The 58,754-nt window shown below is 43.0% G+C and overlaps 2 protein-coding genes across 4 annotated transcripts; one reads left to right on the plus strand and one right to left on the minus strand.

Annotated features, from left to right (window-relative positions):
* Nucleotides 1-2,564: 2,564 nt before the first annotated feature.
* LOC139532498 (lysine-specific demethylase 6A-like) lies at nt 2,565-49,154 on the minus strand. 2 transcript variants are annotated; one of them, XM_071330164.1, is made up of 29 exons: nt 48,668-49,154; nt 48,466-48,529; nt 33,408-33,516; nt 32,251-32,300; nt 31,048-31,106; nt 30,098-30,218; nt 29,386-29,440; nt 23,834-23,868; nt 23,148-23,241; nt 22,795-23,020; nt 22,221-22,440; nt 21,249-21,383; nt 19,409-19,540; nt 19,145-19,222; nt 18,942-19,049; nt 18,390-18,755; nt 17,401-18,185; nt 17,062-17,191; nt 16,746-16,851; nt 15,814-16,019; nt 12,901-12,962; nt 12,737-12,811; nt 12,485-12,633; nt 11,854-11,968; nt 11,134-11,321; nt 10,797-10,938; nt 9,155-9,281; nt 4,658-4,834; nt 2,565-4,444 (listed from the first exon to the last, which is right to left on the minus strand). In XM_071330164.1, the coding sequence occupies exons 1-29, from the start codon at nt 48,841-48,843 to the stop codon at nt 4,418-4,420; spliced, it is 4,317 nt and encodes a 1,438-aa protein (XP_071186265.1). In that variant the 5' UTR covers nt 48,844-49,154; the 3' UTR covers nt 2,565-4,417. The 2 variants fall into 2 exon arrangements, with proteins under 2 accessions (XP_071186265.1, XP_071186266.1); XM_071330165.1 differs by lacking the exon at nt 21,249-21,383.
* Nucleotides 49,155-50,201: 1,047 nt separating this feature from the next.
* LOC139532499 (FUN14 domain-containing protein 1-like) lies at nt 50,202-56,125 on the plus strand. 2 transcript variants are annotated; one of them, XM_071330166.1, is made up of 5 exons: nt 50,202-50,296; nt 50,878-51,058; nt 53,302-53,377; nt 53,780-53,914; nt 54,437-56,125. In XM_071330166.1, exons 1-5 carry the CDS (start codon nt 50,278-50,280, stop codon nt 54,512-54,514), a joined length of 489 nt encoding a protein of 162 aa, XP_071186267.1. In that variant the 5' UTR covers nt 50,202-50,277; the 3' UTR covers nt 54,515-56,125. The 2 variants fall into 2 exon arrangements, with proteins under 2 accessions (XP_071186267.1, XP_071186268.1); XM_071330167.1 differs by having other exon boundaries at nt 53,780-53,908.
* The last annotated feature ends 2,629 nt before the right edge of the window (nt 56,126-58,754 follow it).

The raw sequence follows: 58,754 nt of genomic DNA on the forward strand, positions 1-58,754 counted from the left end.
CTTTCCCCCAGTCTCTACGACAAGGGCAAGTCTAGGAGAATTCAATCATCATGGGTAGTAGGAACCTAGCCATAGACTGCGTTTGCAGAACTGGTTGTAAATGGAACTAACATTTAAAGCCTCCATTCTAAGAAGCCTGCGAGTCACATGATCCATCTCATGGTGGACTTGACTATTCATTTAGTGCTCTATTCAATCAGATCCGCTTTGGCCGACATCTGCATAGTCGGTGGTGGAGCTGTCAAATCCACAAGCGGCTCCTGGCATTATACCAGAAGCGGACATTGCCATTGGCTGAACGGAGTCGCATTAACAGAAATCCCATGCAGCCGCCTTTACAAGTTCGAACACTGGAATGTGTATTACGTTGAATGATTTTTAATTTCAGCGTAATTATTTTTATATAGCCTAAATGTTCTCATTCTGAATTTCTAATGCGTGGGTGTGGCTTCGTGACAATTATCGCAAGAGCAGCTGCTCCCCGATTTGAGGGCTTCAACCCAGTTCCATCTCAACACCGCCAGAACATCTGCTATGCGGCTGTCTGCGATCGCTGTTTAACGCTGGATCTGATTGGATCTGGGCCTTGGTGTTGTCTGCTCTGTCCATTATAGCTAGACAGGTCAGAGGGGAAAACAGAGAAGTCAGTGGATAGCAGTTAAGTTGTCTTGACATTTCAAGGTCATTTCAGATTGAGCCAACATCTGCAGCGTTTAACATGAATTGTCGGCAGCTCTACATCTGCAGCGTTTAACATGAATTGTCGGCAGCACTCTACCGGCGCGATCGTATTGAATCTTAGCCTGTCACAAGTGATAGTCCCTCAACACACAAACACACACGCCTGACTGTTTAGTGTCTCTATACCCATATATGGCAGTTGACCACACAATTCCCTTACCTGGGCCTCAAGATTTCAACCAAAGAGATACAGTAATAGAGGGGGCCACCCCATAGAGATATACTCATCATGGATATAACCCGTTTTAGCTTGGACATTGCCATCATCCACCACCATTTTAAAGTAGTCAAGTAGTAAACTGGGTGGGGATTCCAATGGGTGTAACCTCAATGGCGCTACACAAGCTGTCACAGATGCTATAATGGCACAGATATAAAGATGAGTCCTCTATCAATCTCTATGGGCCAGCCAGGTTCAGTGGCGTCATGCAAAATTGCTTTGTCACTCTAGTGACTAGTCTACTTAACTGCACCTGGATCAGTGTCATAATGATTAAATCAGCAGTTCAGAGCAGACATGTCTAGGGCAGGGGTACTCAACTCTTACCCTACGAGGTCCGGAGGCTGCTGGTTTTCTGTTCTACCCTATAATTCATTGCACACACCTGGTGTTCCTGGTCTAAATCAGTCCCTGATTAGAGGGGAACTGGCTTCAAAGTTCAGAGTTGAATTTGAGGGGTCCTGGGGATTGGGGTTAGGTTAAGGTGGGGTAGAATTTTGCTCCCGTTTGACTTTCCATTTTCTTCGATCTTCTGTTTCCACGTCACAACAGGCTGATTAAAGGAGAATCAATCTCCCTCCAACTAGAAGTCCTCAGTATAATAATAAAACAGGAACTATTCACCTGGAAGAGATGTGGTCAACTGAGCTCCATTGACTGCATGTCAATTTCTGCATTGTAATGTCAGTTCTATGCAACTGACCTCTCTTCTCTGTATAGGTATGAAGCTGCCTGGACCGGATGACGGCGCTGCTATACAGACTGGCCATGCAGAAAAACTCCCTCTTTGTAGGTGAATGAGTGGCCCAGTCAGGATTACTTACTGCAAGGGTCTTAACCCGCCAACCAGCAGTACTCCATCTCAGAGGCTAAAAACAGACACGGAGACACACTTAACAAGGCCTTATTAGATTACTAGTGATCCTCTGCTGAATGTGTTTAAATAAGTCACAAGCTCCCAGGTATTCAGTGCTAACCCAGTGACAAGAGACGGCCGTCTTTGCTTGGACTGTGCCAAGCAAGGTTGTCCTTGTGGGTAGCCGTGTCGGTGTCTGTCAGCTGCTCAGTAGTCAGTGTAGATCCTGTGGGGCAGTCAGCAGCTACATCTGGCTACTGGGTCGCTGATGGCTACCATGTTCTTCGTGTCTCAATTACATGTACTGTGATTGATTTAGTATAGCTTGTATTCTAAATTTACGTTCAGTGTGCTGGTAGGTTGTTGACCTGGCATACAGTGTAGAATTCTGTGTGGATGATTCTACAGCTACATTGTCTGCTGGGTTTTAGGCCCTACTCAAATAACTCACTCAATCTCACGGTAAGTATTTTCTCCCAATTCAGAGACCGTGTGACAATGCTTTTGTATCATCAAATAAATACAAGTTATAGAAGTATTGTTGTGATTTCTAATGCGTTAATGAGGTCCGCTGTATTTGGATTGGGCCCGGTTGTCTAGAAAGTACAATATTTTACTGGGATCCTTTGTTCACCGTGGCCTTGAAATGTACATTATGTCTTAGAAGTTGCAGCGCAAAACAATTCATTATTTCTGCAGACATACTGTACACACACACACACTGGTGAAAGTAATTACATCCATGGATTATTTGACAATTGTGTTTAATGACTCGTCATAAAACATTCTTCAAAACAATAAAACAATTTTAAATGTCAGTTTCTGTACAACGCTTGCTAAGCAGTTTTATTTATATATAGAAAATGTACGAGGAGTTGTGTTAAAATGACAAAACTCCTTCAAATTTAATGGCAGGTACTCTGGAAAAAAATAACAGCATTCCATCAACAAATATTTTCAAGCAATAAATATGTATTTATAAATAGTGTAAATTTACATCAAGATTAGAAACATAACAAAAATCACAAATCAAACTTTAATCCTTAAAAAGGAGAAGTTGGCTCTTTTTTTTTTAAACAACCAAATCTGTATTTTGATGTAAATGGCATGTTATAGAAGTCCACATTTTTATGCGATTTCACTTGTTTGAAAAACTTAACAACCAGCGAATCATTTCCTCATCCTGGTTGTGCAGTATGGGGGCCCTGAAAAAACGTGAAGCAGGTCTTTGAAATTGTGTCATGCCGCAATACTATATCCCATTTTGTGCGTCTCAAGACGTTTCCTATATCCAGCTGCTTCATTCTCCGTGTAGACTGCTGTTACAGGTAACTGCCAAAATAAAGGAAACACCAACATAAAGCGTCTTACTAGGGTGTTGGGACAACAAGAGCTGCCAGAACAGCTTCAATGCACCTTGGCATAGATTCAACAAGCGTCTGGAACTTCCTGTGTGGAAGCATCTCCTTTCAATACTTTGTATCCCTCATTTACGCAAGTGTTTTGGCTGTGACCTGTAGAATGGACGGAGGTATCGCTTGAGTCGCAACAAAATGGAATATAACGTTGCGGATAAAGTTCAGAATGACAACGTCATCTGTCCACTATCTAAAGACCTGCATCACTACTGAGCGTTACCGTCTCAAAAAGGACATATTGGGCTGTTTTTGGAGCCTTTGTTCATTTTCCAGAGCCCACATACTGCACAACGAAGATGAAGGAATTCAATCGCTGGTTGCGGTAAGTTTCTCAAATCCAAGTGAAATTGCAAAAAACTGTCTGGACCCTTCAATAACATGCTATTTACATCAAAAATATATTTGGTTATTTAAAAAAAAAGCTAAATTCTCCTTTAGGTCAATGTGCAACCCATTTTTCTTTGTGACTTGGCTATTGATTTTCCCCAACATTTTTGCTCTTTTTTTTTTAACCTAATAAACAACCAAAAACTGAACGTCATAGCTCCAAAATAACAAAGATAAAACATAAAAGCTGTAAAAAAAAAAAAAAAGGATAATCACCTAAACTCTTCACATTACAATTTTTTTGTAGATTTTGCCATCCAAAGAGTCTTAAAATTACTATCTACCATAGAAAAAGACCAGTTAGGCTAGTGCTCCTTAGAGGGAAGGAAAACACCTGGAGAATTCAGGAAAACAAAGGGATCACATCTCAGCCTGTTAACAGAATAAAAAAAAAGAGAACAGGTTGTCCAGTCAGTAGTCTTTTAGGGTGGTTGTGACAGATACAATATCTACAAAACATCTTCACTCAATAATAATTCCCACCCCTTTCCCAAATGTTTTTGGATTAAGTCCTCCATTAAAAAGAGCTGAACCATTGTTACAAGGAGGGGAGTCCTGTGTTGGGAAGTGCGCTCTCTGGCGCCCCCCAGGGGGAAGAGGGGGGTTGACACGGCGCACTTGACAGGTTGCATAGACACACGCAGCCGCTGCTGCCTCCAGCCGTCGCTGTGGAGAACAGCCATACGGGGAGACTGTCTCGACTTTCCTGAATATCAGAAATGGTCCATTTTTCCTTTGAAATGAAAGTTCCTGTAATGCTTGGTCGCCCCACAGAAGCCGAAGGGATGTCTAATGTCAAGATGAAGATGAATGCAGAGGGGCCTGGTGAGAAAAAGGGGGAGAGTTCAATACCGATTCAACGCATGAAACAGGAAACAAAATAAAGTATTTTTTAGAATTCCATTTAATGAAATGCACATGGAACTCACGATACAAACACTGGCCAGTATACCAATCAAATGAGGAAGTAGTCCTTTAACAGGATCTATGTACATCCCAACAATGTTAATAGAGCCAAATCAAAGTGTGACTTACTAGTGTGAACTGGTCGTAGACCTGCATGAGATCATCCATCCGGTGTTTTTCTACAACCACAAAGTTGTCCAGCTCGGCGCTGCCTTTCCGGGCACAGTCCTGGCAGTGAACCACATACTGCTTCTGCTTCCTGGAGAGGAGCTCGCTCCGCACAAACAGCAGGTTAAACACCTCCACCTTGAACACAGTCAACCAACACACACCAGTCAGTAACGCAGTCAACCAACACACACCAGTCAGTAACGCAGTCAACCAACACACACCAGTCAGTAACGCAGTCAACCAACACACATCAGTAACTAGGGATGAGCATGCGTAATAGAGTAGTGGACCTGAGGTGAAAACTCCATCCTGAAGCTGTTCAGTCATATCCCTGTAAGTCGGGGGAGCGTTCTACTGAGCTGTAGGGAATTGGTGTAAGGTCATACCAAGGACCATCTAGCTATTTCATTTAGAATTTTAACACCCCTCGAAGTAGAATTAACATACATACTACCGTTCAACAGTTTGGGGTCACTTAAATTCCCTTGTTTTCCATTAAAATATACATGAAATGAGTTGCAAAATGAATAGGAAATAGTCAAGATGTTGACAAGGTTATAAATTATGATTTTTAATTGAAATAACTGTGTCCTTCAAACTTTGCTTTCGTCAAAGAATCCTCCATTTGCAGACCTTTGGCATTCTATTTGTCAATTTGTTGAGGTAATCTGAGATTTCAGCCCATGCTTCCTGAAGCACCTCCCACAAATTAGATTGGCTTGATGGGCACTTCTTACGTACCATACGGTCAAGCTGCTCCCACAACAGCTCAATAGGGTTGAGATCCGGTGACTTTGCTGGCTACACCATTATAGACAGAATACCAGCTGACTGCTTCTTCCCTAAATTGTTCTTGCATAGTTTATAGCTGTGCTTTAGGTCATTGTCCTGTTGTAGGAGGAAATTGGCTCCAATTAAGCGCAGTCAACAGGGTATGGCATGGCGTTGCAAAATGGAGTCTTCCTTCTTCAAGATCCCTTCAACCCTGTACAAATCTTTACCACCACCAAAACACCCCCAGACCATCAGTTTGCCTCCACCATGCTTGAGATGGCATCAAGCACTCCTACAGCATCTTCATGTTTTCTGTGTCTCACAAATTTTCTTCTTTGTGATCCAAACACCTCAAATTTAGATTTGTCTGTCCATAATACTTTGTCCAATCTTCCTGTGTCCAGTGTGTGTTCTTTTGCCCATCTTAATATTTTTGTTTTATTGGCTAGTCTGAGATCTGGCTTTTTCTTTGCTACTCTGCCTAGAAGGCCAGCATCCCGGAGTCACCTCTTCACTGTTGACATTGAGACTGGTGTTTTGCGGGTACTATTTAATGAAGCTACCAGTTGAGGACTTGTGAGGCGTCTTTCTCAAACTAGACACTAATGTACTTGTCCTCTTGTTCAGTTGTGCACCGGGGCCTCCCACTCCTCTTTCTATTCTGGTTAGAGCCAGTTCTGTGAAGGGAGTAGTACACAGCGTTGTACGAGATCTTCAGTTTCTTGGCAATTTCTGGCATGGAAAAAACATTTCTCAGAACAAGAAGACTGACGAGTTTCAGAAGAAGTTCTTTGTTTCTTGCCATTTTGAGCCTGTAATTGAAACCACAAATGCTGATGCTCCAGACACTCAACTAGTCTAAAGAAGGCCAGTTTTATTGCTTCTTTATATCAGCACAACAGTTTTCAGCTGTGCTAACACAAATGGGAAAAGGATGATCAATTAGCCTTTAAAAATTATAAACTTGGATTAGCTAACAACGTGCCATTGGAACACAGGAGTGATGGTTGCTGATAATGGGCCTCTACGTAGATATTCCATAAAATAAAGTAGTTTCCAGCTACAAAAGTCATTTACAACATTAACAATGTCTACACTGTATTTCTGATCAATTTGATGTTATTTAAAAAAAGGGCAAAAATGTGTTGCTTTTCTTTCAAAAACATGGACCTTTCTAAGTGACCCCGGTAGAGTGAGAGCGCGATAGATATATAGCCCATACAAACACAATGAATAACAGATTCACTACATGGAGCAGTTCCCAAAAATAAACCCAATGAAGTTTGTTCTGTAGTGTCTGTCCTATATCTGAGATATAAGATCAGTCAACAATTAAAAAATTAAAATAAATTTAAACCTTTATTTTTGGCACTAAACTGTCTCCATATATACTTCCATTCATTTTTTCAACTGGTACCGGGGCACCTTCAGTCAAGTCTTGTGAGGCCTGTGGGCATCCTAGAGCAAAACCTTTCCACAGAGGGGTCATATTAGTGTGTAGCCCAAACAGATGGGCTACAGACAGACGTTGGCATAATCGGCTGTACAGACTTCAGACGAGTCAAGCTGCTTTTGGGGTCCGAAAAGCAAAACGGAGAACACCATGTTTGTGAGTTATCTTTCCATATAGGGGCTGTGTCCCGCAAACAAAAATGTGCTTAGGCATAAGGTTAACAGTGTGGTTAGGGATAAAGGTTTAAAATAAGAGATTTTATGAAACTAAATGATGACTTTGTGGCTGTGATAACTAACTAATGACAACCCTACCTTGCAAACTGCTAGAATTGGTTATTCAACACTATCACCCCCTAAACATAGACAGGTTCCACACTAAAAACATGACTTTGATAAAGACATTTATCAGAATCATTAAGCCTAGGCCTATTCACCAAACAGATGTCCTGGCCATAATTCATCCCCATGCACTGTTCAATGGAGAACTGTTAACCCATTAAAAACATTCCAAACAGGCATAATAACTAAATAGAACTTCTGTATATCCAAAAGGTTTGGGTCTGTAACCCTGACCGTTTAAAATTATCCCTGAGAATAACTGTACCAGACGCAAGACGCAATTCACACTATTCTGTTCTATTTTATTCTGTTAAATACATTTTTTTAAACTATAAGATACACATGGCCAAACAAGTCAGTTCATCAAATTTCTGCCCTGCTTGGGCTGCCCCGGTCAACTGTAAGTGCTGTTATTGTGAAGTGGAAACATTTTGGAGCAACAACGGCTCTGCTGCGAAGTGGTAGGCCACACAAGCTCAGAACGGGACCGCCGTGTGCTGTAGCTCGTAAAAATCGTCTGTTGCCGGTTGCAACACTCACTACCAACTTCCAAATGGCCTCTGGAAGCTACGTTAGCATCTGTTCATCTGGAGCTTCATGAAATGGGTTTCCATGGCTGAGGAGATGCACACAAGCCTAAGATGACCATGCGCAATGCCAAGCGTCGGCTAGAGTGGTGTAAAGCTAGCCGCCACTGGACTCTGGAGCAGTGGAAACACGTTCTCTGGAGTGATAAATCACGCTTCACCATCTGGCAGTCTGACGGACAAATCTGGTTTTGGCGGATGCCAGGAGAACGCTACCTGCCCGAATGAATAGTGCCAACTGTAAAGTTTGGTGGCGGAGGAATAATGGTCTGGGGTTGTTTTTCCATGGTTCGGGATAGGCTCCTTAGTTCAAGTGAAGGGAAATCTTAATGCTACAGTATACAGTGACATTCTAGACGATTCTATGCTTCCAACTTTGTGGCAACAGTTTGGGGAAGGCCCTTTCCTATTTCAACATGACAATGCCCCCGTGCACAAAGCGAGGTCCATACAGAAATGGTTTGTCGAGATCGGTGTGGAAGAACTTGATAGGCCTGCACAGAGCCCTGACCTCAACCCAATCGAACACCTTTGGGATTAATTGGAACACCGACTGCGAGCCAGGCCCAATCGCCTGATCTCACTGAGACTCGTGGCTGAATGGAAGCAACTCCATATTAATGCCCATGATTTTGGAATGAGATAGGCGTCCACATACTTTTGGCCATGTAGTGTAGGTATCTTGACTTTGATAAGCGCGCGGGAAAGAAGAGTCTTGTCTGCTAAATTAACAAAACAAGGCTATGCCATTCTACAAGCAAGCGCCACATTGCTGAGGTTACTACTTTTCCACGATATAATATAACCTGTTGATATTACAGTTAACAAACTTCTTAAATGGCACTTGTTTTTTTATTCACTGAATAAATATAAGGCAATTTAGCAATTAGGATTCGTTATCTGTAATGGTGATGATATTAGGAATTGTTGTTCACTGTTTGCAAATAGATAAGTGTTTTTTTCCCATTTGAGTACTCAAAAAAAATATGAACAGTCAAAACATGTAAAATGCCCATTCCTATCTGTAATACAATCAACCAACACACGCACACACGTCAGTAACAGTCAACCAACACACACACTGAAGTCAAAAACTGTCATTTACTCAGTCGTCAACACATAATCCTGTCAGTTACTCATATGATAGTCATGGTCTGTAGTCAATTTCTCAGTCGTCAACCAGAACATTACTGTCAGTTACTCAAAACAAACGTATCAATAGTGACAATGTAACGACTGTGTGGGGTAGCAGCTTGGGTAAGGGACTAGGGGTTGAAATGGGCCGGAGCCCCTGACGTACCTCACAGATGGTGCAGTAGTGCGCAGGCTCATCCCTGTTCCTGCCCTGCAGTACCGTCTCCTTCCCTGCCGCGGCTAGAGCTTCCTTCACCGACTGACACTGCTTCAGCGTCCTCAGCAGGCAGTACCTACATCAAACACACCATGACATTAAAAGAAACTCAGACACCTACATGTTTTAAGGTTACGTTTTCCAGCAGCCACGTCATCAAAATGCACGTCATCATCCAATCTGAAGCCCCGTCTCTCCAGGGATGCAAACTGCTGAAGGCACAAAAAGGTAACAAATCCCTGCTAAGGGGAAATGCAGGTTAACTAATTAAACAACAAAAGAACATGATCAGTCTCTGTGTGTAAAATAAGTGGTTAATGTGAACCTAACTCACAGCAAAAAGATCTAAGGAAAGCAATCCAATATTATTTGTTGCCTAGACTTCCCTGCAAATGACACTCGAAGTCTTGAAAAAACAATACACTAATATTGCAGTTAGCCATGACAGCCTTTATAATAGAACGCTTGTGAGCACACACATCTAAATATTGCACGTGGGAAAAAAACAATGTAGAAATAGAATGAAACGGGCATACTATTTTTGCTCTAATATAGTGGCCAGTCTAGTAGACGTCGATCAAGGTCACAAGGCTACATTTGTACAAAAATAACGTTCACTGAGTAAAAAATGTAATATTACCCCCTCACTCACAAAAGTTTTACTGTCAAATTCAACACAACAAAAGCAATATCTTTGGGTTACACTGCACGTTATTACATTGTACACTTTCTGCCTGTGGACATCTGTTCTACAATGTACCAGCAGAGCATGATACTCTTTGTTGACATAATTGATCTCTTTCAGGCAGAGAGTACACCTGGCATACCTCTTTTTATCCACTGCAAGGAGTCATGTACCAGTTAATACTACAGCGAATTGGTTAGGTTACTAACGTTAGCTCATCTGATGTAACGTTATCTAGCTAGCTATCGGACTTCATTAGGCAGAACGTTTTGAAAAGAAACTCAATTATTTGATCAGTTCAGTTGGCTAATGTTGCTCAACATTTTTCTGGCTAGCTAACGGAGAAGTCGATCCAGCTACCACAGCAAGATATTTAATAATGCTTACAATTCTTGATCCACCACACTTCTCCCTCACCTCAAAAACTTTCCAAACGCCAGCTGTTTTTCAGTTTTGCTCACCCCGTCTCCGTGGTCAAACTTCTCACCTACCTCTTCGTTATCGTTCAGGGATGCGCTACTGTAACTGGCAAACTGCCGTTGCACCCTACTGCTGTCTTTCCAGAGCGCGCGCTGATTCTGTAACTAGCAAATTGATCATCTCTTCTCTCTTCAGTCGCGTGCTGCGCTGCATTCTGTTGTTATGTAAATGATTGGCTGAGCCTTGGATACAGCCAGTATTGCGCCTAACGCACATCACTCGTTCGCTTACAGCCAGTAGTGATCCAAAGCGCCCCCCTCTACACGAATCACATAGGTCACCTATTTTGGCGTATTTCGCAGAGAGGAAACTAGTTTGCATCCCTGTCACTCTCCACCCCTCATGACAGAGTGGACACACAGTTCTAACATGTGGCAGGAGAGATGCTCACAGTGTGAAAATAAACTGTAAAATACGGTGACTTACTTGATCATCTGGAAGAGCTTGTGGTCGGACACCTTGATGTTGCGGGCCATGTTCCAGGAGAGGTGCACCATGGGTACATGGGACTTGACGCTCTGGAGCTTGTTCCACTCGTAACGCTCCACGGCCAGCTTGTACTGGTGGGCTGTGGATGTTGTGAAATTAATTACAACACTTTACAGGTCTAGAAACAGCTGACAAACTGATTCTGGAGTCAACTATCACTTTAAGAGATAATATCCATGTATTAAATTGTATTCATAAATACATGTCTTTTTTAAATGACTAAGTGTTTTTACAGTAACTGAAGGAGCAAGCAAAAGCTGCATCAGAGGCTTACCACTGAGGGGTCCTACGTTCCAGGCGATGTTGTTGCACCAGCCAATGGCCTGGACCCAGTGGACGGTGCCCGTGTTGAGCCACACCAGGTCCCCCGGCCGCTGGATGAACCGGTAGACAGGCACATCTGCCTCATACAGGTCCTCCAGGTTAGGCCACCACGAACCCATCAGGAAGTTGATGTTGTTTCTGATGGAGAACGAGGGGGAGGAAAAGAGCGAGGGGGAGGAAAAGAGCAAGGGGGAGGAAAAGAGCAAGGGGGAGTATTTATTTCAGTCTTTTCTCATTTCTGTAAGAGATGTGGAATTAGGACTCGCATTAAAGACCATCTAATTTCAGTATTTTCTGTCTTCTGGGCCATTCCTTTGTCTGTATTTAAAATCAGAATAGTTTTGTTGTGGAAGGCCAGAGAGAAGAGATGGGTTAGTTAGATCTCCCTTGTTTCATTAATGCCCTCATTCCTGGATTCAATTCAGCTCCTTTCCTTCCTTTCACTCAATATCTCCCTGAATCACTCCTTTTTCATTCAGACAGTTTGCTCTTCGTGTTCAAAGCGAGGCACAAAAGAAGCCAACCCTCACCTTGACACCCCATCTGATGTCGTTCCTTCTTTTGTATATATTATTTTCTCGCAGACCCCCCCCCCCCATTTCTCATTCACTGACAACATCACTATTGTGTAATGTATTATCACTAGCCTCTATGGTTGTTAGGTCCTTACTTTTCACAGAAGTTGCTCATCACTCCCCAGTAGGGTTCTGGCACAGCAAACCACTCACAGTCCCCAGGGCCGATGTTGATGTTGACAGAGCAGAAGTTATTGTGTTCCTGATGACCTGGACCACAGAGATAAAGCAATACCGAGTTAGAACTGTATTATTTAACTTTTTGGGCGACCCCAAAAAAATAAATCACAGAGAAATGTTATTTATAGATCTGTCATTCTCATTGAAAGCAAGTCTAGAACGCGCTAGATCTGTTATGTGAGAAATTTCCATGCTTCCCATTCTTAACTTTAGTTTTTGCCTCTTACTTTCAGTTTTGTACACCAGCTTTAAAATAGCTGAAAATACAATATTCTTGGTTATGGAAAATATCATTTCACAGCGGTTTAATGATTCTCTACACTGTACTTGCTTGTCTTGGCACAAAGTGAATTAGGCAAACTATTAGAATTTCAACCAGGAAATGGTAGAGGGATTTCTGTATAGTGCATCTTTAACAATCTGGTCTTTGTAACTCATAAGTATCAATATAAAAAAAATCACTAGAAACTGCAACAGCTTGTCCTATAAAATTGTATCTCTGTACCGTGCTCTTGCCTAATATGTACAGTGTGTGTGTGCATCTACCTGGTATCCTGCTGCCGGGGACCTTCATGTAGAGCTGGACAGTGTTCATGCCCAGGATGGTGTGTCCTACGTGGCTGAGCAGATTGCCAGCAGACACCACCCTGGCGAACGCAGGCAGCTTACTCAGCTCCTGCAGCTGTAGCTTCCACCTGGGGGACGAGGAGAAAGGAGGTGTGTTCAGAGGAGGCAATGGGGTTTAGCAAAATCTTGCAACGTGTGACCAATGCCATGTCTGACCACACAAACACGTACTTTCTTTCGTCCGACACGTCGATGTTGGTCCCAAATTTGATGTGCTTTAGGGGACCCCTCCTTTTGCGTGCCGCACTGAACACAGCAGGAAGAAATTATGATTAGAAAAAGGTTAAGGTTGTGAATTTATCAGTGAGAAATCCTGACAGGTGTGTGTTGCTCACCTCTCTGCTGATGCTGGCTCAGTGTCTGAGGGCTCCTTCAACGCCTTCTTCTCATTCTCCTCCTGAGAGTAAAGAGGATCCCATTCAAAAAGACACCGAGCATTGGGAAACAGGTCTGTGTGTGTGTCAGGGTTTCCGTTATACTACAATTGACGGATATTGCTACCCCAAAAAAAGAAAAGCCGATAAATAAAACAGTTGCCGGCCAAAATAAATCCCATGACAAAATATTGCCATTTATTTTGATGGAAATACATTTTTACCGTCATGCTTATTGGTCTGTAGATTTGAATAATTTTGTGGAATTTTGTTAGCCATCGTGTATTTATCCAACAACTATCACATGCACACAGAGCCTATTTTGAGTGAGATTTCCTCAGCTGGTTGCTGCTGGAGTAAAACATGTGATTTTATCAGCCCATTCAATGCACAACAATTTCTAAATGCAATCGCATGTTAACAGTTTTAGTAAATGATTAAAAAGAGCTACTATTTTTATTTTTCAACTGGTAGTTGAAGCGCGCCTCCCATTCACCATTCAAGTGCAGCTCAACAGGCTGTCAAGCACGTCACCCACCACTTTACAATGTGAGCTGGAGGCAATATGCATTTTGAAAACATACTTAAATGTTTGAAACCTGAATGTTTATTTCAATAATAAAGTTGTTTCTCAAAACCATTGTCACGTGGTTAATCAAAAATCGGAATAAAAATTATACAAATCTAAAAGTGAAGTCAACTAAGGCGAGATCACCAGCCTGCCATATGGACACTGATACCCCGTGATCCATTGGCAGCTAAAGAAATTACTATAACGTCCATTGCTCTTTCACACCGAGGATTGGTGATTATCGAGGGGGAGATTGTCAGAAAGATTGATCAAAATCGCTTACTGCAAGGAACTACAGTATAGTTTTAATGTATTATCATTCACAGTGGATGTTAAAAACAACGGCAGCAGGACAGGTACGTCTATGCATCCTCAGGCGAGTGCTCCCTCAACATTATCAGGACAGAGAAACCAGACATGCTCACATGGAGGACTCCAAACAAAACAGAATTAAAAACATTTACAAATCTCGTAATTGGTTACGAAATAAACCAACACTCGTTTCTCACAAGTGTAGCAGGTTGTGAACTCTGCAAACAACGTTCCCACTCTTGAGAATGGTAAATGACTCATTAATACAAGCTAGGGCTGGGCTATATGACAATATATATCGTGTGACAATAGAAAACCGTCTATCGTTTCATATTGTGCTCTATCGTTTATTTCGTTTAGTCACAAATCACTCTTTACGGCAATATTTTTTGTCAATTGGACGACGCTTTGCGTCGTGTGGAAGGAAATTTGCAACACAAACAAACATGGAAGAGAGTGAATGTGATCGAGCACGGAGACACGGAGCTCGTACCTAAAAGAGGGTCAACGTTGGTCGCATGGACGTGGTTTGGGTATGAAAAGTCTGACACGGTCCAGAAAACCGTCCAACGCAAAATATGCCGCAGGACGGTCCCGACAAGAGGCTCAAACACCACTAACCTCTTACCACCTACGCAAGAACCATGTGAAACAGTACGGAGAGTCTACGGATGAGACCCCAAAAACTTTCTCTAAATTGAATTTACAGAAAATGTGCTATATCGTGATATGTATTGTTATTGGGATATGTATTGTTATCGGGATATGACATTTTGGCAATATCGCCCAGCCCTAATACACGCAATACCATAAAACAATGTTACCAAATGACAGGGATTAACAGTACATTGACTACTGGTGATGGCATATCACTGCAGAGAATGCCAAGAGTGTGCACAGCTGTCATTAAGGCAAAGGGTGGTTACTTAGAAGAATCTCAAATATATTTTGATTTGTTAAACACTTTTTTGGTTACTACATGATTCCATATGTGTTATTTCATAGTTTTGATGTCTTCACTATTATTCTACAATGTTGAAAACTGTAACATTAAAAACCCTTGAATGAGTAGATGTTGCCAAACGTTTGACTGGTACTGTATGTAATGGGGAATTGCTAAAAAAAGAAGAAAAATATTCACACAATGAATGCGTAAGATTTGGCGGGAAACAGCCGAGTCATTCTGGAGAGCGACTTGCCTCTATCTTCGCCACACACCCCTCCTTCTTCTTGTCTAAACATTTAAAATTATACTCAATACACATTATCTTCATATTTGAGATGTTTTTCTACTGACAGCCACAACTGAGGCTCATTGCCACGCGCGTTGCCCACATTACAGGCTCCCGAATAGGCATAGGCCTAGAAGCTTATGATTTGAAACAATCAGATATTTTTGTCAAAATAAGCTAATGATCCTCGGTCCCTCTGTGGCTAAGTCATGCTTTCTGGTGAAGCATTTTGAATGATTACAGACAGGTGTCATTATTACATGTATTTCCATTTACTTCCCTATTGGACCCACCACTATGCCATCTATCTATTGGTTTTCAGATTAACTTTCTTTAGTTGTCCAGAAGCCAAGGCACCATCCTAGTCATATTAACAACCCATCCTAGTTGTTGCCTCTAGATTCCCCCTCTTTCTAAGTTTCTAACAGAGATTTTCATCGGTCACATATGGAACTGCTACCAGGTGACCTGTTTAGAATGGTGTTTCCCAACAAATTCCATTTTGGCAAATGTTTGAAAATTATGTTTTATTGTCTGCTTCATTACAGGAGTTGCATGTTCTGTTAAACTGCATTACCATAATCTACATGTGATTTCTGTCATTCTGAGCACCGTGGGTGGATGCCTTAATGGACTACGCACCCAATGCATACTGATCCGGTAAATTTAAATCTTTCCATTCACGTTCTCCAGCGCCACATTTTCCTAACGGAAACCCTGTGTGTGTGTGTGTGTGTGTGTGCATCTCCCTCTACTAACCCGTAGTGACTCCTGGAAGGAGGCAGCCTGGTACTGGGCGTATTTGGCGATGGTGGTGTGAGCTCGGCCGCTCTCGCAGCGCCACATCTTCTTGGTGCCACTCAGGTCCCAGTTCTCGTCAGCGGGCTGAGACAGCTGGGTACGACACTCAACCAGATGGTCTGGGTTAGCCTCCACTAGGGTCTTAGTAGAGAACAGACCCAGGTCTGAGAGAGGGGAAGAGGTAGGAGATGGTTATTAAAAAGAGAGCGAGAGAAAGAGTGAAGGGGTGGAAGCGGGCACTCACTCAAATAAAGGACATGGAAACCAGTTAATGCTCCAGCTGCATTGGGGCTTGCATAAGTGCAACATCAAAGTTAATGGTCGGCACCAAGGACTCCTTCATGGGGCATTTCTCAATTGAATTGGTTCAACTCCTGCGTCCTCTCTCGCCTCCTTTCAAAAAAGGTCAAAGGTAATTGAGGAGAGGCGGCAAAGAGAGGGAGGATTTTAAAGCTCTTTGAAGGAATCAGGTAGGATACTCATAACCATTTATTTTATTTAACTAGGCAAGTCAGTTAAGAATAAATTCTTATTTACAATGACAGCCTACCCCAGCCAAACCCTAACCCGCTGGGCCCTACGGGACTCCCAATCACGGCCGGTCATGGTCAGCCTGGAATCGAACCAGGGTCTGTAGTGACGCCTCTAGCACTGAGATGCAGTGCCTTAGACCGCTGCGCCACTCGGGAGCAGCAGTTGATGAAAGATGGCTATTGAGGAGGTGAGGACTCATCTGTTCACCTACTAACATCTCCTCCACCACTTATTGGTTTCAAGGTCACTGAGGAGAGAGGGTGGTGGAAGGACTTTTGCCCAAATGAGAAAAGGCAAAACCGGGTATTGTAATGACAGTCCTAACCAGCAGGTGGCAGTAGAAATGGTAGACTCACCCAGTTTGAGCGCCCCGGCCAGCCCTCTGATGACGGTGACAGGGTTGGAGGGGTTTGTGCAGAACTGGTGCAGCGGAGGGAAGAAGGCATCCCTCTTATTCTCCAGCTGTGGATCAAACACACAATAACATTTATTTTTAAAAAGGACATTCAATATTATTTCAATTGAAAATATATATCTCACGTCTTCAAAACACCACCTTTTGAATGTTGAGTGTATATACATTTGTAAGATTCTCATCAAAATCACAACATTGACTAAAACATTCCCCTTTCATTATTATACTATGACGAGAAGTCTTTCTTCCATACTCACATAGATGCTTGGTGTGGGGGGGTTGAGTTTGTCCTTGGGCAGGACTGGGGAGGGAGGAGGAGGCAGGCGAGGAGGGGGACACTTATCCAGCAGTATACTGCTGCTAGACAAACCGTTCTTCCCCAGGTTTCTGAAAGAGAGAAAAACAGGGAAAGGAGAGACGGACAAAGAGAGAAAAAGGTACAAACAAAATTAGCCTCTTGGTTTTACAGTATAAATCTCTGCTCTGACAGTTCCCTCCACCAACAAATGCAATACTACATCTTCCCAATAGAGGGAGACAATCAAAAAGTTCCTACAGCCCAAGAAGAAATGGTACTGGGTCCCCCCCAGTCTAACCTGCAGGCCTTGAGCACGTCAGTGGAGGAGGGGTAGATGGACACGGAGGAAGAGGATGATGGGGGTGTGCGGGCATGGGGTGGCGTGGGTCTGCGACACGTGGCAGGGGGGTCCGCCTTCAACGGGCTCTGGGAGTCCTCGGAGATGCCCCCCTTGCCGTTGCCATTGACGACGGTGGCGGGGCCGGCTGATGATAATGCTGCGGTGGTGGTGGAGGGGCTGTTGAGGCCGTGCGGGCCCGTCGACTGGCCGGGCTCGGTGGATTTGGGCGAGGGAGTTGCGGTGGACATTGCAGAGATGGGGGAGGAAGCGGCCGAGGAGACGGCCGGGTGGATGTTGTTGATCTTCTTGTGGGGGGCGGAGGTGGTGGGGTCGCCCCCCTTAGGATTGTCTGAGCTGTGGTGAGGGGACCGGTTGCTCGTCCCGCCGTCTCCCGCCGCCGACTGTACGTGATTGGATAAGCTTTCCGCCGCGGCAGTGCTATTGGCCGTCGTCGTCTCCCCAGGCCCCTTTGTTGCCGTGGCTGCGGGGCCGTTGCCGAGGGGCGTGCTCTCTTTGGTAGCAGGGGTGCCAGATGCTCCACCTGAGGTAGCAGAGTGAGGGGGAGAAGGGGGGGACGGGAGGTGGTTGAGAGCCTGTTGCCGCGGCGACGGGGCGGCGGAATGTCCAACCTGATTGTGGGGCGTCTGTGGGTGCGAGAGGGGGTGGGTTGACCCCCCAGAGGAGGAGAGAGACCCATCCCCATTAGGACCCGCCCAATGTGGAGCGGAACCCTTCTGAAGCCCCTGTAGGGAGAGGGGAGCAGGGAGGGAACCCCACTGTTAGATCAGAATAAGGACTATAGCTAAAGAACACATAGTAGGTCTAGTTCTCTCCTCACTAAGGAACATCTGAGATAACTAAGCAAGAACTAGCACAGAAAATAACAGCAGTTCACTCAGAGCCTATATGAGCTTCACATAGACCTGAATAGAGTGAACAGGTCCTACCTGAGTGGAGTTTAGGTGCAGGGCCCGGCGCGCTGTGTCCTGTGATTGGGTGCTTGTGCAGGTGTGAGGTAGTAGTGCGCCGGGCTGCAGGTAAGGCACGTCTCCGTTGGGTCCTGTGGCCGCCACCGGGTCATCATCATTATTATTATTGCCCACAGAAAGAGTGTCAGAGTGTCCGTGTGGTGTCCCGCCTGCCAGAGGCCCGTTGGCCAATGGTCGAGGGGAGCAGGGGGGCCGCAACGAGCCCTGAGGGGCCAGGTGGGGCCGGGAGGGGGGCAGGCTAGAGTGAGGAGGGGGAAGAGAGTTGGTAGCTGAGGGGCCGTTGGAGAGGGAGGGACGCAGCTGCCCAGATGCATTCTGTCTCATCTGTAGAACACAACATAATCACAACATCAGGGTTTAGTCTAATTAACAACAGCACTTTCAGTGGATTAACATGAATTAGTCAATATATTACTCTACATTAGAATAATTAGAAGAGACATACAGTATACTGCTTGCAGGCCATCAGGTAAACATCTGGGGGTAATAAGCGTGTGTGTATGTGTGTACCTGCTGCTGGTGCTGCTGCATTAGGTTGAGTTGTGCCTCCAGCTGCTCCAGCATCTGCAGCTGCAGGGGCTTCAGACTGGCCCGGTTACTCCTCAACTGGTCCAGGAGCTGGGAGCACCGAGGATGTACAGATTAGTGTGTGTAGAGACGGAATCAGCAGGGGGACCCAGGTGTGAGTGGCAGGGCGTGTGAAGTGTGTTTACCTGCAGTTTCTGTGGTGACAGGTACCAGTTGGGGACTGCCTGCTGTGCCGAGTTACTAGCCCAGGAATCTGGCTGGCTCTGCAAAAGGAGTGTTTCAGAGTTAGGAGTGAGAGATTCCTCATCTTCAGCCAACCTAAAATATTTAAATGGATGCGAGTGGTATTGTAACATACTGCTCACACGATTTCCTATGCTACCTGATAGACAATCATGTCTGTTCTACAAAAACACATCAGACCTCCATCTGAATATAGTGTAATGTACCTTGGCTGGGCTGGAGGCCCTCCTCCTCTTGGCAGGGCTGGACTGGTCCTCCCCCTGGCCCATAGGGCCCACGTGTGGGGGCAGAGCCTGGCTCGATCCCCCTCCCTCCGAGCTGTGCTGGGGCTTACACGCCTACAGAGAGGGAGGGAAGGGGAGGAGAAGGAGGAGGGAGAGTGAAGGGGTTGCAAGAGGGCAGTGAAGGGTGTTGAAAACATGATAGAAGGTAAAGTAGTGAGGGAAAGTGCACAGAAAGACAGGGAAATACAGGAGGGATGCAGGAGAAGAGAGAAAGGGACAGGAAGGGGTAGATCTCAGGCAGAGATAGAGGGATAAAAGGAGAGAGCAATAGAGGAAGAGAAGAGCGTCGCAGGGAAAATTAAAGGGCAGGTAGCAAGGAGCAGAACGCAACGTGAAGGATGGAGAGGAAGTGACAGAAAAGGGATAGGCAGTTAGAGAGGGAGAACAAAAGCAGGAGGGTGATGTCGGGACTTCAAAACACATACATATTTCTTCCCTGCATTTTAATTTTTTTACAAACAATCTGCAATGATACCCTGAAGACGACCGGTAGACTGGAATTTCTCATCACAAACTGTCAACCCTTCCACGTTGACGGAGTGTCATCCAAAGACGCTTGGCCATACAAAGGCTTTGCCTGCTCATACCACAACGCCAAGCCCTTGGCAGATGCAGCTTTTAAAACAAAATAATCAAAATGTTCAAAAAGGCAACTCCAGGTGTGAATTGTCATCCTCCATTCTACATGAAAATGGATTTGTGGAAAACATGGGTTGTGGTCATAATCAGAACACCTGAAACCATGTCAACCTGTTTTCTTATGAATACAAGTGATAACAACCCTCTCCCATCTCCTCCCAAAAACAAACATCTGAAGACGGCTTCAGTTTGTATAGTCTGATGCTGAGAATTACATTGTACTCAACGAACACACACACACACACACACACACACACACTAGAACTAATGTTGTCTATAATGAAAGTGAATGAATGGTACTGCAACACTAGGGGGCGCCGCTAGGTTTCAGAGGCAGCAAGGCACCTGATGACCTCAGGATGAATGAGAGGAAGAATGTCAACCTGGAACTATTCTACTGAGGCACAACCTCACCAATCACAACGACAATCAACTGACGTCTTGCTAATCGTCTCAGTGTAGAATAACAAATTTTATTTTTAATCTGGTAAAAATACATTAGTATTTTTTTTTTTATATGTATTTTTATATTGTGTAAATACTCTGGATGTCACAATTAAAATATATTATTTTTGAATGGAGAAATTAAATGAAACCAATTTAATTTAACCAAATTGGTTCTTTGAGCTGTGAAGCCATGATAACAGATACTGGTAGACAGTGGGTAGTGAGGTTGGCCTGTGGCTGTGTCAGGGAGATTGAGGAAGGGAGGAGGGGATTGGGATGGGCAACACTTCCCTTGATCCTGTCAGTCATAACAAAAGCCCTAAGCAGTCATAACAAGAAATTGTGGCAAATCACGTCATAACATTTGCATGTCATGTCTCAAGCCACTGTATGACTAGTTTGCCAACCATGACTAGATTGCTGCCTTAACAAGCTACACCTAAAAATCCCACCAGGTACAGCTATATGAATGACTTTTACCAGGGGTTTTCCCAGTCACTAACTTTTCCAGATTGTGAGCATAACTTGGTTAAATTGGTTCTTATGACTGCTCTAGGGCATTGGTTACTCCACAGGAAGACTCATGGAGAAGCTCCAGGTGATGTGTTGCCCGTTGGCGGTGGGGGTGGTGTGTGTAGAGGGTTGTGTGTGGGGGGAGTGGTCTATCTGGTCTCACCTGCGGTGCAGTGTTCAGGCCACCCTGCCTGGAGGTTAGCTCTGCTGGGATTGGTAGACTCCAGGCCTCATCAATAAGAGGAAGCATTTTACTTTTACTCTGTAGACTAGTGACCTGGGGGTTACTCAACTGAGCCTATGGAAATGAAAACGTGTGAAAACAACATTTTAATGACTTAAAATGATCTTGCGATCAAAATATTATTGTCTTGTTACGGTCGCTCTCATGTAGCCAGTTCGCTACTAGCTTGGCATATCAGCGGCCCCATCTGTTAGTGAGGATGTTTGCCCGTTATGGTCTTTAGTAGAGTGGTCAACCAAACAGGGAAGTCATGTTGGGGGTCATATGTGCACTTTGAATGAATTTACACAACACATAATCATTAAAACAAACCATCACGTTGTCTTAATGCCAGGGAATTATGCTCAAATTACTGGTGACTGGAGAATGTTCCCTCATTCATACATACAGATGAATGTGGGGTAATGTTTTTACATCAAAATGGACAAGACACATGGGGTATGGAACTGGAGGAGCCAGGTTCCACTGTGAACACACACAGATTTGCCTTCTGGTATTCAGAAAATGGTTTCCACAATCTGTAGTTCAGAATAGTCAAGTTTGAGTAGCCCAGCAGCTCGGATCATAGGTCTCTCCAGCAGTGAGATTCAAAGTGGTTCTTCAGACCTCTCCCACCCAGTCCAAAATCAACTCTTAGCCCCTGAACACCCATTTTAGTTCTGAAAGGATGGGAGCAAACATGGTGATAACCTAGTCAACAAAGAGGGCTAGATTAAACCATTTCCACTTTGCTGACACCTTTCCAAATTCTTTCAGATCTCCAACAGGCGGAAAAAAAAAGCACCCAACCAGTGGTCAGTGAACTCAGGAGTATCCCCTCCCCTAACCATCTAAGCGGTAGGGAGCTAGAGGTTGATTTGGGACTGAACACCTCTCTCCCCCTCTCCTCACCTGCAGGCATTTGATGCGTTGTGTGAGCGCGGTGGCGTTGGAGCAGGCCTTGCTGCGCATGGCGTTGATGTAGCACTTGATGGCGTCATGCGGCTGGCTGCAGGACTCGTAGAGCGTGCCCAGGTCCATCCAGGCGGCCGCGTGGCCGTGGTCCAGCTGCACTGCACAGATGTACGCCTGCAGAGCATCCATGGGCTGGTTCTGTTGCTGGTACAGAACACTAATGGAGAGAGGAAATGATTGAGGAGAGGGGAACAGGGAGAAAAAGGGATGGGGAGAGGGTTGAATATAGAAAGAGGTGGAGAAAGAGGGGTGGAGAAGGTTAAATATAGAAAAAGAGGGGTAGAGAGGACAGAGCAGTGAGAGGTGGAGGGTTAAATATAGAAAAAGAGTAGAGGACACAGTAGTGTGGGGTGGAAAGGGTTAAAGAGAGAGTGGAGTGGAAAGGGTGACAGACAGAATGACAAAGGAGGAAGAGATATGGGATGGTGAGAGGGAGAGGAGTGGAAGAGTGATAGCAGAGCAAAACAAAGATGGATCGAGAGAGAGAGAAGACGTACGGTCTAATGCGTACCCTATTGAACACCAAGTGTCTGCACTGGCTTCTGATTTGTCTATGGACTGCCTGTAGGAGACGAACGCATCCTGGACCTTGCCAATACTGGAGTAGCACCTGCCCAGGAAGTACCAGGACTGTCCCGAGTTGGGGTCTGCCTCCAGTGATTTCTGCAGACACTGGATGGCATAGCTGTCCTTGTTGGCTCGGTCTCCTAGCTGCTCCACCGTGTGGTGCATCCAGCCTAGTAGAGGGGGAGGGGAGGACACAGAACAATAGGTCAACCTTCCCTGCACTAGCCATCATCTCATCCATCCATTTATTCAGTGCCAGACCCAGTCATTCTTTTCATCAGCTGTGTGTGATCTTACCTAGCTGCTGCAGGGTAGTGGCCTTCACCTGTGCTGGAAGATTCTCCGTCTGCAGAAGGCTCTCGTACGCCTCCTTGGCAGCCCGGTATCTCTTCTGCAGAAAACGGGAGAACGAGAGCGAGGGAACGAGAAAGAGGGAAAAAAGGAGGGTGAGAATAACAAATGACGTGCCATATTTGACAGATTAAGCAGTGTCCCTAGCCTGCACCAAGACATTTTACTCCCAACAGACTGCTGGATGAAATGACTCTGCTGCAGCAACGTCCTACTGACACAGCAGAACACTGACTGACCCACAGCTCTGCACTCCTGTGGTGCTACTGCAGTCAGTCAGCCAACATGGTCCGATTATTAAGAGCTGCTGCTTAAGCCAAAGCAGTGTGAAAGACAAATCACACAGGCATACGAGAGATAGGGACTCCTGTTACCATGGCAACCACACGGAACTGGCCGATAGGGAAACCCATCCATTTTCTATGATGGTGGTCATTTGATCACAACACAAGGCTCTCTCGGATCAATTAGCCTAGCTGCTAAAACGCTAGCTAGCAAAGAATAGTTGTATAGTTAATATTTTAGGGTAAGTTATTCTTGAACAGCGTTGTTGAATACTTACTGAAAAGGAAAGCACGTAGATACAGTACAAACACAATTCAATGAGATGAAAGGAAAAGGACAAAGCTTACCTGAATCTCATACAAATGGGCGATGTGGAACTGAACTGAGGAAGAGAAGGACAAAAAAAATACAAATGGTTGGCTACTTCAAAATGTAACGACTCCAATAAACAGAGAAACGATTGCAGTTAATCCACTGTGTTGAACAGATGAGCTGCTAGGCTGTCTCCTCCGGTGGCAGCAGGTTGACTTGTCTGTAGAGCAGTGCTGTGTGTCTCTGAGCAGAGTGAATGAGCCCAACCAGACTGATACACAGAGGTGAGACTGCCCTTGATGTACCCGTGTGTGTGAGAAAGACCGAGAGAGGATGTGTGTGTAACAGAGATAGAAAGGACGGGTGTGTGAGAGAGAAAGAGAGGGAGGATGTGTGTGTTTGTCCGTGTGCCTGATTGGAAACACTCCAGCAGGACGGGTATTGGGGTCTCCTAGGTAACAGGTTCCAGGCGATAGGAGCCAGTAGAGGGGGAGAAAGCTGAATGAAATAACAATAATATCATGCAGTGTAATGTATTCGGTATGCTAGATAAACCCTACCACGCCACCTCCTTTCACTCTGATCAAATACATTGTTACACGGAAACCAAACCGGCTGCGCGCGTGCGTAAATGTATTTTGTCACCCTACACCAAACGCAATCACAACACGCAGGTTAAAATATCAAAACAAACTCTGAACCAATGACATTAATTTGGGGACAGGTCGAAAAGCATTAAACATGTATGGCAATTTAGCTAGTTAGCTTGCACTTGCTAGCTAATTTGTCCTATTTAGCTAGCTTGATGTTGCTAGCTAATTTGTCCTGGGATATAAACATTTAGTTATTTTACCTGAAATGCACAAGGTCGACTACTCTGACAATGAATCCACACATAAAACGTCCAACCGAATAGTTTCTAGTTCTCTCCTCCTTCCAGACTTTTTCATCTTTGAACGTATATGGTCATTGGCATCTACACTTTCATAGTATTACCACGACAACCGGCAAAACATTGTCTTTCAATCACCCATGTAGGTATAACCAATGAGGAGATGGCACGTGGGTACCTGCTTGTATAATGAGGAGATGAGAGGCAGGACTTGCAGCGCGATCTGTGTCAGAAATAGAAATTACTTATATTTTAGCCCTTGGCAATGCAGATGCTCGTTGGCGCACAGGAGCAGTGTGGCTGCAATAATTTGAATAACATAGATTTCTACATTTATTTTGCGACGCTCGCGCATGCGACGTGTCCGATCTGGTCAGCATGTTACAGTTGTTGGGTTAGCTACAGTGCCTTCTGAAAGTATTCACACCCCTTGACCTTTTCCACATTTTGTTGCATTACAGCTCAAATTTAAAATAGATTAAATTGAGATGTGTTGTCACTGGCCTGCACATACATGTCACGTGGCGGCAGGTAGTCTAGTGGTTAGAGCGTTGGACTAGTAACCGAAAGGATGCAAGATCGAATCCCCGAGCTGACAATGTAAAAATCTGTCGTTCCGCCCCTGAACAAGGCAGTTCTTTTGGCCATGTTTTGAAAATAAGATTTTGTTCTTAACTGACTTGCCTAGTTAAAAAGGTTAAAAAAAAATATGGATATCAGTTTAAACAAATTCATTTAAAAAATGGCACTTGTTTTTTTATTGCCTGAATATGAGGCAACTTAGCAATTTGGATTCTTTATCAGTAGGGATGCACAATATATCAGTGAACATATCGGAATCGGACGATATTAGCTAAAAATGCCAACGTTGGTATCAGCCCGATGTCTAGTTTAAAACAGATGTCAAAGCTGACGTGCATACCTATATAATGTATAAAGACGTAATGATGCCAAGTAAAATTGTGCACGACACACGCAACACAGCATTCCTAACCTAGCCCACAATGTCTGCTGTGTGGATCGAGCAGTCTTTTGAAAGAGTAAGAACATTTCAGCGAGACAACTCAAAGGCGAAATCCATTAACGCCAAGATTACGGAATTCATTGCCCTTGACAATTAACCATTCTCTGTCGTGTGTGATGTTGGCTTTCGCGACTGGTCGAGCACCGGTACACACTACCAAGTGTGCTATTTTTCAGATGTTTCCCTACCGGAGGTACACAGTAATAGCATCACTGCTATTAGCTTGACGACATACTATGGATCACTGTTTGGGTCTTGGCGTGTCAAAAAAGATGCACGTTAAATAACAGTTCTATTATAGAATGTTGTGTTGTGAATTTGCACGTGCAATCCAAGTGCCACCACTACCATCAGTAGCACTTGTACAGCTTTGACAAAAAGCAAACACCGGCCACTAACTATGTGTTTACAATACCCCTTTGATAAGAAAGCATTATTTGTTCGACCGCAACTTCTGGGGTAGCTAGCTAGCACCAATACAACCAGCCTGAAAACAATGACCAGTAAAAACTGCAGTCATTTTTACTATTCTTAGCAATGATTTAGGAATCCTTGTAAGTAGTAGCTAGGTAGCCACTTGTTGTTCACCTATTGAAATTGAACTTCAGTTCATGAAAATAAATAGCTAGCCAGCTACTTAACCCTGTTGCCCAAAAGCTAACTTTATAAGCAGCCAGCTAGCATCATCTGCCTTTTGCCGCTCGACCAGATCGGTTTGTGTTGTGAAGCTAGCCACAATAAGGATTAGGCACAATAGTGTAATTTGCAATTTGCCTTAAAAATAAACGTACCTCTTTGAAAGTGATGTAGAAGGTTACAATTGGTGGAATCATGACATATTTATACTAGATAATGTTAAACAAGGTTGGAATGTGAAGCAATGAAATGCAGTATCAGTCTACTCAGTGCCACCCACAGAACACAACTGAAGAGTTTAGGCAAACATTGGCGTTGTAGCTCTTATCGTGGGACTGTGACTGAAATCACCTCCCCAGTCAGCCTATTGTATGTATTGGCATTCATATTGCACTGTACAGCTTTACCTTAGGATTGGGGATCAATGAAATGGTGTATCAGTCTACTCAATACCAAAGATATTTTTTCCCAACGTCCTCCTCAGAGTTATCAGACTCCAAAACATTCACGCAGTTTTGTTTTCCCTCGGGAATAGTGTTCAATACACGTAGGTTGACAAACCTGTGGCTCAATTCATAGTTGTTTCAGAGTCCCGCAATAAGAGCTAAGACGCTAATGCTCTCTGGGTGTCACTGAGTAGAATGATACCACGTCATTTATCCACAATCCATAGGTAAAACCGTACAGTGAAATAAGTATGCCCACAATGCAATTCTAAAGTATAATACATCCAGTGATTTCAAATCAACAAGTTGATTTTATATAACATTCCAACCTCGTTTAGCATGATATTAAATTATGGCTTAATTCCAGTGATGCAAATGAATACAATGACATACTTTACGTCAAACATACCGCACGTCATACAATAATTTAACGCGTTCATAATTTTTTTTACGTAGTCATTACACCATCACTAATATTTCATTTGTTTACAACGATTCATCAATACGCATGCTATGATGCCGGTAAAGAAAAATATTGCTAGCTTGCTAACAAAGTCCTTCCCCAAAAACATAGCAAAACGACATCCGTTTCAGTAGCTATAGTTACCTAGCTATATAGTTAGCTAGCTGTCAACATATAAAATAACCCTAACTTATAAGACAGTTCTTATTTGATTAAATGGTGGTCGGACCCATCTATGTGAAGCTAGCCACAATAAGGATTAGCCACAAGTGGCTTTTGCGGTTAGCCTTCAAAATAAAAAAGTAGGGCATAATTATACTCTGTATTCATTTGCATCACTGTCAAACTTTTATTTTGAAGGCAAACATCAAATTCCACTATTGTGCCTAATCCTTATTGTGGCTAGCTTCACAACACATAACCCGGTCCGGTGGAGCCTCAAAAGCCAGCACTCCTGCGTTGTCTTGGCTGTGTGCACTTAGGGTCATTTTCCTGTTGGAAGGTGAACCTTCGCCCATCTGAGAACCTGCTCCAGAGTGCTCAGGACTTCATCAAGGATCTATCTGTACCTTGCTCCGTTCAGCTTTCCTTCAATCTTCAATCCACCTCCCGGGTGGCGCAGTGGTCTAGGGCACTGCATCGCAGTGCTAGCTGCGCCACCAGAGTCTCTGGGTTCACGCCCAGGCTCTGTCGCAGCCGGCCGCAACCGGGAGGTCCGTGGGGCGACGCACAATTGGCATAGCGTCGTCCGGGTTAGGGAGGGTTTGGCCGGTAGGGATATCCTTGTCTCAGTATGTAAAATGTAATAAAATGTATGCACTCTACTGTAAGTCGCTCTGGATAAGAGCGTCTGCTAAATGACTAAAATGTAAAAAAATGTTGACTAGTCTCCCTGTCCCTGCCACTGAAAAACATCCCCACAGGATGATGCTGCCACCACCATGCTTCACCGTATGGATGGTGCCAGGATTCCTCCAGACGTGGCATTCAGGGTTCGGGGTGGCAGGGTAGCCTAGTGGTTAGAGCGTTGGACTAGTAACCGAAAGGTTGCAAGTTCAAATCCCCGAGCTGACAAGGTACAATCTGTTGTTCTGCCCTTGAACAGGCAGTTAACCCACTGTTCCTAGGCCGTTACTGAAAATAAGAATTTGTTCTTAACTGACTTGCCTAGTTAAATAAAGGTTAAATAAAAATAAATAAATTCAGGCCAAATAGTTTCATCAGACCAGATAATCTTGTTTCCTCATGGTCAGAGTCCTTTTGGCAAACTCCAAGCGGGCTGTCATGTGCCTTTTACTCGGGAGTGGCTTCCATCTGGCCACTCTACCATAAAGGCCTGATTGGTGGAGTGCTGCAGAGATGGTTGTCCTTTTGGAAGGTTCTCCCATCTCCACAGAGGAACTCTGGAGCTCTGTCAGAGTGACCATCGGGTTCTTGGTCACCTCCCTGACCAAGGCCCTTCTCCCCCGATTGCTCAGTTTGGCCGGGCGGCTAGATCTAGGAAGAGTCTTGGTGGTTCAAAACTTCTTCCATTTAAGAATGGAGGCCACTGTGTTCTTGAAAAATGTTAACAAACCTGTTTTCGCTTTGTCATTATTGGGCATTGTGTGTAGATGAGGAATTTGTTTTATATAATCCATTTTAGAATACGGCTGTAACGTAACAAAATGTGGAAGTCAAGGGGTTTGAATACTTTCTGAATGGATTTAATAGGCATTTATTTCTGTAGGCGCACACAGCATGCGTCGGTACGCAATTGAGTGAGAGAGACACAGGGGAAAGGGAATTTAGCGAGCAGAACTGTGTGATGCTTGGTTTTGTTTATTTTTTGTTGTGTCCTGCAAATGCACAAATGGAACACTAGAGTCAAAGCAAATTAACGTTGTCCTCAAGACAAATATTTCACAAAATAGTATTACAGTATATATATATATATATATTTTTTTTTACATCAGTTTGAGTAGTCCCTTACCCATGGCCATCCCTACTCTCAATCAACATAGTTGGCCAATTTGTCCAGTACATTTCTGTAGTTAAATCTCAAATGAACATCAACATGTGTTTAAACATGCATATTTAAAAAATGAAACTTGCATTACCGAATTAGCTTTATTCACACTACTTACTTTCCGCTTTGGACAAAGTGCAGGGGTTGGAGTCAATCAAAGCCAGCTGGAAATGCTGTCGACAGAACAGAATATCAAGGTATTAACATCCACTGAAAGACAAGAAATACACAGAAACAAAAGAACAATGCAAAAGGTAATTCCTTTACATGAATCCCCATGCACTGAGACACTCCTTTTCCCTGACTGTCAGACTCGGACAAGGAAATCAATTCTTCAGCAAGCTGCCTCTCTCCTTGCTCACTTTCTGCACTGCAATTAAAGAGCAGGAGAGAACGATCAAGGGAGAGGGCAACTGATGAAGAGATTGCACACTGCAAGTCCTCTTTACAGTCCCCCATTGATTTTGTTTGTCAGTCTCACTCAGATATCAAAAACTGCAAACATTCCTCTCCGCCCCATGGCAAAATGAGTAGAATTGCATGAAATTAACTACTTTGTGCGTAGGATCCCCAAAAGGCCAGGGCTGTCTCTGACTGCATGTGTGGGTATGGATGTGGGTACACAGAACCGCGAGCCACAGACCCCCATAATGAGTTCAGATTTTATGGCCCCCACCCCCATCAGTGGCCCATCCCTGATCAATAGAATAAGGTGCCAACCTAAAAAAAATATATATAATAATTCTACACTAATGTTCCTCTCTGGATGTCCTAACTGTTGGAAATGTTGTGATGGCTCCACTGGTGGAGGAAAGAGGCAGGTAGAGTACCTTTAGGCTTGACTCGTAGTCGGTGTTGACCTTAAACATGAGGCCGAGTCGCAGGTGGATCTCCTTGGCTCGTGAGAAACTGGGGTCGATGTAGAGCACCTCCTGGAAAGCTTTAATTGCCCTGGGGGAGGGGAGAAGAGATAAGTATATTCCAAGTTAGAAATGGGAGACGCCACTCAGAGAAGATGCAGAATCAGCGCTGCAGTGTTGAACAGAGACCACAGTCCTCCAGAGGAGAGAATACCACATGATTAAAACAGGAGATCTTCATCATGGTTTCTTCACAACGTGATTAAAAACAGGAGGTCTTCATCATGGTTTCTTCACAACATGACTAAAAACAGGAGATCTTCCTGGTTTCTTCACAACATGACTAAAAAGGAGATCTTCCTGGTTTCTTCACAACATGACTAAAAAGGAGATCTTCCTGGTTTCTTCACAACATGACTAAAAAGGAGATCTTCATCATGGTTTCTTCACAACATGATTAAAACAGGAGGTTTCATCATGGTTTCTTCACAACATGATTAAAACAGGAGGTCTTCATCATGGTTTCTTCACAACATGATTAAAACAGGAGATCTTCCTGGTTTCTTCACAACATGACTAAAAAGGAGATCTTCATCATGGTTTCTTCACAACATGATTAAAACAGGAGGTCTTCATCATGGTTTCTTCACAACATGATTAAAACAGGAGATCTTCATGGTTTCTTCACAACTGGCTCCCTATTCACTACATTATGCGCTACTGTCCACCAGGGCCGTTGCGGTCATGGTCAAATCTAGTGCACTATAAAATGAAATAGGGTGCCATGTGGGCTGCAACTGGTGACGGTGTCACCATGGAAACCATACACATCTTTCCCCATGCTCACACACACACACAACAGTTATAATACCATCATAATCTAGTCCTCCATACTTAGGTTGTATAAGACAGCTACTCACCACTGAAAGGCGTTGTAATGGAAGTAGACCATGCCCAGGCCATATAGGAAGGCAGCATTCTGGAAGAGGCAGATGCACACGGAGCACCATTAAGACTAATTAGTTACAGGCCACACACACACGCCTACACATAAAACAATGCTTTCAAAATGGCTGCAGCCCAGACATGTCGTCTGCACCGGAGCCCTTCCAGAAACCCACTCTGCAAGGCATCCGTCTTAATCTGTCGTCATTAGTTATGGACCATTCATTTTAACCACAAACAATAGAAGTCTTTCTTTGTGCAATGATTGGTTACTGCACTACAGATGCCTTTAGGGGATCGTCTCTGCTGGCCGACGCTCAAATGGAATCACCATGTAGGCCTACCAAATGCTCACATCTTACCACAGATTTCTCGACTCAAACAGAAAACGGCAGAGAATGAGTCTAATCTGAAAGCCACAACCCACAGCATTCCTCCAGACAAACCCCTGAATCATAACCACACACACTTCCTGTGTCTGGTTGGTCGGCGCCATGTGAATGGGTTAATCTATCCCATGGCAGGTTGAGGATGAACATGAGCAGAATATAATCTGCAGTAGAAGTGGAATGGAGACATTACTACTATAAGAGCTCCACAGATAAGAGCGTGAGTGTGTGAGTAAAGGTGTCAGCATGCTTCCCCATCAGAAACTGTTGGGAACAGTTCGTTCATATATTACGACGACATTTTGTGACGTGTTTGTTCATTGTGATCTTTGGCAACGGTGGTTCAGCTATTCGTGCACGCTACATTTTTTCTCGAGGCAAGCTGAAGTTGAGCCAAAGTCTACGCCTCTTCGTCCGTCTTTGGTCAATTGTAGGAATTCTTCAATTAAGTGTTTGTCATCAAGGATAGACGACTTGTTTTCATGCACATTTCACTTGAGAAACACGGCACCAAACATCTTAGATGTAAATTACACGACTAAGATCTGACAAAAACATCAAAGTAAATGAAAGACCTTGAGTTAGCTTAATTCTGACAATTTTGAGGAAGTGTATACTGGGTACTGCATCTAAAGAGGGACAAACAGAGCTATTGTCACCTTCTCTATTTTTTCCAAGCGAAGGTCTTTTGAGTTTGTGAGCACATTTGTTCAGTTTGAATAGGCGCTAGCCAAAACCAAAGCATGCAGAAGCTTTCAGAGTGTGTGTCCGTCAGTAATATTTTCTCACCTTCCAGTAGTCGGACTGTAAGCTGTAGTACCTCTGGTATGCTGATAATGCTGTGAAAGAAGAGGGATATTAAATACCAGACATACCAAAAGGTTAACACCGACCAGCTTTGTTATCAGCAATGCCAAGTTGGGGTCAACTGCATCTAACTGAAATTAAAGTTTAAGTTTAATAAAGTTTAACCCAGGTGGGGGGGACTAGGTAAAAATAACAAATAAAGGAAGGAAATCGAGTGTGAAAAGAAACCATGTTACCATACTGTTTTTATGCACAATTCAATACCATTTTATAAATATGGATAGATAACTTGTTCTTTCGACACGGTGGGATCTTCTTGTGTCTCTAAAATGAATTATGCGAGAAATGCTGGTGGAAATGCCTTTCTGCACAAATACTGATTTTATTAACATTCATATGGAAGTAAACTTGGGAGTCATACGATGATATGGTCCTCCCACTATGACTCGAGAAACTATGCAGTTTATTAGGCTACAGATGAAATAATCCACTGGGCACACACTGGTTGACTCAACGTTGTTTCCACATAATTTCAATGAAACGACATTGAACCAATGTGGAATAGACATCTGTGCCTAGTGGGAACTCCAGATGAACTTCACAGGGTGCTGACAGTGCACGGTGATCTTCATGCTCTGTTACAATACATTTCAAGGGGCTTGATCGATGCGTGACTGCCGTTTGACAAATATTCTCATCGGGTAGACTAGCCTACCTGCACTCTATCTGCCAGCTGTTGGCTGGAGCCCATGTGCCAAGACCAGAGTAGACACTGGTGTTGCACGCTATACTGAAACTTCTGGACTTTTTCCAATACTACAACATGAAAAATGGTTCGGAACTATCATTTTTGTTACCGTTGGTACTTCTGTCAAATGTGTCTCACGGTTCAACAGTCTATCAGTGCAGCCGATGTCCACCTTATTAAAGTGTGAAAGCACCCTGCCTGCTCCACTTGACTTTAGGCTGCACTGGGAGTCTGGAAGGCATCATGTTAGCTCCCCGCTGATGCGGCACAGAAGTTAACACACTTGAATAATGCCACACGGCATGTAGAAATGTTGACTTAATGTTCGCAAAAGGGGTGGAGGGGGGGGGGCCGAGCGGGGGGGGAAAGAGCACGAGGGGCTTCATCTCACCTTTAGCGTACTCCTCCAGGAGGAGGTTGAAGTGGCCTAGCTGGCAGAATAACTCTGGCTCCACTTTCCCTTCAGCCTTCAAGATGAGAGAATCGTAGGAACGAACGGCCTGGGGACAAATACAGCAAGAAGAAACTCAGCATGAACACAGACAGCAGTGTCTCTTACCAGGAAGTCTCACATGGGATGCGTCACAAACGGCCCTCTATTCCCTACATGTGCACTAATTTTGACCGGAGCCTCATATGCCCTGGTCAAAAGTAGTGCACTATATAGGGGATAGGGTGCCACTTTCTTTTCAATCAGTTATCAATGTCCATATAAATGGGAGCGATGGTATGGATTTCCGTTCATTGTGTGTGTTGGGCCAAGGTTTTCATTTGGACTTCTTCCACTGGAAAATAAAAAAACACAGCGAGATGCGCATCACTCACAGGGATGGCTCTGCCTGAGGCCTAATCACACACATGAAACACACCCACTCCTGGAGGACTACTGCTGAACTCTAGAAACCCATGAACAGCGTTTCCCTGCACTCTGAGTAACAGCTCTCTGAGGACATGGCTTCTGAAACAGAGCACAATCACTAAATATACACAAACAGCAACTAAGAAATGCACCAGAACATTCCTTCAGATAGTCTGTCACACACACACACCTGCAGAACACACACACTTACAGTTGAAGTCGGAAGTTTACATAAACGAGTTTTAATGACTCCAACCTAAGTGTTTCAACCACTCCACAAATGTCTTGTTAACCTCTCTAGGGTATGTGGGACGTTAGCGTCTCACCTCGTCAACAGCCAATGAAACTGCAGGGAGCCAAATTCAAAACAACAGAAATCCCATAATTAAAATTCCTCAAACATACATGTATTTTACACAATTTTAAAGATACACTTGTTGTAAATCCAGCGACAGTGTCCGATTTCAAATAGGCTTTACGACGAAAGCACACCAAACGATTATATTAGGTCAGAGCCAAGTCACAGAAAAACACAGCAATTTTTCCAGCCAAAATGAGGAGTAACAAAAAGCAGAAATAGTTAAAATTAATCACTAACCTTTGATGATCTTCATCAGATGACACTCATAGGACTTCATGTTACACAATACATGTATGTTTTGTTCGGTAAAGTTCATATTTATATCCAAAAATGAGTTTAGGCGGGACGCTACTGTCTCTTGGCCAAAAGCCAGAGGAAATGCAGAGCGCCAAATTCAAATAAATTACTATTAAATCACACATGAAAGATAAAAAATTTAAGCTACACTTGTGAATCCTGCCAACATGTCAGAATTCAAATAGGCTTTTCGGCGAAAGAAAACGATGCTATTATCTGAGGATAGCAACAGAGTAAACAAAGAGAGAGAAGCATATTTCAACCCTGCAGGCGCGACACAAAACGCAGAAATAAAAATATAATTCATGCCTTTGACGAGCTTCTGTTGTTGGCACTCCAATATGTCCCATAATCACAAATGGTCCCTTTGTTCGATTAATTCCGTCGATATATATCCAAAATGTCAATTTATTTGGCGCGTCGTTTGAGTCAATTGGAAGTGTACCTGTGGATCTATTTCAAGGCTTACCTTCAAACTCAGTGCTTCTTTGCTTGACATCGTGGGAAAATCAAAAGAAATCAGCCAAGACCTCAGAAAAAAAATTGTAGACCTCCACAAGTCTGGTTCATCCTTGGGAGCAATTTCCAAATGGCTGAAGGTACCACGTTCATCTATACAAACAACAGTACGCAAGTATAAACACCATGGGACCATGCAGCCGTCATACACTCAGGAAGGAGACGCGTTCTGTCTCCTAGAGATGAACGTGCTTTGGTGCGAAAAGTGCAAATCAATCCCAGAACAACAGCAAAGGACCTTGTGAAGATGCTGGAGGAAACCGGTACAAAAGTATCTATATCCACAGTAATAACGAGTCCTATAATCGATATAACCTGAAAGGCCGCTCTGCAAAGCCACTGCTCCAAAACCGCCATAAAAAAGCTAGACTACAGTTTGCAACTGCACTTTTTGGAGAAATGTCCTCTGGTCTGATGAAACAAAAATAGAACTGTTTGGCCATAATGACCATCATTATGTTTGGAGGAAAAAGGGGAGATATGCAAGCCTAAGAACGCCATCCCAACCTTGAAGCACGGGGGTGGCGGCATCATGTTGTGGGGGTGCTTTACTGCATGAGGGACTGGTGCACTTCACAAAATAGATGGCATCATGAGGACGGAAAAGTGTGTGGATATATTGAAGCAACATCTCAAGACATCAGTCAGGAAGTTAAAGCTTGGTTGCAAATGGTTCTTCCAAATGGACAATGACCCCAAGCATACTTCCAAAGTTATGGCAAAATGGCTTAAGGACAACAAAGTCAATGTATTGGAGTGGCCATTACAAAGCCCTGACCTCAATCTTATAGAACATTTGTGGGCAGACCTGAAAAAGTGTGTGCGAGCAAAGAGGCCTACAAACCTGACTGGGTTACACCAGCTCTGTCAGGAGGAATGGGCCAAAATTCACCCAACTTATTGTGGGAAGCTTGTGGAAGGCTACCCGAAATGTTTGAACCAAGTGAAACAATTCAAAGGCAATACTACCATTTACTAATTGAGTGTATGTAAACTTCTGATCCACTGGGAATCTGATGAAAGAAATAAAAGCTGAAATCAATCATTCTCTCTACTATTATTCTGACATTTCACATTCTTAAAATAAAGTGGTGATCCTAACTGACCTAAGACAGGGAATTTTTACTACGATTAAATGTCATGAATTGTGAAAAACTGAGTTTACATACACCTTAGCCAAATACATTTAAACTTCCGACTTCAACTGTAAGTGCATATTAGCCATAAACACTCACAAGTGGAATGACTCTTGCCTAAGAGATCCGCTTAACTTTTCATGTTTAATTCACTGTTGCCAATTCTGGTGTCATTTACAGTTAGGCCCTATATCTGGGTGGCTCTTAAATCAGTCACTCACCAGGCGAGAGAGAGAAAAAAGTATGTTTGAACAAGACCGATTCAAAACTGTTTGCAGATCGAGCACTTAAAGAATGTTGATAATGACCAGCTAATGATTAACTCGATGACAGCATTAGGTATTTGTCTCTGAAACGTGCGTGTCCGTGTGTGTTTGAGGAGGGTGAGGTGGATAGAACGTCCACTTGTCACTCAACTCGACTACCAAGTTCAGGGGAGTTTGTGATATGACAGTGAACCAATAACACTAGTGAGTGACAAGATTCACGTATGCCCTTGGCCTACTCAATATTCATCAACGTTGAGGGATAGTGGGCAATACTGAGGTGTGTTAGATCACTCAGAAGGCAAGGAATGGGCTGGGGAAGAACAGAACCTAACGTGGGAATACTATCTGCGTACGGCAACTAACTCCATTACAAAAGGAGTTCCCTCTGTGGGACCAGTCATTTGGTTACATCCTGTGTGCTATGCAGACCAGACGAGATACGTGCGTAAATGTCTGTTCCAGAACCTAAAATTAACCCCCGCCAAATGCAGGTAGATTTTGGCATTGGCAGGTAAGATGTCTATTTCACCAGCCACATTGGCGGATGGTCAGGGCTCTACAGTACAAGCATTTCCTCGCATTTGCGAATAAAAATGTAGTTCAAAGTCAAGTATGAGCACATTTATAGATACAATAAATGCTGCAGTTGCTGTGGTCAGTGTCGTTTTGTGCCATAGCTGGTAGCTAATCACACAAAGCACAACGAATCACACACACCTGTGAAAAGGTATTTACTCCTTTCTAAAGGTCTCTACTTTTGCGTCAAAATAAATTACTGTATGTGATCAGATCAAAACCTAATATTAGATTAACTCCACACGTATTTCATATTATGCAACACCCAATGCCCGTGTGAAAAAGTAATTGCCCCCTTAAACACAATAACTGGTTGTGCCACCTTTAGCTGCAATGACTCCAACCAAGAGCTTCCTGTAGTTGTTGATCCGTCTCTCACATCGCCTTGAAGAAATTTCAGCCCACTCTTCGATGTAGAACTGCTTTAACTCTGACTTGTGGGTTTTCAAGCATGAACTGCTCGTTTCAATTTCACATGACTGGGAATACAGATATGCATCCGCAGGTCACAGATACCTTAAAGAAATAGATGGGCATGGATCAGAAAACCAGTCCGTATCTGGTGTGACCACCATTTGCCTCATGCAGCATGATATCTCCACTGCATAGAGTTGATCAGGCTGTTGATTGTGGCCTGTTGTTCCACTCCTCTTCAATAGCTGTGCAAAGTAGCAAAATATTGGCAGGAACTGGAAGACAATGTCGTACAGGTCGATCCAGAGCATCTCAAACACACTCAATAGGTGACATTGTCTGGTGAGTATGCAGGCCATGGAAGAACTGGGACATTTTCAGATTCCAGGAATTGTGGAAAGATCCTTGCGACATGGGGACATGCATCATCATGCTGAAACATGCTGATGGAGACGGATGAATGGCACGACAAAGGCCTCAGGATCTCATTACGGTATCTGTGCATTCAAAATGCCATCGTTAACTTCTTATGGCTGCAGGGGCAGTATTGAGTAGCTTGGATGAAAAGGTGCACAGAGGTGCCCATAGTAAACTGCCTGCTCCTCAGTTCCAGTTGCTAATATATGCATATTATTATTCATATTAGATAGAAAACACTCTGAAGTTTCTAAAACTGTTTGAATGATGTCTGTGAGTATAACAGAACTCATATGGCAGGCAAAAACCTGAGAGAAAATCCAAACAGGAAGTGGGAATTCTGAGGTTGGTCGATTTTCAACACAGCCGCTATTGAACACAGTGGGATATGGATGAGTTTGCACTTCCTACGGCTTCCACTAGATGTCAACAATCTGTAGAACCTTGTCTGATGCCTCTACTGTGAAGTGGGGCCGAAGGAGACAGGAAATAGTCAGGTCTACCATAACCTGGCCATGCTCTGACCATGCACGTTCACATGAGAGGGAGCTCTGTGTCAATGTAACTCTGTGTCAATGTAATAAGTCAATGTAATTCTCCGGTTGGAACTTTATTGAAGATTTATGTTAAAAACATTCTAAAGATTAATTCAATACATCGTTTGACATGTTTCTACTGACTGTTATGGAACTTTGACATTTCGTCTGCTTTTAGTGAACGCGCTTCCTGACTTTGGATTTGTTGACCAAACACGCTAACAAAAATAGCTATTTGGACATAAATGATGGACATTACCGAACAAAACAAACATTTCTTGTGGAAGTGGGAGTTCTGGGAGTGCATTCCGACAAAGATCAGCAAAGGTAAGTGAAGCTTTATAATGCTTTTTATGAGTTTTGTTGACTGCACAATTTGGCGGGTAACTGTATGGCTTCCTTTTGTGGCTGAACGCTGTTCTCAGATTATTGAATATTGTGCTTTTGCCGTAAAGCTTTTTGAAATCTGACACAGCGGTTGCATTAAGAACAAGTGCATCTTTAATTCTATGTAAAACATGTATCTTTCATCAAAGTTTATGATGAGTATTTATGTTATTTGACATAGCTCTCTGCAATTTCTCCGGATATTTTGGAGGCATTTCTGAACATGGCGCCAATGTAAACCAAGATTTGTGGATATAAATATGCACATTATCGAACAAAACATACATGTATTGTGTAACATGAAGTCCTGTGAGTGTCATCTGATGAAGATCAAAGGTTAGTGATTAATTTTAACTATTTCTGCTTTTTGTTACTCCTTTCTTAGGCTGGAAAAATGGCTGTGTTTTTCTGTGGCGATGTACTGAGCTAACATAATCGCACGGTGTGCTTCTGCTGTAAATCCTTTTTGAAATCAGACACTTTGGCTGGATTAACGAGAAGTTTCTTTAAAATGGTGTATAATACTTGTATGTTTGAGGAATTTTAGCGTCCCACATATCCCAGAGAAGCTAATTTAAAATATATTTTATATTTGAGATTCTTCAAAGTAGCCACCCTTTGCCTTGATGACAGCTTTGCACACTCTTGGTATTCTCTCAACCAGCTTCATGAGGGAGTCACCTTGAATGCATTTCAATTAAAAAGGTGTAACATGTTAAAACTTCATTTGTGGAATTTCTTACCTTCTTAATGCGTAAAGAGCCAATCAGTTGTGTTGTGACAACGTAGGAGTGGTATACAGAAGATAGCCCTTTTTGGTAAAAGACCAAATCCATATTATGGCAAGAACAGCTCAAATAAGCAAAGAGAAACGACAGTCCATAAAAACAATAAGGTCAGTCAGCATGGAAAAATAAGAACTTAAAGTTTCTTCAAATGCAGCAGTCGCAAAAACCATCAAGCTCTATGATGAAACTGGCTCTCGTGAGGACCGCCACAGGAAAGGAAGATCCAGAGTTACCTCTGCTGCAGAGGATAAGTTCATTAGTTACCAGCCTCAGAAATTGCAGCCCAAATAAATGCTTCAGAGTTAAAGTAACAGACATATCTTAACATAACTGTTCAGAGGAGAATCAGGCCTTCATAGTCAAATTGCTGCAAAGATACCACTAAAGGACAACAATAAGAAGAAGAGACTTGCTTGTACCAAGAAACACGAGCAATGGACATTAGACCAGTGGAAATCTGTACGTTGATCTAATGAGTCCAAATTGGAGATTTTTGGTCCCAACCGCCGTGTCTTTGTGAGATGCAGAGTAGGTGAATGGATTATCTCTGCATGTGTGGTTTCTACCGTGAAGCATGGAGGTGGTGTGGTGGTGCGTTGCTGTTGACACTGTTAGTGATTTATTTAGAATTTAAGGTACACTAAACCAGCATTGCTACCACAGCATTCTGCAGCAAAACGCCATCCCATCTGGTTTGGGCTTAGTGGGACTATCATTTGTCTTTCAACAGGACAATGACCCAACACACCTCCAGGCTCTGTAAGGGCTATTAGACCAAGAAGGAGAGTGATGGTGCTGCATCAGATGACCTGGCCTCCACAATCCCCCGACCTCAACCCAATTGAGATGATTTGGGTTTGAGAGAATGCCAAGAGCGGGTAAAGCTGTCATCAAGGTAAAGGGTGGCTACTTTGAAGAATCTAAAATATATTTCGATTTGTTTAACACTTTTTTGGTTACTACATAGGTGTTATTTAATATGTTTGATGTCTTCACTATTATTCTACAATGTAGAAAATAGTAAAAATAAAGAAAACCCTTGAATGAGTAGGTGTCCAAACCTTAGACTAGTACTGTATATGTTTTTGTATTTTACCACCCTTTTCTCCACAATTTCATGATATCCAATTGCAATCGCATAGCTACATTTTCCTAAACAGGCTCTGGAGAGGTGAAGGTCGAGTCATGCATCCTCCGAAACTTGACCCGCCAAACCACGCTTCTTAACCCGGAAGCCAGCTGCACCAGTGTCTGAGGAAACACTGTTCAACTGACAACCGAAGTGAGCCTGCAGGCACACGGTCCGCCACAAGGAGTCGCTAGAAAGCGATGACCCAAGTAAAGCCCCTCCGGCCCAAAAAAATGACAAGTTCTTATTTACAATGACGGGCTACTTGTAAAGCCCCCCTCGGCCAAACCCTCCACTAACCCGGACGACACTGGGCCAATTGTGCGCCACCCCACGGGACTCCTGGTCACGGCCGGTTGTGACAGCCTGGGATCGAACCTGGGTCTGTAGGTGATGCGTCCCTCACTGAGATGCAATGCCTTAAACTGCTGCGCCACTCTGGAGTTTTTATAATGTTTGAATTTGATTCTCTGTTAAAAAAATGTATTTACCTATGCAAGTCAGTTTAAGAACAAATTCTTATTTACAATGACGGATTACCCCAGCCAAACCAGGACGACGCTGGGCCAATTGTACACCGCCCTATGGGACTCCCAATCACGGCTGGATGTGATGCAGCCTGGATTCGAACCAGGTAGTGCAGTGACGCCTCTTGCGTCGAGATGCAGTGTCTAAGACCACTCAGTCACTGGCAACTCAAGTGCCCTTGTTGCAACGGTAACCTCCCGACCTTAAAACGGACAGCTGAACATGTTTGCCTCATGTGATATTTTAGTTAAGACAGGTTACAAAAAAATATATAAAATTGAGCAATGTACCACATCACTTCTTACTAGTAATACATTTGTTTTAAAAACATTAAAGCATGCTCATCTGTTTTTTGTTGTTGTAAAAAGACATGAGTGGCTGGTAGAGATATATACACTGCTCAAAAAAATAAAGGGAACACTTAAACAACACAATGTAACTCCAAGTCAATCACACTTCTGTGAAATCAAACTGTCCACTTAGGAAGCAACACTGATTGACAATAAATTTCACATGCTGTTGTGCAAATGGAATAGACAAAAGGTGGAAATTATAGGCAATTAGCAAGACACCTCCAATAAAGGAGTGGTTCTGCAGGTGGTGACCACAGACCACTTCTCAGTTCCTATGCTTCCTGGCTGATGTTTTGGTCACTTTTGAATGCTGGCGGTGTTTTCACTCTAGTGGTAGCATGAGACGGAGTCTACAACCCACACAAGTGGCTCAGGTAGTGCAGCTCATCCAGGATGGCACATCAATGCGAGCTGTGGCAAGAAGGTTTGCTGTGTCTGTCAGCGTAGTCCCCAGAGCATGGAGGCGCTACCAGGAGACAGGCCAGTACATCAGGAGACGTGGAGGAGGCCAACAACCCAGCAGCAGGACCGCTACCTCCGCCTTTGTGCAAGGAGGAGCAGGCGGAGCACTGCCAGAGCCCTGCAAAATGACCTCCAGCAGGCCACAAATGTGCATGTGTCTGCTCAAACGGTCAGAAACAGACTCCATGAGGGTGGTATGAGGGCCCGACGTCAACAGGTGGGGGTTGTGCTTACAGCCCAGCACCGTGCAGGACGTTTGGCATTTGCCAGAGAACACCAAGATTGGCAAATTCGCCACTGGCGCCCTGTGCTATTCACAGATGAAAGCAGGTTCACACTGAGCACATGAGCACATGTGACAGACGTGACAGAGTCTGGAGACGCCGTGGAGAATGTTCTGCTGCCTGCAACATCCTCCAGCATGACCGGTTTGGCGGTGGGTCAGTCATGGTGTGGGGTGGCATTTCTTTGTGGGGCCGCACAGCCCTCCATGTGCTCGCCAGAGGTAGCCTGACTGCCATTAGGTACCGAGATGAGATCCTCAGACCCCTTGTGAGACCATATGCTGACACATGCATATTTGTGGCCTGCTGGAGGTCATTTTGCAGGGCTCTGGCAGTGCACCTCCTTGCACAAAGGCGGAGGTAGCGGTCCTGCTGCTGGGTTGTTGCCCTCCTACGGCCTCCTCCACGTCTCCTGATGTACTGGCCTGTCTCCTGGTAGCGCCTCCATGCTCTGGACACTACGCTGACAGACACAGCAAACCTTTTTGCCACAGCTCGCATTGATGTGCCATCCTGGATGAACTGCACTACCTGAGCCACTTGTGTGGGTTGTAGACTCCGTCTCATGCTACCACTAGAGTGAGAGCACCGCCAGCATTCAAAAGTGACCAAAACATCAGCCAGGAAGCATAGGAACTGAGAAGTGGTCTGTGGTCACCACCTGCAGAATCACTCCTTTTTTGGGGGTGTCTTGCTAATTGCCTATAATTTCCACCTTTTGTCTATTCCATTTGCACAACAGCATGTGAAATTTATTGTCAATCAGTGTTGCTTCCTAAGTGGACAGTTTGATTTCATAGAAGTGTGATTGACTTGGAGTTACATTGTGTTGTTTAAGTGTTCCCTTTATTTTTTTGAGCAGTGTATATATATATTTTTTATCTATCTGCCACAGTGGCTGATGGACCAAAAAGTTAGTGTCGGGCCCTGGTACTTTCTCTTTGAACAGCTGAATAGTCTCGGCGTGATTGAGTGCTTGGGGATGTTTGTCAATGCCTTCTTATGTTGCCATTCAGACTGACTGGAGGTTTGTTTATGGTGGAAGGGGGGAGGGGCCAGGAGAAATGACAGACAGCACAGCTGAGGGAAGCCAAGCCCAGAATTCAACTATCATCACAGATGACGAAATCAATCTAATTAAATTTAGCAGCGGCTCAGGCTTTATGAGAATGCGCGCACACACCACACAGTAGGCCTAACAAGCATTCAAGTTCATATGACAACAAACTAGATGAAAGTTTGCCGTTTACTCCACTAAAGTGACGATGCCTAATGTGGCACTGATACACAATGCTGCAGGAACGAACATTGGTGCTTGGTAATGAGCTCCCACAATGCATCAGTTATTTCCTAACGAGCAAAACGTCTCATTAAAGTAAAACACAAATACAATGATATTGGACTAAGCAAACAAGTTGTAAATGTGATTTTATACCAATAAACAAACTGCAATTGATTCCATAACATGTTAGCGCTCCACTTCATATCAAACAGTCACAGCTGCTGCAAATAAAAAAAACTATAAATTGATTGTATACCCATTTGTAAGTGTGTGTGAATGTGGAGGGGGATGTTCATTCATTGATCTAAAATCAGTTTATTCTCAAAAAAGGGTCAGGATGAGGGTAGCATGAAACATTGATTTTGTGTACTTGGATGGGGACACTAAAAAACTCCAAAAGGAAGTACCCGCTCTTATGCTTCTTCCTTTTAATGTCATCCTCGTGCATTGAAGTTAATATGCAACACTCATTCAATGGTAGTTTTGCACATCCCAAACATGTGGTCTCATGTTTCATGAGGTGAAATAAAAGAACACAGAAATGTTCCATTCGCACAAAAAGCTTATTTCTCTCAAATGTTGCACAGAAATTTGTTTACATCCCTGTTAGTGAGAATTTATCCTTTGCCAAGAAAATCCATCCACCTGACAGGTGTGGCATATCAAGAAGCTGATTAAATAAACAGCATGATTATTACACAGGTGCACCTTGTGCTGGCGACAATAAAAGGCTACTAAAATGTGCAGTTTTGTCACAACACAATGCCACAGATGTGTGCTGAATGCAGGAATGTCCACCAGAGCTGTTGCCAGATAGAGAAATTAACATTCAACTATCATAAACTGATTCCAACATAATTTTAGAGAATTTGGCAGTACATCCAACCGGCCTCACAACCGCAGACCACGAGTAAGCATGCCACCGCAGGACCTTCACATCTGGCTTCTTCACCTGAGGGATCCTCTGGGACCAGCGACACAGACAGCTGATGAAATTGAGCATTTCTGTCTGTAATAAAATCATTTTGTGGGGAAAACCCCATTCTGATTGGCTGGGCCTGGCTCCCCAGTGGGTGGGCCAGGCTCCCAAGTGGTTGGGCCTATGCCCTCCCAAGCCCACCCATGGCTGCACCCCTGCCCTGTCATGTGAAATCCATAGATTAGGGACTAATTAACTGCACCATAGAGCGCATCCTGACTGGTTGCATCACAGCCTGGTATGGCAACTGCTCGGCCTCCGACCACAAGTATGGCAACTGCTCGGCCTCCGACCGCAAGACACTACAGAGGGTAGTGCGTACGGCCAAGTACGTCACTGGGGCCAAGCTTTCTGCCATCCAGGACCTCTATACCAGGCAGTGTCAGGGGAAGGCCCTAAAAATTGTCAAAGACTCCAGCCACCCTAGTCGTAGACTTCTCTCTGCTACCGCACGACAAGCGGTACCAGAGCACCAAGTCTAGGTCCAAAAGGCTTCTTAACAGCTTCTACCGCCAAGCCATAAAACTCCTGAACAGCTAATGAAATAAATGGCTACCCAGACTATTTGCATTGTCCACCCCTCTTTTACACGGCTGCTACTCTCTGATTATCATCTATGCATAGTCACTTTACCCCTACCTACATATTACCTTGACTAACCTGTGCCCCAGTACATCGACTCTGTACCGGTAGCTCCTGTATATAGCCTTGCTACTGTTATTTTACTGCTGCTCTTAAATTATTTTTAACTTAACTTATTTTTCTTAAAACTGCATTGTTGGTTCATTAAGGGCTTATAAGTAAGCATTTCACTGTAAGACCTGTTGTAGTTCTACTCATTCTATTTCTATGTAGTTGCCACTTAATCCAGTGGCGGCGATACAGTGACCCAGTTCTGTCAGTGGAGTTGAACTCTGCGTTATCTGGGCGTAGATAGGTGTGCAACAGAGCGACTGTGCACCGTTCCAGACAGGGCAGACACTCAAAACTAATAAAGCTATAGAAGAAGATAATGAGGTGGTAGAACACCTCACAGCAAAACATAAAAATAAAAAAAATCAGGAGACAAGTGATATAAAAATGGAACTCAAACCAATTGAGGAAAAAGGTCACCGTTTAAAAAACATAAAGTGACACTGTCTTACAAATGTTAAGTCAGTAGCTTCACATAGGCTACTGGTTTTATCATCATAATGTCCAAACTTATCCCTGGAGGTCAATGCGCCATATAAAACAGCTGATGGAGGTGGGCTACATCAAAATAGACATTTTAGAGAGTAGCAAGACAATTGCAAAACCAGGTGCAATGCAGCAGAAATGCATACGGGTCATTCATTTAGTGCATGAAAAATATGTTCCATTAAGGTCAAGATTTAAATTGACCACATCCCTAGGAGTGTGTCATGTGATGGCTGGGGTGAATACCAGGGTGTAGGGTAGCTAGTAATGTTACATGGGGCAGTTTGGCCAAGGGCTGCATTCCCCAAAGTGCAAGGGGCTGGTTTTAGTATGTGACATCCCGCTAGCATCTGCCCACCCACTTCTCAGAGTAGGGATATAAGGAGTACCTTTAACCTATACAATATGAATCTAAGCAACCTTTAAAGTGAGACCTAAAGAGCAACAAAAAACGACATGACATTTTAAAATGAACTGTATCTCGGATATGAAGAGACAACGGGGTCATTCCTTCATTGGACCCCTGCATCACTTTGGAGATAATAAATGTGGACAGAATGCATGGGTATAAAGTCCCAGCTAAATGCTGAGACAGTACAGTCATTCCCCTGTATTCCTTATTATTAAATATTTATATATAATTATTTATCGGGATGTTAAACATTCTCAGTGTAAAATTAAGATGACTAAACCCAGATATAAAGTACGTAAAAAAGATATATTTATATATATATATTTTTAAATAAGATCACCTTAGATAACTAACGATCACCAAAATACAAACTAGACAGTCAGGAGAATCAAATTCTAAAAATGTCATGGCATGGGGTCCCCATTGATTTTGTTACATTTGAGTCACTCAAATAGCGTAAAAACACAGGATAAGCTATGGCAAAATGTGTAGAATTGCAGGAAATTAGCTTTACAACTGCATTTCTCTCAGCCACATGGCAAAACATGTAGAATTGCAGGAAATTAACTTTAAAATATCAACATAGTCTCTGCGGCCAAGTGGGACGCTAAAATTTCAGTCAGTGACAGCTCCATTAGCCACGCTCCCACTACAAAGCCAACTTTGCCACTGCTGCTGATAAAAAATACCAGGGGAAATAATGCAGGGAGAATGGCTGAATTGGCGAGGGTTTGAACTGGCTGGCATAGTGGTGTGGCCAGTTTGCCACCATCCCTCCAGTGATTTGAATTTGCAATAGATTATGCTTTTTTGTTTACGTTGCCAGCAAGCCTACTTTCTAAGCACCCTAGGAGGCCAATCGCTTCTTTTTGGTGGCAACATAGTATGGGGATAGAAGCTTCCTCCAATTGTAAACACCAACTCTGAAAATAAAAAATTCAATATAAAGAGCAAAAATGTATAAATGTGTGTGCAACTTTGCCCTTTGTTCACTGTCCAATGTGCTAGCTACAGGTTGATGCTGGGATGCAAAACCTAGCTACGAAGGGACCCATCCAGAGGGTCAATGAAAACTGTCAACAAACCAACATAAGCCCCACGGCTAAAGGGGTCAATCAAAACCTGCTAACGAATTGCATATAATTTCGTTCGATAGATGTGTTAATTGAGCTCACCACATAGCTAGATTTCGGTGTCACTACTCCCTGTCCCGCCATCTTGGACCGGCCCAAGCAGCCATTACTAGCTAGCTATCCAAACAGCTAACGCGTTAAGCTAACGTTAGTTAGCAGCCATTGGAACATAGCGAAAGCCCGTCTCGAGCTCTACACAATCAACACCAACTCCGGGGCACGAGAACGGCTCAAATTCATGCATACATTTTGCACGAGCCAGATACACAGTGCAGCAAGCAAACATATTTCCCTGGCACCACGGGAAGTCTACTCCATGACAGAACGTTAAATAGCCATTAAAACAAGTAAGGTCACTTTATCATACTCGGTAGATTTGGCTAGCTGGCTACAAAACGTTACCTAACGCTTATATCACAGTAATGATGTTATCTGTAAAAAGCCAAATTCTATATGTCCCTGACCACTGAATCTCTAGCTAGCAAACATTCAGAATGAGCTGGCCAACTCCAGAGTCCAACAACGCACGTTCCACAAGCTAGTTAACGTTATCAAACTAACAGGGGACTAGCTAGACATTTGCTAGCAGGCTAAATTAAAAGGTTAGCATGTGGTGGTTCGTCTTATCAATATAAATGACTAGCCCGCAAGTATGTACTTGAGATGTTATATTACACAGCCAGCTGGCTAACGTTAATTTGCTAGCTTCTTCAGCTACCAGGCTTGTTAGCCATTTCTACTGCACCCAATACAAACCAGCTTGGTAGAAACATTTGATATGATAAGCCTGTGACTAACAAATAGCTAAGTTGACGAGTTAGATAAATGCAAGGCCACCCTAATAACGAAAATAGCCAGTTGGGTTACTAAAATGTGTTTATGCAATGGAAAAGCCGTTCATTTTCACTATTGGATTAGCTAGCCAGGGAAAGAACTCGGGTAGGAACGCTGCGTAGCCGCAGGGTCGCTCTGCGCACATCGTGTGATGGGTGTATGGTTAACCAGAGTCCGTGCTCTCACCTGAGAGTGGACTGGCTATGTTAGTTACACATAGTTACACGTATTACTATGTGGGTAAGGATGTACAAGGTGCAAGTGTTGTGGTTCAAGGACCGGCTGGTCCTGTGTGTTTGCAACTTAGCGAGCTACCTTCAACAGTAAGGCCTTCGTTCTGGCGCCATCTTCATGAAGCCTCTGAAATCCAAACAGTGAGCTGCAAGCAAGAAGACAACACAGGCGGTTCAGTATCACTTGCACTGCCGTGCAAATGGATTTAACGTATAAAAACGGCAAACGCGTGAACAGAATATTAAGAATACACCAGAGGTGTGTGCAGGGCTTTGACTCCGACCTGTCAATTCCGACCAAGCTGTCCCTCTCTTGGGCTGTCAGCGTCGGAAAGTCCTCCTCGGTTTCACTGGCTTTTCCCGCCGCCATTTTCTTTTCCTCATCACCACCAGAAGCCGAGCCGAGACTCCGAGCAGCAGCGCAGGCAGCAACAGCGAGCGAGACTCCGCACGATTGCATGGAATCGCGACGAGAGGGCGAACGAAATACTCCACCAAATCAAAGAAGGAAAACTAAAAATGTATTAAGATAGAATAAACTTTTCTCCACGATCAAAACGCAATTCAAAATGGTAAATCCTTTCAGGAAAACAAGTACCCCTCCAAAAAGTATTCGCGTCACATTTTTAGGCACCGTTTATGCAACTAATCAAATGTAATGCATGAAGTTCAATTCTTGCAGTTTGAAAAGAGTATTATTTGACCATAAAATTCCCCACAGCCACCAGCTTAAAGTTGTTATAATTGTGTCACACAAGCAAGCGAACCCACGCGCCGCCGTAGTCACGCCTCCCCTACCTCTTCAGCCAATAGATATGTCTGAATATCAGCATATGACATGAAGTTTTTTTTACCCATCTTCATTTATCTTTTTACAAACCACAGAAATCAATTATACATGTTCATTATTTTCTCAAAAGCAATAATGGTTATATTGTATAGGTATTCAAATTGATTGATTTGTTTTGAAAAGTGCATAAATAACAATGTTAAATAGCTACATGCAAACTGTCATATTACTAAATACATTTAAGAGTGTCAACTGAGAAATTTGTGCAAATACTTGATACCAGTATTATTTGCTGTTGATGGGTAAGCATGTCTAAATAAAACGTTGCAATGTTGTGTGGAGGTAAAAATTCTGATTAGGACTGTGTAACTACTTCTCAAATATTTCTCACCCTGCAATGTTCACATCATAATAATCATCATCCTTGCCCTAGGCCCCACAGTCCTATACAATTTTGTGGTTGATACCAATTAGATCTGTTTGCATTTTTTTTTAAATGTACTAGCTAGTTCTACTGTATTTATGTGCAGTATATCTACTGTGTTATGAATTACATTCTCACTTTTGTACATGTCTTGAAAATGAAATGAATAGCAATCATTATTGTTGGTGTTCCCCCCCCAGCTGTAGACATTTTAAAAATACCCAGACTCAATACCCAGACAAGACATATCCATCCAATGTAAAATCCTCAAATCTAATTATCCAAATAGCTTTTTTGATGTATCATAAAACCCTCTGAACATATTACTTTATAAAATCTTACTATTTATTTTGATATCAATTGATTATATATAAGTTACAGTATTTGATGTAGATTTGAATTACATTCAAATCAATTTAAATGTTCAAGGGATAAAGTGATAGCTATTTTGGGCAGAAATTGAATCTAATATGAGGGAAATCGAATCTTATTTTTTATGGAACATTTTTATGCTTCCAAATGAAATGATCAACATCCTGCAACATTTCAAAGAAAGAGCAAAGTGTTAAAATACTGATGTGGCAAAGCATCATTCTGTAGGCGGGGCCAGCAGAGGTTTATAAAGCTCAGGGGCGGGGCTTGCATACAGCAGTCAACATCCTGATGTAATTTTCTCCAAAATGGCGGATCGCAAAGAAGGTTAGTGATAGCCCATGTTTATGGATAAAATAATCTCGAATTATAACAACGAATCAGCTATACTATATATAGATAGCTCCAATATCAAGAAATCTAAACACTCAAATATTGCTATTCGTTCAGCTGCGGCTTTTGACAGGTGGACTTTACTGACTAGATGGCTAGCTTTGTTGCTAGCAATTTAGCCTAATTTCTAAACAATGGCATGCAATCGCCCATCGACCCAAATACCAGCCATTGGCATTGTGAACCTATTTGTTTTTGTCACCCATGGCTCCTATCCCGACTACTGTACCGTTATCGCAGATATACACTTTATAGTAATGACGTGAACGGGATTACCAACTAAACAAGTATTCCAGTCATGTTTTAAATCAATATTCAATGAATTAATGTGTTTTGTGAATCCTATCAATACTACTATGAAGTTACAGCAAAGATTTAGATGGATGCATTGGAACTGTTTCTTGACTGAGGAAATTGGACAGAATTTGGACCTGAAACCTGCACTAGGTTGCCTAGATGATAGAAAGTGAAAGCAAAACAGTTTAAATTCTTTGTATGTCTTTCCTTCATCCCAGATGACATCTTATCAGAAAAGGATGAGCCGGAGAGTGAGGATGAGACCTATGAGGTGGTGGACCTGACAGAGTACGCCCGGAGGCACCAATGGTGGAGCATGGTGTTTGGGAATAACTCTGGTCCCCTCGCAGAGAAATACTCTGTGACCACGCAGATCGTGATGGGAGGGGTCACTGGCTGGTATGCAACCCAAATGTCTGGATCTTTGGCCCCTAGGAAACACATCAACACATTTCACTGATGAAATGCATGGTATGAGTTGGTGATGTAGTCAAGTCACTCAACCTTGAGTCCCAAGTCCCTAGTAGAGGTCGGCCGATTAATCGGAATGGCCGATTAATTAGGGCCGATTTCAAGTTTTCATAACAATCGGTAATCTGCATTTTTGGACACCGATCATGGCCGATTACATTGCACTCCACGAGGAGACTGCGTGGCAGGCTGACAACCTGTTATGTGAGTGCAGCAAGTAGTCAAGGTAAGGTGCTAGCTAGCATTAAACGTATCTTATAAAAAAACAATCAATCTTAACATAATCACAAGTTAACTACACATGGTTGATGATATTACTAGTTTATCTAGCTTGTTCTGCGTTGCATATAATCGATGCGGTGCCTGTTAATTTATCATTGAATCATAGCCTACTTCGCCAAATGGGTGATTTAACAAGCGCATTCGTGAAAAAAGCACTGTCGTTGCACCAATGTGTACCTAAACATCAATGCCTTTCTTCAGGGTCGGGGTATATGCAGCAGTTTGGGCCACCTAGCTCATTGTGAACTGCGAAGACTATTTCTTCCAAACAAAGACAGCCAACCTCGCCAAATGGGGGGTGATTTAACAAAAGCACTTTTGCGAAAAAAGCATAATCGTTGCACGAATGTACCTAACATTAAACATCAATGCCTTTCTTAAAAACAATACACAGAAGTATATATTTTTAAACCTGCAGATTTAGGAAAATTCTGTCACTTCTCTTGCTTTCATTGCACGCAGAGTCAGGGTATATGCAACAGTTTGGGCCGCCTGGCTCGTTGCGAACTAATTTGCCAGAATTTTACGTAATTATGACAAAACATTTTTAGGTTGTGCAATGTAACAGGAATATTTAGACTTGTGGATGCCACCCGTTAGATAAAATACGGAACGGTTCTGTATTTCACAGAAATATTTTTTTCTTCGAAATTATAGTTTCCGGATTTGACCATATTAATGACCTAAGGCTCGTATTTCTGTGTGTTATTATGTTATCATTAAGTCTATGATTTGATATTTGATATAGCAGTCTGACTGAGCGGTGGTAGGCAGCAGGAGGCTCATAAGCATTCATTCAAACAGCACTTTCGTGCGTTTTCCAGCAGCTCTTCGCAATTGCGCTGTTTATGACTTCAAGCCTATCAACTCCTGAGATTAGTTTGATGTAACCGATGTGAAATGGCTAGCTAGTTAGTGGTGTGCGCCCTAATAGCGTTTCAAACGTCACTCGCTCTGAGACTTGGAGTAGTTGTTCCCCTTGCTCTGCAAGGGCCGCGGCTTTTGTGGAGCAATGGGTAACGATGCTTCGAGGGTGGCTGTTGTTGATGTGTTCCTGGTTCGAGCCCAGGTAGGGGCAAGGAGAGGGACGGAAGCTATACTGTTACACTGGCAATACTAAAGTGCCTATAAGAACATCCAATAGTCAAAGGTATATGAAATACAAATGGTATAGAGAGAAATAGTCCTATAATTCCTATAATAACCTCAACCTAAAACTTCTTACCTGGGAATATTGAAGACTCATGTTAAAAGGAACCACCAGCTTTCATATGTTCTCATGTTCTGAGCAAGGAACTTAAACGTTAGCTTTCTTTCATGGTACATATTGCACTTTTACTTTCTTCTCCAACACTTTGTTTTTGCATTATTTAAACCAAATTGAACATGTTTCATTATTTATTTGAGGCTAAATTGATTTGATTGATGTATTATATTAAGTTAAAATAAAAGTGTTCATTCAGTATTGTTGTAATTGTCATTATTACAAATAAATAAATAAATAAAAATCGTCCGATTAATCGGTATCAGCTTTTTTTGGTCCTCCAATAATCGGTATCGGCGTTGAAAAATCATAATCGGTCGACCTCTAGTCCCTAGTGTTCCAGTCCGAGTCCTTTATTCTCGAGTCGAGTCACAAGTCCCTTGGTAATGCTAAAAGCTGTGGTCCAACTGTTGGCACATTTGAAGAATATCTCTAACATTTGCTGTTGTAGCTAGTAGGCCCCCTATTTTAAATGATCCATCAGAGAGATTTTCTGACAACAAAGTCACTTCTGGTCCAGTCCGAGTTGAGCCATGAAAATTGTGACTTGAGTCCGAGTCAAGTCTGAGTCCTGGACTCGAGTACTACAACACTGCTATCAGTCACTCCTCTCTCTCACATTCAGGTGTGCAGGATACTTGTTCCAGAGAGTAGGGAAGATAGCTGCTACTGCCATAGGTGGAGGGTTCCTGTTGTTACAGGTAAGAGATGCATAATATTTGTATTGAGTCGACGCTAGGTAGTTACATAATACACATCTCTATTCCATTATTATTTATTTTTTTAACTAGGCAAGTCCGTTAAGAACAAATTCTTATTTACAATGACGGCCTACCCCGGCCAAACCCTAATCCGGAAGACGCTGGGCCAATTGTGCGCTGCCCTATGGGACTCCCAATCACTGCCAGTTGTGATACAGCCTGGAATCGAACCAGGGTCTATAGTGACGCCTCTAGCGCTGAGATGCAGTGCCTTAGTTCACATCAACTAAGGCGCCACTCGGGAGCACCAATGAGATCACATGTAACAAAGTGAACGGAGTGCCACTTCAAATTCAACCCAACAATCCTCACTCATTTTCCTTTCTGCACCTTCTCCTGCAGATAGCGAATCACAGTGGCTACGTGCAGGTGGACTGGAAGAAAGTGGAGAAGGACGTGAACAAAGCAAAGAAACACCTGAAGAAGAGAACCAAGCAAGCAGCCCCTGAAATTAACTCCTTCTTCGAGGAGGTAAAGGTATTAATAACACTGCCTGACTTTCCTAATCATAACTCTATGGTAGGCTATTGTGCCTATAGGATTGTGTGATTCTAAAAGGTGAACATGTTTGAGATGTGTGCGTGCTCATTGGCCTTTTATATAACTGTTCATTTATTGCGTGAGACCAACACCAGTACCTGGGTGTGGGAGCTGCTTTTTAATTCAATTGGATTTCCAGTCCGCTTGACTCTCAGTGCCTTGCATTGCATGTACTTATGAGAAAAAAAGGTATACTTAATTATCATATTTGGGGGGAAATAGCTAAGTTCATAAATACCTGAGTCATCCGCAGCCATTTGATGGACTAATAATGCAGCAACTGCGCCCTCTAGCGAACTCACACTGTAAAAGCACATTCCTGGATTTATCACAAGCAGAAACTAAAGTATACCCTGCTTATAAGAATCTTATTTTTCCATCTATTATCACTTATAACCCTTCAGTTATTGGAGGTGACCTCAGTCTGCTTGTTTTCTCTCCTCCTTCCACTCTCTGCAGGCCACAGAGTTTGTCAAGAAGAACATTGTCCTGTCCAGCGGGTTTGTGGGTGGATTCCTCCTGGGCTTGGCCTCCTAAGGGCGTCGGGGCCAATTCACGACTGAAGAAGTCATTACATAGGAAGAAGGAAGCTGTCATTACTGTGAACTGAGTCGCCACACGGGATGTTGTCATTAACTGTGAATCGTTGTCTTTCTCCCAGCACGGAACTAGTCATGAAACGGGTTTGGGAGGAGGCTGAACATGTGAAGCTGCCACTTTATGCCCCCCTGGGTGCTCTCTTCCTGTTACTGCCCAACTGATCTGAGTCTAGCTTGTCCACCCTCTTTTTATTCTATTTATCTGGTGGTTTCTGATCCAGGATCAGTTGTTTGGGCCTGTTGAATATGGAATCTTTATACTTCATATTCATAATCAGCACTACCTCCAACATCAATGTATGTGAAAATGTCACGTTTCTATGTTTTCAATCAGCTATATTATATATATATATATTTGTTCACCGTCATATGGTGTGCATCGTGTGATTTGAGTCAATTAGTGAGCAATGCCTACTCATAATTGGTTGAAATCACGATGCACACCAGATGATGACATTAGAAAAACAAATTTTGAATTCAAAACATAGAAACATGGCATTTTCACATACGTTGATGTTAGGGTAGTTCTGGAGATGATGAATGCAATGTTGAAAATGTTAGAAATGTCCCTTTAAGTGCACAACGTGACACCTCTTGATACACTATGATATACTACTAATATACTGTACCACACACTGAACATAGGATTACTCGGCCCCTGTCTATCTTGTGCCCTCTTTTATCTGGAAGAACAGGTCTAGGATCAGGGCTGTGTCCCAAATGCCCATAGTGCACTATATTTGACCAGAGCCTTATGTAGGAAATAGGGTGCCATTTGGGACACAGCCCAGCTCTCCCTACACTCAGACCAAAGTTTTACCACCCTGTGCTATTCAACAAAATGTGTCTGCAGACCTGTTGTTACGGGGTTAATATACCAACACCTGATCACTGCACCTTCGCTGGCTAATGTACTGTAGGTATATCAGTGTTCAGGTTAGCGTTTTTCATAATGAATCTTGTTTTGGAGGCAGCTCTGCAGAGTGGTCACTAGTTGGCACAGTCACAAAATCTGATTTTAAAATCTAACTGTAACCACAATGTTAACCCTAATGCCTAACCTTAAATTTAGACCAAAAAGTTAAATGTAGTTTTCATAAATTTTTTACAATATAGCCAATTCTGACTTTGCAGCTGGCCCATCTAGCGGATTCGCTTAGTTCTGCCTCCAGGACAAGACTCATTCCAAAAAATGTGAACCTGCTATCAGTGTAGTAATAGGAAAACATGTGATTTAGTCACGTGTAGAATATACTATCAGTTTTATAGATAGAAGGAAATGCACAGTATAAAGTCAGTGTTCAGTTGCTCCATATTGTGTCTTTAACTATTTAAATATTACGTGTCAGGAGTATGATTTTCCATTTGTTTCTGTACTTCACCAAGTGCACATTAACTTCTTACTGCTGTTAACCTCCATTTTTTATGTTCTGACTTCCTGAATGCTGTTTTGTAATCTTGATAACCAACTAACCATAACTATGGATTTGTCTTATGTTTCTGTTTTGTCAAATAAAGTTGCCTGATTTTTGTTGGTTAGCAATGTTAACAGTTGTGTGTGTGGTCACTGGACTGCATGGTAGACATGCATACAATCAGGGCTTGGTGTGTACACTGAGTGGATTAACAGTCTATCTTGACACGTTTAACTTCTCAACAATATACTTATTTTGATTATTAAAGCCAGCATGACTTTTCAGATTTCAGTAGCTCTATGGCTGCCTTTACACAGGAAACCCAACTCCGATCTTTTGCCAAATTATTGGTATTTTGGCCGATCAGGTCAGATTTTTTGCCAGTAATTTCGGCAAAAGATCAGAATTGGGCTGCCTGTGTAAGTGTAGTCTATGAGTTCCGGTAATGCAAATGTCCAGATTTTATGATGTGAATAGAAATGGATGCTTCCTTGTGTCTGCATGGAGGATGGGTTTGTAATAACTACCATGCATGTCACAGCAACAATGAATGAGCATTGTCACAATACTAAGATATTTCACCACTATGTCTGTGCATTCATCTACACTGTGAAATCTGCTTTTGAAAGGTACTGCATGTAGAAAGAGGCAAAGGAAGATACTCACCATATCAATCTAAAATAAGTACCAATTGTCAATTTTTTGTGTTTACCTCTGTCACAGAGTACAATATCAATTAATAAATTAAAGATTTTTTGGTTTATATTAAATGCACATTGAATTGGGGTTTAGTCCTGATAGGCTTTCTGTAGCTAGGGATTTAGTTCTGGGATTTATGAAGTACTCTTTGTCAATTGACTTGACAAAAAACCTTTTAAATAAAATTGTATTGATTTATTGTAATTTCATAATGTCCTGTCAGAGGCATATTGATTTGTGTAAATAATGACTTCACTGTCTATTGAGCTGAATGAAGCTGAAAACAGAGGCAGTCGTGATGTTACCTCGCCAGAGTGCCTCTCTCTACTGTGTGTTACTGTAGCTGCCACCACCACACTACCACTGGTCCCTCCCTGTTGCTATGGAAACTGCTCTTTTTCTCTTTCTCTCTTCCGCTTGCTCTCTTGTGGTGTGGTGTGGCCTTCCCTCTTTTCCACTCTCTTTCTCGCTGCCTTTCTCTGTTCTCTGTTTCTCTCGCTTACTCTTTCCAGTCCTGCCTTTTTCTTTGTTTTTACCTCTATCTCGCTCCCTCATTATCTTTGAGTGTGCCCATGTGTAATGGTATAGGGATAGAGGGGGATATTAGAGTGGGGGGAATGAGATGAGACCCACTCTCCACCATCCGATGACCACATCACCAACCAATCGGATCATCAATAGCCCCCAATAGATCCAACCAATAGTAGGGTAAAGCCAGAGTATGAGCGCCATGGAAACTGCAAGGGATGTTTTATAATAGCAGCTCGCCCTAGTGGCACCAGATACCGGTACACCTCAGTCAGGCTGTTCAAAGCAATTGTGTTATTAATCCATTGATCGTAATCTAAGGGCTGCATCTTAATACTTAAACCTCTCCTCATATCTCCTTTATCTGCACTAATCTGAAAAAAATAGGAAAGGCAAATTCGATATGGTGCATGCATATACTAGGTACTGGCTTTCACCAGTTACTTCATATTAGTAGAGGAAAGACAGGAGACAGGAAACAAATTATAGTATTGAGATACAACCTAATCCATGCCTTCAGGCAGCTGGCTCCAAAGGGTCCAAACCATACAATAGTTAACTCTGTCACAATCAGTTTGTTGAGAGCTGTCATTAGTATGGTTACGCAACACCCTCTCTGTAGTACTAGTCAGTGGACAAAGCCAGAGATGAAACGTCAATGCATGTTAGAATAGCAATGTTCATTATTCATAGTACAATAATTCATAGTAATTAGTACAGTGAGAAGCTGCCTTTCTATACGAAGCATGGCTTATTAAACAACTGATAGATAGAGACCATTTTAGGCCTATCACACAAATTATTCATGAGAGAAAATTGAAAATTGATCAAATGGGACCATTTCTCCCTGAGTTGGAGTGAAATTGTCATCATAATGCTAGCCTGGGTAGACTGAAACATATTTTTGTGTCTGAAGGAAGATTCTGTGTGAAAGTACATTTATTTATTGTGTATTTGGGGTATAATACAGAGCCTATGACTAGTGAGTCTTGGATATTATCATATTATTCCTGCATTGCATCTAGATTTGGAGTTCTGTATCATATAATTAGGAATTAGTATACTAGAATGGATATGAACCTTCTTATGATGGCAGTGAGGTCAGCCATTTTGGTCAGGGAGTTGGTCAACCATGGTTTGCCAGTGCTGTTGTAAGATATTGTGTAAAATAATGAATTTGAAGAAAACTGTATTTATAATTACATTACTATATTTTAGGTTAACAATAATTCTATTACACAATTTCAGATATATCATGTGCCTTACTTTTATTTTCCTGCATAAGTAAAATCAGGATAGACATTAATTCCAATTAGACTGGTTTGGATTTCTCCCTGGCTGCCATTTTCACCCCATTCTGGAACTTTTAGGGTTTATGACATAACCCCTCTGGTCATTTAATAAGATCTATTTTTTCTGTATGACCACCTCAAGGGGGCAGTGTCAACCAATCCAGAGTGACTCACTCACCTGTGACGTTGTGGCCGAATAATACAAATAGATTGGCGCAAGTGTGTCAACAATGTGGCCCAAGGA

This window comes from Salvelinus alpinus, chromosome 10 (assembly GCF_045679555.1).
Source record: "Salvelinus alpinus chromosome 10, SLU_Salpinus.1, whole genome shotgun sequence".
Classification (NCBI taxonomy): domain Eukaryota; kingdom Metazoa; phylum Chordata; class Actinopteri; order Salmoniformes; family Salmonidae; genus Salvelinus; species Salvelinus alpinus.

What these genes read in the sequence shown, in the direction of transcription:
- LOC139532498 (XM_071330164.1), bottom strand. Translation starts at nt 48,843, where the DNA reads ATGCAATCGTGCGGAGTCTCGCTCGCTGTTGCTGCCTGCGCTGCTGCT. An exon ending in TGCACCTAAACTCCACTCAG is followed by an intron (nt 18,186 to 18,389) that starts GTAGGACCTGTT and finishes CTCTCCCTACAG; the next exon opens with GGGCTTCAGAAGGGTTCCGC. An exon ending in GGCCGGGGCGCTCAAACTGG is followed by an intron (nt 16,020 to 16,745) that starts GTGAGTCTACCA and finishes CCCCTCTCTCAG; the next exon opens with ACCTGGGTCTGTTCTCTACT.
- LOC139532499 (XM_071330166.1), top strand. An exon ending in ATGGGAGGGGTCACTGGCTG is followed by an intron (nt 51,059 to 53,301) that starts GTATGCAACCCA and finishes TCTCACATTCAG; the next exon opens with GTGTGCAGGATACTTGTTCC. An exon ending in GAGGGTTCCTGTTGTTACAG is followed by an intron (nt 53,378 to 53,779) that starts GTAAGAGATGCA and finishes CTTCTCCTGCAG; the next exon opens with ATAGCGAATCACAGTGGCTA.